This window comes from Salvia splendens, chromosome 13 (assembly GCF_004379255.2).
Source record: "Salvia splendens isolate huo1 chromosome 13, SspV2, whole genome shotgun sequence".
In the NCBI taxonomy this organism is placed as follows: Eukaryota; Viridiplantae; Streptophyta; class Magnoliopsida; order Lamiales; family Lamiaceae; genus Salvia; species Salvia splendens.
This window is the reverse complement of record NC_056044.1, coordinates 23,540,202-23,611,920: the sequence shown is the minus strand read 5'-3', so window position 1 is coordinate 23,611,920 and position 71,719 is coordinate 23,540,202. Positions and strand designations below refer to the sequence as shown.

Here is a 71,719-nt window from a genome sequence, read left to right as displayed (position 1 = left end):
TGAGTGATGAGGAATCCAGTGCTAACAGCATCCCTTGTGACCCTTGTAAATGGTAAAGTGAGATGATTAAGGCGGCCGTGTCAACAGCCAGCGTGCTTCTCTACCGCAGCTTCTTCGCCATGGGGTATGGGCCCATCCCAAATATTCTGTGCTTGGACATATTTCCAACAAAGGTCCAGGCCATCTGCATGCCAATCTGTGCCCTCATTTTGGGTGTTAAAAATATCATCATAGAGGCATATATTTAACAATCTTCTTGTCATGATAAACTTATGTCTTTGTGTAGACATTTAAATTTACATGTTGTATTGATATAATTATGTCTTTGTGTTGATAATTTTAATACACAAAATTGAAAATTATTACTTACTCCTTCCGTTCCCCATAATTCGTCACCATTTGACCCGGTACGAGTTTTAAGAAATGTATAGAAAGTGAGTTGAAAAAGTTAGTGACTTATAGGTCTTAATTTTATATATTAGTTTTATAATAAAATGTGGCTGGGAATGAGTTAGTGGAATATGCGGTCTACTACCAAAAATAGTAAAAATGAAAGATGACAAATTTTTAGGAATAGACGAAAAAGGAAATAAGTGACAAATTTTTAGGGACGGGGGGGGAGTATTACTGTAAATTAGTTAGCACACTAACGCAACCCATGTACATGCCATCATAGTCATCTACACATTGGCGTTGATGGTCTCCTCCATTAGTCTCATAGGTTGTTTCAACATCTATACGTTGATGAGCATAATATCTTCGGTACACCCGTGGTTAAACAAAAAAACTGACTTCTTGTTCTAAAAAGGACTCAGATCAACTTCATATTTTGTTCAATTCAAATAAAAAATTATGTAAAACATTTATTTTAGGGATAACTGCCTTAAAAGTCATCAACTTTGCCCGAATTCCGGTTTTTCCCACGAGCCATAAAATTGGCGTATAAAGTCACGAACTTTGCATTTAGTCGCCGATTTCCCATGATGGGTTTTCCGGCGAAAGAGCGAGCTGACGTGTCTTTTTAAGCTGATGTGGCTGCTGAGTGTATAAGATGACGTGGCCACTGACGTGTCAAACTGCCCAAAAAGTCACAAACTATTCCCATTTTCTGGTTTTTCCCACGAACTAAAAAATTATCCTGCTGACGTGTCCTTTTAAGCTAAGGTGGTTGCTGAGAGCGTGATGAGTTTTTACTGACGTGTTAAAATTAAGCTTACTTGTATTTTATCCCACAAAAGAGGCCTTTTGAAATGTAGTCAGTTTGATTTTCGAGAAGTGTCAAGAAGTTATTCCTTTGATGTTCCTACAAGGCCTTTTGGAATGGAGTCGTTTAATTTGTTGAAAGATACGTTGAATTGGTCGAGATTTGGGAGCTAGAGTGATTATTCTAAAACACAAAATTGAGATTGAAACCATACATTCAAACCAGAAAATTAACTACTTTCGAACAAATCAAAAAATCACACATTCAATCAAAATTGACCAAAAATCGATTGTTTGAAACGGAAAAAATTGAAATTGGATTACAACAGAATTCTCATGAGAAGAAATCGCGACGGGAGAATGTAAAAAGTTCGTGGGAAAATCAGAAAATAGGAAAAGGTTGTGACTTTTAGGGCTAATGAATTTTCGGCGTTTTCCACGTCAGATTTCAGGCATGCCACGTGGGACACTTACTTACCGGAAAACACAGGGTCGGGTCAACTTGGGAAATACCAGCAACCCGACAAAGTTCGTGACTTTATACGCCAGTTTTATGGCTCGTGGGAAAAACCGGAATTCGGCCAAAGTTTATGACTTTTAAGGCAGTTATCCCTTTATTTTACTACTCTTATACGTTGGAGTGTGTAATTGGGGTCCACTCAACAAATTAGAATCGAACTAATTATTTTGGGCTCAGATTAAATCAGCCCAAAATGTAATTTGGGCCTGATAGAAATTGGACACAAAATAAAGAAAACAACGCAAAAGGGCAAAGCCGTATTTCCGACATAGATTCGAATCCCTAACAACAAAATCGCTAAACCCATAAACCCATTCATCTCTCTCTCTGGGCGCCTCAGTACCAGTTTCTAACCGGCAGCCATGGCGTCCGTCGCATCGGAGAAGAAGCAAAAGAAGAGAAATAAGCATAGTCTATCCGAGTTAAAAGCCATGGGACAGCAGCTGCTGACCTCTAGAGCTCACGTCAATAACCTCCCCCTTCTCCTAACCTTCATCAACCCCAACTCCCCGCCACAATACGCCCTCGAATCTCTCCTTTCTCTCCAATCCTTCATTACTCCTCTCATCCCCAAGCTCTCTTCTTCATCATCCAGCCATCCCGATTCCGACCCCAACCCCGACCCTGAATTCATTTACCTCACGTGGCGTCGCTCCAAGTTCAATCAAAATTGACCAAATATTGATCGTTTAAAATGGAAAAAATTGAAATTGGATTACAACAGAATTCTCATGAGAAGAAATCGCGACGGGAGAATGTGAAAAGTTCGTGGGAAAAATCAGAAAATAGGAAAAGGTTGTGACTTTTAGGGCTAATGAATTTTCGGCGTTTTCCACGTCAGATTTCAGGCATGCCATGTGGGACACTTACTTACCGGAAAACACAGGGTCGGGTCACCTTGGGAAATACCAGCAACCCGGCAAAGTTCGTGACTTTATACGCCAGTTTTATGGCTCGTGGGAAAAACCGGAATTCGGCCAAAGTTTGTGACTTTTAGAGCAGTTATCCCTTTATTTTACTACTCTTATACGTTGGAGTGTGTAATTGGGGTCCACTCAACAAATTAGAATCGAACTAATTATTTTGGGCTCAGATTAAATCAGCCCAAAATGTAATTTGGGCCTGATAGAAATTGGACACAAAATAAAGAAAACAACGCAAAAGGGCAAAGCCGTATTTCCGACATAGATTCGAATCCCTAACAACAAAATCGCTAAACCCATAAACCCATTCATCTCTCTCTCTGGGCGCCTCAGTACCAGTTTCTAACCGGCAGCCATGGCGTCCGTCGCATCGGAGAAGAAGCAAAAGAAGAGAAATAAGCATAGTCTATCCGAGTTAAAAGCCATGGGACAGCAGCTGCTGACCACTAGAGCTCACGTCAATAACCTCCCCCTTCTCCTAACCTTCATCAACCCCAACTCCCCGCCACAATACGCCCTCGAATCTCTCCTTTCTCTCCAATCCTTCTTTACTCCTCTCATCCCCAAGCTCACTTCTTCCTCATCCAGCCATCCCGATTCCGACCCCAACCCCGACCCTGAATTCATTTACCTCACGTGGCTTCGCTCCAAGTTCAATCAAAATTGACCAAAAATCGATTGTTTGAAATGGAAAAAATTGAAATTGGATTACAACAGAATTCTCATGAGAACAAATCGCGACGGGAGAATGTGAAAAGTTCGTGGGAAAAATCAGAAAATAGGAAAATGTTGTGACTTTTAGGGCTAATGAATTTTCGGCGTTTTCCACGTCAGATTTCAGGCATTCCACGTGGGACACTTACTTACCGGAAAACACAGGGTCGGGTCAACTTGGGAAATACCAGCAACCCGGCAAAGTTCGTGACTTTATACGCCAGTTTTATGGCTCATGGGAAAAATCAGAATTCGGCCAAAGTTTGTGGCTTTTAAGGCAGTTATCCCTTTATTTTACTACTCTTATACGTTGGAGTGTGTAATTAGGGTCCACTCAACAAATTAGAATCGAACTAATTATTTTGGGCTCAGATTAAATCAGCCCAAAATGTAATTTGGGCCTGATAGAAATTGGATACAAAATAAAGAAAACAACGCAAAAGGGCAAAGCCGTATTTCCGACATAAATTCGAATCCCTAACAACAAAATCGCTAAACCCATAAACCCATTCATCTCTCTCTCTGGGCGCCTCAGTACCAGTTTCTAACCGGCAGCCATGGCGTCCATCGCTTCGGAGAAGAAGCAAAAGAAGAGAAATAAGCATAGTCTATCCGAGTTAAAAGCCATGGGACAGAAGCTGCTGACCACTAGAGCTCACGTCAATAACCTCCCCCTTCTCCTAACCTTCATCAACCCCAACTCCCCGCCACAATACGCCCTCGAATCTCTCATTTCTCTCCAATCCTTCTTTACTCCTCTCATCCCCAAGCTCCCTTCTTCCTCATCCAGCCATCCCGATTCCGACCCCAACCCCGACCTGAATTCATTTACCTCTCGTGGCTTCGCTCCAAGTTCAATCAAAATTGACCAAAAATCGATTGTTTTAAATGGAAAAAATTGAAATTGGATTACAACAGAATTCTCATGAGAAGAAATCGCGACGGGAGAATGTGAAAAGTTCGTGGGAAAAATCAGAAAATAGGAAAAGGTTGTGACTTTTAGGGCTAATGAATTTTCGGCGTTTTCCACGTCAGATTTCAGGCATGCCACGTGGGACACTTACTTACCGGAAAACACAGGGTCGGGTCAACTTGGGAAATACCAGCAACCCGGCAAAGTTCGTTACTTTATACGCCAGTTTTATGGCTCGTGGGAAAAGTCGGAATTCGGCCAAAGTTTGTGGCTTTTAAGGCAGTTATCCCTTTATTTTACTACTCTTATACGTTGGAGTGTGTAATTGGGGTCCACTCAACAAATTAGAATCGAACTAATTATTTTTGGTCAGATTAAATCAGCCCAAAATGTAATTTGGGCCTGATAGAAATTGGATACAAAATAAAGAAAACAACGCAAAAGGGCAAAGCCGTATTTCCGACATAGATTCGAATCCCTAACAACAAAATCGCTAAACCCATAAACCCATTCATCTCTCTCTCTGGGCGCCTCAGTACCAGTTTCTAACCGGCAGCCATGGCGTCCGTCGCATCGGAGAAGAAGCAAAAGAAGAGAAATAAGCATAGTCTATCCGAGTTAAAAGCCATGGGACAGCAGCTGCTGACCTCTAGAGCTCACGTCAATAACCTCCTCCTCCTCCTAACCTTCATCAACCCCAACTCCCCGCCACAATACACCCTCGAATCTCTCATTTCTCTCCACTCCTTCTTTACCCCTATCATCCCCATGCTCCCTTCTTCCCCATCCAGCCATCCCGATTCCGACCCCAACCCCGACCCTGAATTCATTTACCTCACGTGGCTTCGCTCCAAGTTCAATCAAAATTGACCAAAAATCGATTGTTTGAAATGGAAAAAATTGAAATTGGATTACAACAGAATTCTCATGAGAAGAAATCGCGACGGGAGAATGTGAAAAGTTCGTGGGAAAAATCAGAAAATAGGAAAAGGTTGTGACTTTTAGGGCTAATGAATTTTCGGTGTTTTCCACGTCAGATTTCAGGCATGCCACGTGGGACACTTACTTACCGGAAAACACAGGGTCGGGTCAACTTAGGAAATACCAGCAACCCGACAAAGTTCGTGACTTTATACGCCAGTTTTATGGCTCATGGGAAAAACCAGAATTAGGCCAAAGTTTGTGACTTTTAAGGCAGTTATCCCTTTATTTTACTACTCTTATACGTTGGAATGTGTAATTGGGGTCCACTCAACAAATTAGAATCGAACTAATTATTTTGGGCTCAGATTAAATCAACCCAAAATGTAATTTGGGCCTGATAGAAATTGGATACAAAATAAAGAAAACAACGCGAAAGGGCAAAGCCGTTTTCCGACATGGATTCGAATCCCTAACAACAAAATCGCTAAACCCATAAACCCATTCATCTCTCTCTCTGGGCGCCTCAGTACCAGTTTCTAACCGGCAGCCATGGCGTCCATCGCATCGGAGAAGAAGCAAAAGAAGAGAAATAAGCATAGTCTATCCGAGTTAAAAGCCATGGGACAGCAGCTGCTGACCTCTAGAGCTCACGTCAATAACCCCCCCCCTTCTCCTAACCTTCATCAACCCCAACTCCCCGCCACAATACGCCCTCGAATCTCTCCTTTCTCTCCAATCCTTCTTTACTCCTCTCATCCCCAAGCTCTCTTCTTCCTCATCCAGCCATCCCGATTCCGACCCCAACCCCGACCTTGAATTCATTTACCTCACGTGGCTTCGCTCCAAGTTCAATCAAAATTTACCAAAAATCGATTGTTTGAAATGGAAAAAATTGAAATTGGATTACAAATGAATTCTCATGAGAAGAAATCGCGACGGGAGAATGTGAAAAGTTCGTGGGAAAAATCAGAAAATAGGAAAAGGTTGTGACTTTTAGGGCTAATGAATTTTCGGCGTTTTCCACGTCAAATTTCTGGCATGCCATGTGGGACACTTACTTACCGGAAAACACAGGGTCGGGTCAACTTGGGAAATACCAGCAACCCGACAAAGTTCGTTAATTTATACTCCAGTTTTATGGCTCGTGGGAAAAACCGGAATTCGACCAAAGTTTGTGGCTTTTAAGGCAGTTATCCCTTTATTTTACTACTCTTATACGTTGGAGTGTGTAATTGGGGTCCACTCAACAAATTAGAATCGAACTAATTATTTTGGGTCAGATTAAATCAGCCCAAAATGTAATTTGGGCCTGATAGAAATTGGATACAAAATAAAGAAAACAACGCAAAAGGGCAAAGCCGTATTTCCGACATAGATTCGAATCCCTAACAACAAAATCGCTAAACCCATAAACCCATTCATCTCTCTCTCTGGGCGCCTCAGTACCAGTTTCTAACCGGCAGCCATGGCGTCCGTCGCATCGGAGAAGAAGCAAAAGAAGAGAAATAAGCATAGTCTATCCGAGTTAAAAGCCATGGGACAACAGCTGCTGACCTCTAGAGCTCACGTCAATAATCTCCCCCTTCTCCTAACTATCATCAACTCCAACTCCCCGCCACAATACGCCCTCGGATCTCTCCTTTCTCTCCAATCCTTCTTTACTCCTCTCATCCCCAAGCTCTCTTCTTCCTCATCCAGCCATCCCGATTCCGACCCCAACCCCGACCCTGAATTCATTTACCTCACGTGGCTTCGCTCCAAGTTCAATCAAAATTGACCAAAAATCGATTGTTTGAAATGGAAAAAATTGAAATTGGATTACAACAGAATTCTCATGAGAAGAAATCGCGACGGGAGAATGTGAAAAGTTCGTGGGAAAAATCAGAAAATAGGAAAAGGTTGTGACTTTTAGGGCTAATGAATTTTCGGCGTTTTCCACGTCAAATTTCTGGCATGCCACGTGGGACACTTACTTACCGGAAAACACAGGGTCGGGTCAACTTGGGAAATACCAGCAACCCGGCAAAGTTCGTGACTTTATACGCCAGTTTTATGGCTCATGGGAAAAACCAGAATTAGGCCAAAGTTTGTGACTTTTAAGGCAGTTATCCCTTTATTTTACTACTCTTATACGTTGGAGTGTGTAATTGGGGTCCACTCAACAAATTAGAATCGAACTAATTATTTTGGGTCAGATTAAATCAGCCCAAAATGTAATTTGGGCCTGATAGAAATTGGATACAAAATAAAGAAAACAACGCAAAAGGGCAAAGCCGTATTTCCGACATAGATTCGAATCCCTAACAACAAAATCGCTAAACCCATAAACCCATTCATCTCTCTCTCTGGGCGCCTCAGTACCAGTTTCTAACCGGCAGCCATGGCGTCCGTCGCATCGGAGAAGAAGCAAAAGAAGAGAAATAAGCATAGTCTATCCGAGTTAAAAGCCATGGGACAACAGCTGCTGACCTCTAGAGCTCACGTCAATAACCTCCCCCTTCTCCTAACTATCATCAACCCCAACTCCCCGCCACAATACGCCCTCGGATCTCTCCTTTCTCTCCAATCCTTCTTTACTTCTCTCATCCCCAAGCTCTCTTCTTCCTCATCCAGCCATCCCGATTCCGACCCCAACCCCGACCCTGAATTCATTTACCTCACGTGGCTTCGCTCCAAGTTCAATCAAAATTGACCAAAAATCGATTGTTTGAAATGGAAAAAATTGAAATTGGATTACAACAGAATTCTCATGAGAAGAAATCGCGACGGGAGAATGTGAAAAGTTCGTGGGAAAAATCAGAAAATAGGAAAAGGTTGTGACTTTTAGGGCTAATGAATTTTCGGCGTTTTCCACGTCAGATTTCAGGCATGCCACGTGGGACACTTACTTACCGGAAAACACAGGGTCGGGTCAACTTAGGAAATACCAGCAACCCGGCAAAGTTCGTGACTTTATACGCCAGTTTTATGGCTCATGGGAAAAACCAGAATTAGGCCAAAGTTTGTGACTTTTAAGGCAGTTATCCCTTTATTTTACTACTCTTATACGTTGGAGTGTGTAATTGGGGTCCACTCAACAAATTAGAATCGAACTAATTATTTTGGGCCCAGATTAAATCAGCCCAAAATGTAATTTGGGCCTGATAGAAATTGGATACAAAATAAAGAAAACAACGCGAAAGGGCAAAGCCGTATTTCCGACATAGATTCGAATTCCTAACAACAAAATCGCTAAACCCATAAACCCATTCATCTCTCTCTCTGGGCGCCTCAGTACCAGTTTCTAACCGGCAGCCATGGCGTCCGTCGCATCGGAGAAGAAGCAAAAGAAGAGAAATAAGCATAGTCTATCCGAGTTAAAAGCCATGGGACAGCAGCTGCTGACCTCTAGAGCTCACGTCAATAACCCCCCCCCTTCTCCTAACCTTCATCAACCCCAACTCCCCGCCACAATACGCCCTCGAATCTCTCCTTTCTCTCCAATCCTTCTTTACTCCTTTCATCCCCAAGCTCTCTTCTTCCTCATCCAGCCATCCCGATTCCGACCCCAACCCCGACCTTGAATTCATTTACCTCACGTGGCTTCGCTCCAAGTTCAATCAAAATTTACCAAAAATCGATTGTTTGAAATGGAAAAAATTGAAATTGGATTACAACAGAATTCTCATGAGAAGAAATCGCGACGGGAGAATGTGAAAAGTTCGTGGGAAAAATCAGAAAATAGGAAAAGGTTGTGACTTTTAGGGCTAATGAATTTTCGGCGTTTTCCACGTCAAATTTCTGGCATGCCACGTGGGACACTTACTTACCGGAAAACACAGGGTCGGGTCAACTTGGGAAATACCAGCAACCCGGCAAAGTTCGTTACTTTATACGCCAGTTTTATGGCTCGTGGGAAAAACCGGAATTCGGCCAAAGTTTGTGGCTTTTAAGGCAGTTATCCCTTTATTTTACTACTCTTATACGTTGGAGTGTGTAATTGGGGTCCACTCAATAAATTAGAATCGAACTAATTATTTTGGGTCAGATTAAATCAGCCCAAAATGGAATTTGGGCCTGATAGAAATTGGATACAAAATAAAGAAAACAACGCAAAAGGGCAAAGCCGTATTTCCGACATAGATTCGAATCCCTAACAACAAAATCGCTAAACCCATAAACCCATTCATCTCTCTCTCTGGGCGCCTCAGTACCAGTTTCTAACCGGCAGCCATGGCGTCCGTCGCATCGGAGAAGAAGCAAAAGAAGAGAAATAAGCATAGTCTATCCGAGTTAAAAGCCATGGGACAGCAGCTGCTGACCTCTAGAGCTCACGTCAATAACCTCCCCCTTCTCCTAACTATCATCAACCCCAACTCCCCGCCACAATACGCCCTCGGATCTCTCCTTTCTCTCCAATCCTTCTTTACTTCTCTCATCCCCAAGCTCTCTTCTTCCTCATCCAGCCATCCCGATTCCGACCCCAACCCCGACCCTGAATTCATTTACCTCACGTGGCTTCGCTCCAAGTTCAATCAAAATTGACCAAAAATCGTTTGTTTGAAATGGAAAAAATTGAAATTGGATTACAACAGAATTCTCATGAGAAGAAATCGCGACGGGAGAATGTTAAAAGTTCGTGGGAAAAATCAGAAAATAGGAAAAGGTTGTGACTTTTAGGGCTAATGAATTTTCGGCGTTTTCCACGTCAGATTTCAGGCATGCCACGTGGGACACTTACTTACCGGAAAACACAGGGTCGGGTCAACTTAGGAAATACCAGCAACCCGGCAAAGTTCGTGACTTTATGCGCCAGTTTTATGGCTCATGGGAAAAACCAGAATTAGGCCAAAGTTTGTGACTTTTAAGGCAGTTATCCCTTTATTTTACTACTCTTATACGTTGGAGTGTGTAATTGGGGTCCACTCAACAAATTAGAATCAAACTAATTATTTTGGGCCCAGATTAAATCAGCCCAAAATGTAATTTGGGCCTGATAGAAATTGGATACAAAATAAAGAAAACAACGCGAAAGGGCAAAGCCGTATTTCCGACATAGATTCGAATCCCTAACAACAAAATCGCTAAACCCATAAACCCATTCATCTCTCTCTCTGGGCGCCTCAGTACCAGTTTCTAACCGGCAGCCATGGCGTCCATCGCATCGGAGAAGAAGCAAAAGAAGAGAAATAAGCATAGTCTATCCGAGTTAAAAGCCATGGGACAGCAGCTGCTGACCTCTAGAGCTCACGTCAATAACCCCCCCCCTTCTCCTAACCTTCATCAACCCCAACTCCCCGCCACAATACGCCCTCGAATCTCTCCTTTCTCTCCAATCCTTCTTTACTCCTTTCATCCCCAAGCTCTCTTCTTCCTCATCCAGCCATCCCGATTCCGACCCCAACCCCGACCTTGAATTCATTTACCTCACGTGGCTTCGCTCCAAGTTCAATCAAAATTTACCAAAAATCGATTGTTTGAAATGGAAAAAATTGAAATTGGATTACAAAAGAATTCTCATGAGAAGAAATCGCGACGGGAGAATGTGAAAAGTTCGTGGGAAAAATCAGAAAATAGGAAAAGGTTGTGACTTTTAGGGCTAATGAATTTTCATCGTTTTCCACGTCAAATTTCTGGCATGTCACGTGGGACACTTACTTACCGGAAAACACAGGGTCGGGTCAACTTGGGAAATACCAGCAACCCGGCAAAGTTCGTTAATTTATACTCCAGTTTTATGGCTCGTGGGAAAAACCGGAATTCGACCAAAGTTTGTGGCTTTTAAGGCAGTTATCCCTTTATTTTACTACTCTTATACGTTGGAGTGTGTAATTGGGGTCCACTCAATAAATTAGAATAGAACTAATTATTTTGGGTCAGATTAAATCAGCCCAAAATGGAATTTGGGCCTGATAGAAATTGGATACAAAATAAAGAAAACAACGCAAAAGGGCAAAGCCGTATTTCCGACATAGATTCGAATCCCTAACAACAAAATCGCTAAACTCATAAACCCATTCATCTCTCTCTCTGGGCGCCTCAGTACCAGTTTCTAACCGGCAGCCATGACGTCCGTCGCATCGGAGAAGAAGCAAAAGAAGAGAAATAAGCATAGTCTATCCGAGTTAAAAGCCATGGGACAGCAGTTGCTGACCTCTAGAGCTCACGTCAATAACCTCCCCCTTCTCCTAACTATCATCAACCCCAACTCCCCGCCACAATACGCCCTCGGATCTCTCCTTTCTCTCCAATCCTTCTTTACTCCTCTCATCCCCAAGCTCTCTTCTTCCTCATCCAGCCATCCCGATTCCGACCCCAACCCCGACCCTGAATTCATTTACCTCACGTGGCTTCGCTCCAAGTTCAATCAAAATTGACCAAAAATCGATTGTTTGAAATGGAAAAAATTGAAATTGGATTACAACAGAATTCTCATGAGAAGAAATCTCGACGGGAGAATGTGAAAAGTTCGTGGGAAAAATCAGAAAATAGGAAAAGGTTGTGACTTTTAGGGCTAATGAATTTTCGGCGTTTTCCACGTCAGATTTCAGGCATGCCACGTGGGACACTTACTTACCGGAAAACACAGGGTCGGGTCAACTTAGGAAATACCAGCAACCCGGCAAAGTTCGTGACTTTATACGCCAGTTTTATGGCTCATGGGAAAAACCAGAATTAGGCCAAAGTTTGTGACTTTTAAGGCAGTTATCCCTTTATTTTACTACTCTTATACGTTGGAGTGTGTAATTGGGGTCCACTCAACAAATTAGAATCAAACTAATTATTTTGGGCCCAGATTAAATCAGCCCAAAATGTAATTTGGGCCTGATAGAAATTGTATACAAAATAAAGAAAACAACGCGAAAGGGCAAAGCTGTATTTCCGACATAGATTCGAATCCCTAACAACAAAATCGCTAAACCCATAAACCCATTCATCTCTCTCTCTGGGCGCCTCAGTACCAGTTTCTAACCGGCAGCCATGGCGTCCATCGCATCGGAGAAGAAGCAAAAGAAGAGAAATAAGCATAGTCTATCCGAGTTAAAAGCCATAGGACAGCAGCTGCTGACCTCTAGAGCTCACGTCAATAACCCCCCCCTTCTCCTAACCTTCATCAACCCCAACTCCCCGCCACAATACGCCCTCGAATCTCTCCTTTCTCTCCAATCCTTATTTACTCCTCTCATCCCCAAGCTCTCTTCTTCCTCATCCAGCCATCCCGATTCCGACCCCAACCCCGACCCTGAATTCATTTACCTCACGTGGCTTCGCTCCAAGTTCAATCAAAATTTACCAAAAATCGATTGTTTGAAATGGAAAAAATTGAAATTGGATTACAACAGAATTCTCATGAGAAGAAATCGCGACGGGAGAATGTGAAAAGTTCGTGGGAAAAATCAGAAAATAGGAAAAGGTTGTGACTTTTAGGGCTAATGAATTTTCGGCGTTTTCCACGTCAGATTTCAGGCATGCCACGTGGGACAGTTACTTACCGGAAAACACAGGGTCGGGTCAACTTAGGAAATACCAGCAACCCGGCAAAGTTCGTTACTTTATACGCCAGTTTTATGGCTCATGGGAAAAACCAGAATTAGGCCATAGTTTGTGACTTTTAAGGCAGTTATCCCTTTATTTTACTACTCTTATACGTTGGAGTGTGTAATTGGGGTCCACTCAACAAATTAGAATCGAACTAATTATTTTGGGCCCAGATTAAATCAGCCCTAAATGTAATTTGGGCCTGATAGAAATTGGATACAAAATAAAGAAAACAACGCGAAAGGGCAAAGCTGTATTTCCGACATAGATTCGAATCCCTAACAACAAAATCGCTAAACCCATAAACCCATTCATCTCTCTCTCTGGGCGCCTCAGTACCAGTTTCTAACCGGCAGCCATGGCGTCCATCGCATCGGAGAAGAAGCAAAAGAAGAGAAATAAGCATAGTCTATCCGAGTTAAAAGCCATGGGACAGCAGCTGCTGACCTCTACAGCTCACGTCAATAACCCCCCCTTCTCCTAACCTTCATCAACCCCAACTCCCCGCCACAATACGCCCTCGAATCTCTCCTTTCTCTCCAATCCTTATTTACTCCTCTCATCCCCAAGCTCTCTTCTTCCTCATCCAGCCATCCCGATTCCGACCCCAACCCCGACCTTGAATTCATTTACCTCACGTGGCTTCGCTCCAAGTTCAATCAAAATTTACCAAAAATCGATTGTTTGAAATGGAAAAAATTGAAATTGGATTACAACAGAATTCTCATGAGAAGAAATCGCGACGGGAGAATGTGAAAAGTTCGTGGGAAAAATCAGAAAATAGGAAAAGGTTGTGACTTTTAGGGCTAATGAATTTTCGGCGTTTTCCACGTCAGATTTCAGGCATGCCACGTGGGACACTTACTTACCGGAAAACACAGGGTCGGGTCAACTTGGGAAATACCTGCAACCCGGAAAAGTTCGTGACTTTATACGCCAGTTTTATGGCTCGTGGGAAAAACCGGAATTCGGCCAAAGTTTGTGACTTTTAAGGCAGTCATCCCTTTATTTTACTACTCTTATACGTTGGAGTGTGTAATTGGGGTCCACTCAACAAATTAGAATCGAACTAATTATTTTGGGCTCAGATTAAATCAGCCCAAAATGTAATTTGGGCCTGATAGCAATTGGATACAAAATAAAGAAAACAACGCGAAAGGGCAAAGCCGTATTTCCGACATAGATTCGAATTCCTAACAACAAAATCGCTAAACCCATAAACCCATTCATCTCTCTCTCTGGGCGCCTCAGTACCAGTTTCTAACCGGCAGCCATGGCGTCCGTCGCATCGGAGAAGAAGTAAAAGAAGAGAAATAATCATAGTCTATCCGAGTTAAAAGCCATGGGACAGCAGCTGCTGACCTCTAGAGCTCACGTCAATAACCTCCTCCTCCTCCTAACCTTCATCAACCCAACTCCCCGCACAATACGCCCTCGAATCTCTCATTTCTCTCCAATCATTCTTTACTCCTCTCATCCCCAAGCTCCCTTCTTCCTCATCCAGCCATCCCGATTCCGACCCCAACCCCGACCCTGAATTCATTTACCCCACATGGCTTCGCTCCAAGTTCAATCAAAATTGACCAAAAATCGATTGTTTTAAATGGAAAAAATTGAAATTGGATTACAACAGAATTCTCATGAGAAGAAATCGCGACGGGAGAATGTGAAAAGTTCGTGGGAAAAATCAGAAAATAGGAAAAGGTTGTGACTTTTAGGGCTAATGAATTTTCGGCGTTTTCCACGTCAGATTTCAGGCATGCCACGTGGGACACTTACTTACCGGAAAACACAGGGTCGGGTCAACTTGGGAAATACCAGCAACCCGGCAAAGTTCGTTACTTTATACGCTAGTTTTATGGCTCGTGGGAAAAACCGGATTCGGCCAAAGTTTGTGGCTTTTAAGGCAGTTATCCCTTTATTTTACTACTCTTATACGTTGGAGTGTGTAATTGGGGTCCACTCAACAAATTAGAATCGAACTAATTATTTTGGGTCAGATTAAATCAGCCCAAAATGTAATTTGGGCCTGATAGAAATTGGATACAAAATAAAGAAAACAACGCAAAAGGGCAAAGCCGTATTTCCGACATAGATTCGAATCCCTAACAACAAAATCGCTAAACCCATAAACCCATTCATCTCTCTCTCTGGGCGCCTCAGTACCAGTTTCTAACCGGCAGCCACGGCGTCCGTCGCATCGGAGAAGAAGCAAAAGAAGAGAAATAAGCATAGTCTATCCGAGTTAAAAGCCATGGGACAGCAGCTGCTGACCTCTAGAGCTCACGTCAATAACCTCCCCCTTCTCCTAACCATCATCAACCCCAACTCCCCGCCACAATACGCCCTCGAATCTCTCCTTTCTCTCCAATCCTTCTTTACTCCTCTCATCCCCAAGCTCTCTTCTTCCTCATCCAGCCATCCCGATTCCGACTCCAACCCCGACCCTGAATTCATTTACCTCACGTGGCTTCGCTCCAAGTTCAATCAAAATTGACCAAAAATCGATTGTTTGAAATGGAAAAAATTGAAATTGGATTACAACAGAATTCTCATGAGAAGAAATCGCGACGGGAGAATGTGAAAAGTTCGTGGGAAAAATCAGAAAATAGGAAAAGGTTGTGAATTTTAGGGCTAATGAATTTTCGGCGTTTTCCACGTCAGATTTCAGGCATGCCACGTGGGACACTTACATACCGGAAAACACAGGGTCGGGTCAACTTGGGAAATACCAGCAACCCGACAAAGTTCGTGACTTTATACGCCAATTTTATAGCTCATGGGAAAAACCAGAATTAGGCCAAAGTTTGTGACTTTTAAGGCAGTTATCCCTTTATTTTACTACTCTTATACGTTGGAGTGTGTAATTGGGGTCCACTCAACAAATTAGAATCGAACTAATTATTTTGGGCTCAGATTAAATCAGCCCAAAATGTAATTTGGGCCTGATAGAAATTTGATACAAAATAAAGAAAACAACGCAAAAGGGCAGAGCCGTATTTCCGACATAGATTCGAATCCCTAACAACAAAATCGCTAAACCCATAAACCCATTCATCTCTCTCTCTGGGCGCCTCAGTACCAGTTTCTAAGCGGCAGCCATGGCGTCCGTCGCATCGGAGAAGAAGCAAAAGAAGAGAAATAATCATAGTCTATCCGAGTTAAAAGCCATGGGACAGCAGCTGCTGACCTCTAGAGCTCACGTCAATAACCTCCTCCTCCTCCTAACCTTCATCAACCCAACTCCCCGCACAATACGCCCTCGAATCTCTCCTTTCTCTCCAATCATTCTTTACTCCTCTCATCCCCAAGCTCCCTTCTTCCTCATCCAGCCATCCCGATTCCGACCCCAACCCCGACCCTGAATTCATTTACCCCACATGGCTTCGCTCCAAGTTCAATCAAAATTGACCAAAAATCGATTGTTTTAAATGGAAAAAATTGAAATTGGATTACAACAGAATTCTCATGAGAAGAAATCGCGACGGGAGAATGTGAAAAGTTCGTGGGAAAAATCAGAAAATAGGAAAAGGTTGTGACTTTTAGGGCTAATGAATTTTCGGCATTTTCCACGTCAGATTTCAGGCATGCCACGTGGGACACTTACTTACCAGAAAACACAGGGTCGGGTCAACTTGGGAAATACCAGCAACCCGGCAAAGTTCGTTACTTTATACGCTAGTTTTATGGCTCGTGGGAAAAACCGGATTCGGCCAAAGTTTGTGGCTTTTAAGGCAGTTATCCCTTTATTTTACTACTCTTATACGTTGGAGTGTGTAATTGGGGTCCACTCAACAAATTAGCATCGAACTAATTATTTTGGGTCAGATTAAATCAGCCCAAAATGTAATTTGGGCCTGATAGAAATTGGATACAAAATAAAGAAAACAACGCAAAAGGGCAAAGTCGTATTTCCGACATAGATTCGAATCCCTAACAACAAAATCGCTAAACCCATAAACCCATTCGTCTCTCTCTCTGGGCGCCTCAGTACCAGTTTCTAACCGGCAGCCACGGCGTCCGTCGCATCGGAGAAGAAGCAAAAGAAGAGAAATAAGCATAGTCTATCCGAGTTAATAGCCATGGGACAGCAGTTGCTGACCTCTAGAGCTCACGTCAATAACCTTCCCCTTCTCCTAACCATCATCAACCCCAGCTCCCCGCCACAATACGCCCTCGAATCTCTCCTTTCTCTCCAATCCTTCTTTACTCCTCTCATCCCCAAGCTCTCTTCTTCCTCATCCAGCCATCCCGATTCCGACTCCAACCCCGACCCTGAATTCATTTACCTCATGTGGCTTCGCTCCAAGTTTAATCAAAATTGACCAAAAATCGATTGTTTGAAATGGAAAAAATTGAAATTGGATTACAACAGAATTCTCATGAGAAGAAATCGTGACGGGAGAATGTGAAAAGTTCGTGGGAAAAATCAGAAAATAGGAAAAGGTTGTGACTTTTAGGGCTAATGAATTTTCGGCGTTTTCCACGTCAGATTTCAGGCATGCCACGTGGGACACTTACTTACCGGAAAACACAGGGTCGGGTCAACTTGGGAAATACCAGCAACCCGACAAAGTTCGTGACTTTATACGCCAGTTTTATAGCTAATGGGAAAAACCAGAATTAGGCCAAAGTTTGTGACTTTTAAGGCAGTTATCCCTTTATTTTACTACTCTTATACGTTGGAGTGTGTAATTGGGGTCCACGCAACAAATTAGAATCGAACTAATTATTTTGGGCTCAGATTAAATCAGCCCAAAATGTAATTTGGGCCTGATAGAAATTTGATACAAAATAAAGAAAACAACGCAAAAGGGCAAAGCCGTATTTCCGACATAGATTCGAATCCCTACAACAAAATCGCTAAACCCATAAACCCATTCATCTCTCTCTCTGGGCGCCTCAGTACCAGTTTCTAACCGGCAGCCATGGCGTCCGTCGCATCGGAGAAGAAGCAAAAGAAGAGAAATAAGCATAGTCTATCCGAGTTAAAAGCCATGGGACAGCAGCTGCTGACCTCTAGAGCTCACGTCAATAACCTCCTCCTCCTCCTAACCTACATTAACCCGAACTCCCCAACTCCCCAACCCCAACTCCTGAATTCATTTACCTCACGTGGCTTCGCTTCAAGTTCAATCAAAATTGACCAAAAATCCATTGTTTTAAATGGAAAAAATTGAAATTGGATTACAACAGAATTCACATGAGAAGAAATCGCGACGGGAGAATGTGAAAAGTTCGTGGGAAAAATCAGAAAATAGGAAAAGGTTGTGACTTTTAGGGCTAATGAATTTTCGGCGTTTTCCACGTCAGATTTCAGGCATGCCACGTGGGACACTTACTTACCAGAAAACACAGGGTCGGGTCAACTTGGGAAATACCAGCAACCCGGCAAAGTTCGTTACTTTATACGCTAGTTTTATGGCTCGTGGGAAAAACCGGATTCGGCCAAAGTTTGTGGCTTTTAAGGCAGTTATCCCTTTATTTTACTACTCTTATACGTTGGAGTGTGTAATTGGGGTCCACTCAACAAATTAGTATCGAACTAATTATTTTGGGTCAGATTAAATCAGCCCAAAATGTAATTTGGGCCTGATAGAAATTGGATACAAAATAAAGAAAACAACGCAAAAGGGCAAAGTCGTATTTCCGACATAGATTCGAATCCCTAACAACAAAATCGCTAAACCCATAAACCCATTCATCTCTCTCTCTGGGCGCCTCAGTACCAGTTTCTAACCGGCAGCCACGGCGTCCGTCGCATCGGAGAAGAAGCAAAAGAAGAGAAATAAGCATAGTCTATCCGAGTTAATAGCCATGGGACAGCAGTTGCTGACCTCTAGAGCTCACGTCAATAACCTTCCCCTTCTCCTAACCATCATCAACCCCAGCTCCCCGCCACAATACGCCCTCGAATCTCTCCTTTCTCTCCAATCCTTCTTTACTCCTCTCATCCCCATGCTCTCTTCTTCCTCATCCAGCCATCCCGATTCCGACTCCAACCCCGACCCTGAATTCATTTACCTCATGTGGCTTCGCTCCAAGTTTAATCAAAATTGACCAAAAATCGATTGTTTGAAATGGAAAAAATTGAAATTGGATTACAACAGAATTCTCATGAGAAGAAATCGTGACGGGAGAATGTGAAAAGTTCGTGGGAAAAATCAGAAAATAGGAAAAGGTTGTGACTTTTAGGGCTAATGAATTTTCGGCGTTTTCCACGTCAGATTTCAGGCATGCCACGTGGGACACTTACTTACCGGAAAACACAGGGTCGGGTCAACTTGGGAAATACCAGCAACCCGACAAAGTTCGTGACTTTATACGCCAGTTTTATAGCTCATGGGAAAAACCAGAATTAGGGCAGTTATCCCTTTATTTTACTACTCTTATACGTTGGAGTGTGTAATTGGGGTCCACGCAACAAATTAGAATCGAACTAATTATTTTGGGCTCAGATTAAATCAGCCCAAAATGTAATTTGGGCCTGATAGAAATTTGATACAAAATAAAGAAAACAACGCAAAAGGGCAAAGCCGTATTTCCGACATAGATTCGAATCCCTAACAACAAAATCGCTAAACCCATAAACCCATTCATCTCTCTCTCTGGGCGCCTCAGTACCAGTTTCTAACCGGCAGCCATGGCGTCCGTCGCATCGGAGAAGAAGCAAAAGAAGAGAAATAAGCATAGTCTATCCGAGTTAAAAGCCATGGGACAGCAGCTGCTGACCTCTAGAGCTCACGTCAATAACCTCCTCCTCCTCCTAACCTACATCAACCCGAACTCCCCAACTCCCCAACCCCAACTCCTGAATTCATTTACCTCACGTGGCTTCGCTTCAAGTTCAATCAAAATTGACCAAAAATCCATTGTTTTAAATGGAAAAAATTGAAATTGGATTACAACAGAATTCACATGAGAAGAAATCGCGACGGGAGAATGTGAAAAGTTCGTGGGAAAAATCAGAAAATAGGAAAAGGTTGTGACTTTTAGGGCTAATGAATTTTCGGCGTTTTCCACGTCAGATTTCAGGCATGCCACGTGGGACACTTACTTACCGGAAAACACAGGGTCGGGTCAACTTGGGAAATACCAGCAACCCGGCAAAGTTCGTTACTTTATACGCCAGTTTTATGGCTCGTGGGAAAAACCGGAATTCGGCCAAAGTTTGTGGCTTTTAAGGCAGTTATCCCTTTATTTTACTACTCTTATACGATGGAGTGTGTAATTGGGGTCCACTCAACAAATTAGAATCGAACTAATTATTTTGGGCTCAGATTAAATCAGCCCAAAATGTAATTTGGGCCTGATAGAAATTGGATACAAAATAAAGAAAACAACGCAAAAGGGCAAAGTCGTATTTCCGACATAGATTCGAATCCCTAACAACAAAATCGCTAAACCCATAAACCCATTCATCTCTCTCTCTGGGCGCCTCAGTACCAGTTTCTAACTGGCAGCCACGGCGTCCGTCGCATCGGAGAAGAAGCAAAAGAAGAGAAATAAGCATAGTCTATCCGAGTTAAAAGCCATGGGACAGCAGCTGCTGACCTCTAGAGCTCACGTCAATAACCTCCCCCTTCTCCTAACCATCATCAACCCCAGCTCCCCGCCACAATACGCCCTCGAATCTCTCCTTTCTCTCCAATCCTTCTTTACTCCTCTCATCCCCAAGCTCTCTTCTTCCTCATCCAGCCATCCCGATTCCGACTCCAACCCCGACCCTGAATTCATTTACCTCACGTGGCTTCGCTCCAAGTTCAATCAAAATTGACCAAAAATCGATTGTTTGAAATGGAAAAAATTGAAATTGGATTACAACAGAATTCTCATGAGAAGAAATCGCGACGGGAGAATGTGAAAAGTTCGTGGGAAAAATCAGAAAATAGGAAAAGGTTGTGACTTTTAGGGCTAATGAATTTTCGGCGTTTTCCACGTCAGATTTCAGGCATGCCACGTGGGACACTTACTTACCGGAAAACACAGGGTCGGGTCAACTTGGGAAACACCAGCAACCCGACAAAGTTCGTGACTTTATACGCCAGTTTTATAGCTCATGGGAAAAACCAGAATTAGGCCAAAGTTTGTGACTTTTAAGGCAGTTATCCCTTTATTTTACTACTCTTATACGTTGGAGTGTGTAATTGGGGTCCACTCAACAAATTAGAATCGAACTAATTATTTTGGGCTCAGATTAAATCAGCCCAAAATGTAATTTGGGCCTGATAGAAATTTGATACAAAATAAAGAAAACAACGCAAAAGGGCAAAGCCGTATTTCCGACATAGATTCGAATCCCTAACAACAAAATCGCTAAACCCATAAACCCATTCATCTCTCTCTCTGGGCGCCTCAGTACCAGTTTCTAACCGGCAGCCATGGCGTCCGTCGCATCGGAGAAGAAGCAAAAGAAGAGAAATAAGCATAGTCTATCCGAGTTAAAAGCCATGGGACAGCAGCTGCTGACCTCTAGAGCTCACGTCAATAACCTCCTCCTCCTCCTAACCTTCATCAACCCCAACTCCCCAACTCCCCAACCCCAACTCCTGAATTCATTTACCTCACGTGGCTTCGCTCCAAGTTCAATCAAAATTGACCAAAAATCGATTGTTTTAAATGGAAAAAATTGAAATTGGATTACAACAGAATTCTCATGAGAAGAAATCGCGACGGGAGAATGTGAAAAGTTCGTGGGAAAAATCAGAAAATAGGAAAAGGTTGTGACTTTTAGGGCTAATGAATTTTCGGCGTTTTCCACGTCAGATTTCAGGCATGCCACGTGGGACACTTACTTACCGGAAAATACAGGGTCGGGTCAACTTGGGAAATACCAGCAACCCGGCAAAGTTCGTTACTTTATACGCCAGTTTTATGGCTCGTGGGAAAAACCGGAATTCGGCCAAAGTTTGTGGCTTTTAAGGCAGTTATCCCTTTATTTTACTACTCTTATACGTTGGAGTGTGTAATTGGGGTCCACTCAACAAATTAGAATCGAACTAATTATTTTGGGTCAGATTAAATCAGCCCAAAATGTAATTCGGGCCTGATAGAAATTGGATACAAAATAAAGAAAATAACGCAAAAGGGCAAAGCCGTATTTCCGACATAGATTCGAATCCCTAACAACAAAATCGCTAAACCCATAAACCCATTCATCTCTCTCTCTGGGTGCCTCAGTACCAGTTTCTAACCGGCAGCCACGGCGTCCGTCGCATCGGAGAAGAAGCAAAAGAAGAGAAATAAGCATAGTCTATCCGAGTTAAAAGCCATGGGACAGCAGCTGCAGACCTCTAGAGCTCACGTCAATAACCTCCCCCTTCTCCTAACCATCATCAACCCCAACTCCCCGCCACAATACGCCCTCGAATCTCTCCTTTCTCTCCAATCCTTCTTTACTCCTCTCATCCCCAAGCTCTCTTCTTCCTCATCCAGCCATCCCGATTCCGACCCCAACCCCGACCCTGAATTCATTTACCTCACGTGGCTTCGCTCCAAGTTCAATCAAAATTGACCAAAAATCGATTGTTTGAAATGGAAAAAATTGAAATTGGATTACAACAGAATTCTCATGAGATGAAATCGCGACGGGAGAATGTGAAAAGTTCATGGGAAAAATCAGAAAATAGGAAAAGGTTGTGACTTTTAGGGCTAATGAATTTTCGGCGTTTTCCACGTCAGATTTCAGGCATGCCACGTGGGACACTTACTTACCGGAAAACACAGGGTCGGGTCAACTTGTGAAATACCAGTAACCCGGCCAAGTTAGTGACTTTATACGCCAGTTTTATGGCTCGTGGGAAAAACCGGAATTAGGCCAAAGTTTGTGACTTTTAAGGCAGTTATCCCTTTATTTTACTACTCTTATACGTTGGAGTGTGTAATTGGGGTCCACTCAACAAATTAGAATCGAACTAATTATTTTGGGCTCAGATTAAATCAGCCCAAAATGTAATTTGGGCCTGATAGAAATTTGATACAAAATAAAGAAAACAACGCAAAAGGGCAAAGCCGTATTTCCGACATAGATTCGAATCCCTAACAACAAAATCGCTAAACCCATAAACCCATTCATCTCTCTCTCTGGGCGCCTCAGTACCAGTTTCTAACCGGCAGCCATGGCGTCCGTCGCATCGGAGAAGAAGCAAAAGAAGAGAAATAAGCATAGTCTATCCGAGTTAAAAGCCATGGGACAGCAGCTGCTGACCTCTAGAGCTCACGTCAATAACCTCCTCCTCCTCCTAACCTTCATCAACCCCAACTCCCCAACTCCCCAACCCCAACTCCTGAATTCATTTACCTCACGTGGCTTCGCTCCAAGTTCAATCAAAATTGACCAAAAATCGATTGTTTTAAATGGAAAAAATTGAAATTGGATTACAACAGAATTCTCATGAGAAGAAATCGCGACGGGAGAATGTGAAAAGTTCGTGGGAAAAATCAGAAAATAGGAAAAGGTTGTGAGTTTTAGGGCTAATGAATTTTCGGCGTTTTCCACGTCAGATTTCAGGCATGCCACGTGGGACACTTACTTACCGGAAAACACAGGGTCGGGTCAACTTGGGAAATACCAGGAACCCGGCAAAGTTCGTTACTTTATACGCCAGTTTTATGGCTCGTGGGAAAAATCGAAATTCGGCCAAAGTTTGTGGCTTTTAAGGCAGTTATCCCTTTATTTTACTACTCTTATACGTTGGAGTGTGTAATTGGGGTCCACTCAACAAATTAGAATCGAACTAATTATTTTGGGTCAGATTAAATCAGCCCAAAATGTAATTCGGGCCTGATAGAAATTGGATACAAAATAAAGAAAATAACGCAAAAGGGCAAAGCCGTATTTCCGACATAGATTCGAATCCCTAACAACAAAATCGCTAAACCCATAAACCCATTCATCTCTCTCTCTGGGCGCCTCAGTACCAGTTTCTAACCGGCAGCCACGGCGTCCGTCGCATCGGAGAAGAAGCAAAAGAAGAGAAATAAGCATAGTCTATCCGAGTTAAAAGCCATGGGACAGCAGCTGCAGACCTCTAGAGCTCACGTCAATAACCTCCCCCTTCTCCTAACCATCATCAACCCCAACTCCCCGCGACAATACGCCCTCGAATCTCTCCTTTCTCTCCAATCCTTCTTTACTCCTCTCATCCCCATGCTCTCTTCTTCCTCATCCAGTCATCCTGATTCCGACCCCAACTCCGACCCTGAATTCATTTACCTCACGTGGCTTCGCTCCAAGTTCAATCAAAATTGACCAAAAATCGATTGTTTGAAATGGAAAAAATTGAAATTGGATTACAACAGAATTCTCATGAGAAGAAATCGCGACGGGAGAATGTGAAAAGTTCGTGGGAAAAATCAGAAAATAGGAAAAGGTTGTGACTTTTATGGCTAATAAATTTTCGGCGTTTTCCACGTCAGATTTCAGGCATGCCACGTGGGACACTTACTTACCGGAAAACACAGGGTCGGGTCAACTTGGGAAACACCAGCAACCCGACAAAGTTCGTGACTTTATACGCCAGTTTTATAGCTCATGGGAAAAACCAGAATTAGGCCAAAGTTTGTGACTTTTAAGGCAGTTATCCCTTTATTTTACTACTCTTATACGTTGGAGTGTGTAATTGGGGTCCACTCAACAAATTAGAATCGAACTAATTATTTTGGGCTCAGATTAAATCAGCCCAAAATGTAATTTGGGCCTGATAGAAATTTGATACAAAATAAAGAAAACAACGCAAAAGGGCAAAGCCGTATTTCCGACATAGATTCGAATCCCTAACAACAAAATCGCTAAACCCATAAACCCATTCACCTCTCTCTCTCTGGGCGCCTCAGTACCGGTTTCTAACCGGCAGCCATGGCGTCCGTCGCATCGGAGAAGAAGCAAAAGAAGAGAAATAAGCATAGTCTATCCGAGTTAAAAGCCATGGGACAGCAGCTGCTGACCTCTAGAGCTCACGTCAATAACCTCCTCCTCCTCCTAACCTTCATCAACCCCAACTCCCCAACTCCCCAACCCCAACTCCTGAATTCATTTACCTCACGTGGCTTCGCTCCAAGTTCAATCAAAATTGACCAAAAATCGATTGTTTTAAATGGAAAAAATTGAAATTGGATTACAACAGAATTCTCATGAGAAGAAATCGCGACGGGAGAATGTGAAAAGTTCGTGGGAAAAATCAGAAAATAGGAAAAGGTTGTGACTTTTAGGGCTAATGAATTTTCGGCGTTTTCCACGTCAGATTTCAGGCATGCCACGTGGGACACTTACTTACCGGAAAACACAGGGTCGGGTCAACTTGGGAAATACCAGCAACCCGGCAAAGTTCGTTACTTTATACGCCAGTTTTATGGCTCGTGGAAAAAACCGGAATTCGGCCAAAGTTTGTGGCTTTTAAGGCAGTTATCCCTTTATTTTACTACTCTTATACGTTGGAGTGTGTAATTGGGGTCCACTCAACAAATTAGAATCGAACTAATTATTTTGGGTCAGATTAAATCAGCCCAAAATGTAATTCGGGCCTAATAGAAATTGGATACAAAATAAAGAAAATAACGCAAAAGGGCAAAGCCGTATTTCCGACATAGATTCGAATCCCTAACAACAAAATCGCTAAACCCATAAACCCATTCATCTCTCTCTCTGGGCGCCTCAGTACCAGTTTCTAACCGGCAGCCACGGCGTCCGTCGCATCGGAGAAGAAGCAAAAGAAGAGAAATAAGCATAGTCTATCCGAGTTAAAAGCCATGGGACAGCAGCTGCAGACCTCTAGAGCTCACGTCAATAACCTCCCCCTTCTCCTAACCATCATCAACCCCAACTCCCCGCCACAATACGCCCTCGAATCTCTCCTTTCTCTCCAATCCTTCTTTACTCCTCTCATCCCCAAGCTCTCTTCTTCCTCATCCAGCCATCCCGATTCCGACCCCAACCCCGACCCTGAATTCATTTACCTCACGTGGCTTCGCTCCAAGTTCAGTCAAAATTGACCAAAAATCGATTGTTTGAAATGGAAAAAATTGAAATTGGATTACAACAGAATTCTCATGAGAAGAAATCGCGACGGGAGAATGTGAAAAGTTCGTGGGAAAAATCAGAAAATAGGAAAAGGTTGTGACTTTTATGGCTAATAAATTTTCGGCGTTTTCCACGTCAGATTTCAGGCATGCCACGTGGGACACTTACTTACCGGAAAACACAGGGTCGGGTCAACTTGGGAAATACCAGCAACCCGACAAAGTTCGTGACTTTATACGCCAGTTTTATGGCTCATGGGAAAAACCAGAATTAGGCCAAAGTTTGTGACTTTTAAGGCAGTTATCCCTTTATTTTACTACTCTTATACGTTGGAGTATGTAATTGGGGTCCACTCAACAAATTAGAATCGAACTAATTATTTTGGGCTCAGATTAAATCAGCCCAAAATGTAATTTGGGCCTGATAGAAATTTGATACAAAATAAAGAAAACAACGCAAAAGGGCAAAGCCGTATTTCCGACATAGATTCGAATCCCTAACAACAAAATCGCTAAACCCATAAACCCATTCATCTCTCTCTCTGGGCGCCTCAGTACCAGTTTCTAACCGGCAGCCATGGCGTCCGTCGCATCGGAGAAGAAGCAAAAGAAGAGAAGTAAGCATAGTCTATCCGAGTTAAAAGCCATGGGACAGCAGCTGCTGACCTCTAGAGCTCACGTCAATAACCTCCTCCTCCTCCTAACCTTCATCAACCCCAACTCCCCAACTCCCCAACCCCAACTCCTGAATTCATTTACCTCACGTGGCTTCGCTCCAAGTTCAATCAAAATTGACCAAAAATCGATTGTTTTAAATGGAAAAAATTGAAATTGGATTACAACAGAATTCTCATGAGAAGAAATCGCGACGGGAGAATGTGAAAAGTTCATGGGAAAAATCAGAAAATAGGAAAAGGTTGTGACTTTTAGGGCTAATGAATTTTCGGCGTTTTCCACGTCAGATTTCAGGCATGCCACGTGGGACACTTACTTACCGGAAAACACAGGGTCGGGTCAACTTGGGAAATACCAGCAACCCGGCAAAGTTCGTTACTTTATACGCCAGTTTTATGGCTCGTGGGAAAAACCGGAATTCAGCCAAAGTTTGTGGCTTTTAAGGCAGTTATCCCTTTATTTTACTACTCTTATACGTTGGAGTGTGTAATTGGGGTCCACTCAACAAATTAGAATCGAACTAATTATTTTGGGTCAGATTAAATCAGCCCAAAATGTAATTTGGGCCTGATAGAAATTGGATACAAAATAAAGAAAACAACGCAAAAGGGCAAAGCCGTATTTCCGACATAGATTCGAATCCCTAACAACAAAATCGCTAAACCCATAAACCCATTCATCTCTCTCTCTGGGCGCCTCAGTACCAGTTTCTAACCGGCAGCCACGGCGTCCGTCGCATCGGAGAAGAAGCAAAAGAAGAGAAATAAACATAGTCTATCCGAGTTAAAAGCCATGGGACAGCAGCTGCTGACCTCTAGAGCTCACGTCAATAACCTCCCCCTTCTCCTAACCATCATCAACCCCAACTCCCCGCCACAATACGCCCTCGAATCTCTCCTTTCTCTCCAATCCTTCTTTACTCCTCTCATCCCCAAGCTCTCTTCTTCCTCATCCAGCCATCCCGATTCCGACCCCAACCCCGACCCTGAATTCATTTACCTCACGTGGCTTCGCTCCAAGTTCAATCAAAATTGACCAAAAATCGATTGTTTGAAATGGAAAAAATTGAAATTGGATTACAACAGAATTCTCATGAGAAGAAATCGCGACGGGAGAATGTGAAAAGTTCGTGGGAAAAATCAGAAAATAGGAAAAGGTTGTGACTTTTAGGGCTAATAAATTTTCGGCGTTTTCCACGTCAGATTTCAGGCATGCCACGTGGGACACTTACTTACCGGAAAACACAGGGTCGGGTCAACTTGGGAAATACCAGCAACCCGACAAAGTTCGTGACTTTATACGCCAGTTTTATGGCTCATGGGAAAAACCAGAATTAGGCCAAAGTTTGTGACTTTTAAGGCAGTTATCGCTTTATTTTACTACTCTTATACGTTGGAGTGTGTAATTGGGGTCCACTCAACAAATTAAAATCGAACTAATTATTTTGGGCTCAGATTAAATCAGCCCAAAATGTAATTTGGGCCTGATAGAAATTTGATACAAAATAAAGAAAACAACGCAAAAGGGCAAAGCCGTATTTCCGACATAGATTCGAATCCCTAACAACAAAATCGCTAAACCCATAAACCCATTCATCTCTCTCTCTGGGCGCCTCAGTACCAGTTTCTAACCGGCAGCCATGGCGTCCGTCGCATCGGAGAAGAAGCAAAAGAAGAGAAATAAGCATAGTCTATCCGAGTTAAAAGCCATGGGACAGCAGCTGCTGACCTCTAGAGCTCACGTCAATAACCTCCCCCTTCTCCTAACCTTCATCAACCCCAACTCCCCGCCACAATACGCCCTCGAATCTCTCCTTTCTCTCCAATCCTTCTTTACTCCTCTCATCCCCAAGCTCTCTTCTTCATCATCCAGCCATCCCGATTCCGACCCCAACCCCGACCCTGAATTCATTTACCTCACGTGGCGTCGCTCCAAGTTCAATCAAAATTGACCAAATATTGATCGTTTAAAATGGAAAAAATTGAAATTGGATTACAACAGAATTCTCATGAGAAGAAATCGCGACGGGAGAATGTGAAAAGTTCGTGGGAAAAATCAGAAAATAGGAAAAGGTTGTGACTTTTAGGGCTAATGAATTTTCGGCGTTTTCCACGTCAGATTTCAGGCATGCCACGTGGGACACTTACTTACCGGAAAACACAGGGTCGGGTCACCTTGGGAAATACCAGCAACCCGGCAAAGTTCGTGACTTTATACGCCAGTTTTATGGCTCGTGGGAAAAACCGGAATTCGGCCAAAGTTTGTGACTTTTAGAGCAGTTATCCCTTTATTTTACTACTCTTATACGTTGGAGTGTGTAATTGGGGTCCACTCAACAAATTAGAATCGAACTAATTATTTTGGGCTCAGATTAAATCAGCCCAAAATGTAATTTGGGCCTGATAGAAATTGGATACAAAATAAAGAAAACAACGCAAAAGGGCAAAGCCGTATTTCCGACATAGATTCGAATCCCTAACAACAAAACCGCTAAACCCATAAACCCATTCGTCTCTCTCTCTGGGCGCCTCAGTACCAGTTTCTAACCTGCAGCCATGGCGTCCGTCGCATCGTAGAAGAAGCAAAAGAAGAGAAATAAGCATAGTCTATCCGAGTTTAAAGCCATGGGACAGCAGTTGCTGACCTCTAGAGCTCACCCCCTTCTCCTAACCTTCATCAACCCCAACTCCCCGCCACAATACGCCCTCGAATCTCTCCTTTCTCTCCATTCCTTCTTTACTCCTCTCATCCCCAAGCTCCCTTCTTCCTCATCCAGCCATCCCGATTCCGACCCCGACCCCGACCCTGAATTCATTTACCTCACGTGGCTTCGCTCCAAGTTCGACGAGCTCACGCACTCCCTCGTTGATCTCGTCGTCTCCTCCCAATCCGACGGTGCACTTCGGGTACAATTACTCATCAATTTTTTTCCTAGACTTTATCAGCTCTACAATTCTTTCATGACTGATAATCTATTTTATGCAGGAAGTTGTGCTTGATTCAATAATGGAATTTGTGAAAGTGGGCAATGCGGGAAAATTAAACACTGCTATTTATCACAAGCTTCTCTGTGCTATTGTAAGTTTGGTTTCATATTCTTTCGTATTTATGGTTGTTTTCTTTTTCATAATCTTTTGTCACCCATTTGAAATTCATATTAAGTCCATGTTTGTTGATTCATATCTACTTTTGAATGGTCTTATCCTTGAAGGTTAGGTCTGAACTGTGTGTTGATGACATTGTATTGGATATGCTATCAGAGAAGTATTTCAATTACGTTGATGTTGGGTAAGTTCCAAATTTCTCGAGCACATCTTTCGACCAATTGCACAAATGATATCGAGTAACATTATAAGTAAAAGATGTAATGTGTAGCTAAAGCTCTTCCAATGGTGCTATCAATGATCACATTTGGAATTCTGTTTTACAGTATACTGACTGCGGAAGAAGCTCCACATTTTTAATCCTGTGATTTCATTATTGCTCAAAGTGTTGCACCTATTTTTAGGAGCATTTTCTCTCCTCCCCTCATGTGAATATACTTTCTAACGAACCTCATTTCATGGTACAATTGTACTGTAAAGGCTCTTCACTTGCAGTTCCTTTGAAAAACTGGCTCGGACTTTGGAGAAAGAAGGTCCGTTCTCTTTATACTATTATGATACTCATCAATGGGCATAGGACTAGTGGTATCATATGGCCTTAATAGAGCCATATTTGTTTTCTCGGTTAATATAATTGTGTTCTCTGTGACAGAAAACAAAGATGCAAGTCAGGATGTGAATGATCTGGTTTCAAGACCAAGGTTAGTGAATGTTTTCTCATGTAAGTTGTTGTCTGAAATGACTGGAATTGGTAAATCGTAGTATTATATTTTCAACATGTGTTGAACAGTTCTATAGAACATTTAGTTATTTACTGATGTATGGCTCAGCGTTACTATTTCCCTTTCCTCAAGTTAAAATTTGGTAGAAAATGCTGAATAGTCAGTAAAGGTGATTATAAGTAACATTACTTTCCCCCTCATGTCTCATTACAACCTTGGCCAGAGTGAAGAGGTGCTAATTATAAGTAACAAAGAACATGCCCATGCACCACATAGCTCATGCACCAACTAGCAGTGTAGCATTAAACATTGTCAGTCAAGATAGAACCTGGTTTCTCCTCCTTTTAAGCAAATGTTAACATGCTAAAACTCTCTTCAACTTTGGTTCTGTACCTGTGGAAAATCCATTACCTGCAGGACTTGCATATGATGCAAGATTAATTTTCTAAGATACTGATACTTTATACATATAAAGAGTTTTACATTTTAGTTCAAGAATACTCCTGGAAAACAAAGGGAATTTATCACCTGTTAGATTAAGATATGTGATAGCTGAAAGGTGGTGTTTGGTGATACATGTTCTCTATTTTCATATAATCTTAACTCTTTATGTGCTTATACTTATTTTCCTGTTGTATATGTAGCATTGAGCTTTCCATTCAAAAGATGTATAAGTTATTAGCCTGCATCCAACCGATGGAAGCTGTAGAGGAGAAGTTAGAGACGTGGAACGATTCAGGTCACATTGCTAATTTATCATGTCATTTGAGTTTTGTGGTTGATGTATCGCAGTATTTTAAGTACTATGCAACTTTTCATTAAATTGGCATTTGAATTGATGGGAAATTTTTCTCTTACTTCCATTGATTTCTTTATTCTGATTTAAGAATTGAGGTGGCCATTTCCTATTTTCTGACTGCATGAAACACTATGAGGGTGCAAGAGTCAGTTAAAACATCACTCCTCTTCTTCTGTTGATAAGCTGGACCAATCGCCAGTCTATTAGATAAAATATGCCAAATTGGTTGTAACAATTCACTATCCAACAAAGACTGTTGTGACAAATATCTTGTTAAATTAACAGATTTTGATATTTTTATGTTAGTACTTGCCCCATTTTGTTGGTTTTGACATTCCTAATGTGGAGAAGCATTGAACGCATGCACTTCACACATATTTTAACTCTGCAAGCATTTCAGTTACTTGCAAGTTTCCAATGCATCTTAATCATCTTAGTGAACTTTTTGCTAACAACAATGTTGTTTCCTCTTCTCTGCATATAGCAGGAACTTTACTTGGGAAAAACAATGACAAAGTAAGTTCTCTGGTGAATTTTAGAACAGTGGTTATGCATCTTTAAAATACATGTTTCACTTCTCCCTACTAAACATCCCCAATATTGGAACTTTACAGGTTTTATCTTCCAAAAATGTTGCAAAGAAAATGAAACTGAAGTTTACTAAATCATGGATTTCATTCCTCAGTTTGCCTCTTCCTCTTGATGTTTACAAAGAGGTAAGGTTAAGTATGAATGTCAATGGGTCCATGAACTGCTCTATATTGAATTCTTTCATTTTAATACTCCCTTGATATTAAATAGTTAAAGTGAGGAGAGAGTAAAATCTACAATTTCTCTATCTTACTTTACTTTAACTATTTAAAACAATGTTATCAAATAGAGGATATGGCGGCGCCATGGCGCTATGGCATGGCGTTCTGTGGTGGAAATGCCATAGCAACATGGCGCTACCATAGCACCGCTATATCCGCCATTTGACAACATTGCGTGTGTATTGCATTTAGGAATGGGTCATTATGCAAGAAACATGGATGTTAGAGCCAGTATTGTCAAAATGTCGTTTGGGTCGCTCCGATCGCCCGGGTCGCAGCCAACACCGCCCCAACTTGGGTGGGTTGATCGAGAAACGGGGTCGCGGCTGGGTCGGCGGGAGCGACTGGGTCGAGCCAGTGTCGACACTGTGGGTCGCATCAAATGAAGAAGAAAGGAAATTTAAGAAGATGAACAGTCCCATAATATTTAAATACTAGTACTACTAATAAATGGAATATAGCTTTTTCTCTTCTAGATTACATAAATCATTTATTAAATAGTTGTGCAGGTGTGCTGGTGCACGTTCTCCTATAAATTACTAATAGGCAGTCTTCTATTCTCTCATATTACATAAATGATTTATTAAATAGTTGTGCAGGTCTGCTAGTGCACGTTATCCTATAATAATTAATAGGGAGTCTCTCATTCTCTCTCATTACTCACAAACACTAGTACTAATATTCAACACAAGTAGTACTTCATCTCTCCCTTTCTCTTATAAATACATTATCTATATTATAACAAGAGCACAAATAACTTATTTATTTATTTATATTAAAAAAATGCAATGATCGGTCAATAAAAATAAAAGTTCAGCATGTTGTGCAGTTTGTGCACTATTAGCGTGTCCGATTCATGGGTCTCTCGACCCGTTCGACTCGTCGACCCGCGACCCGATATTTCACTCAATCGCCCTGGTGCGACCTACGACCCTAACAACACTGGTTAGAGCTGTGTTTTATGCTTTATTAATTGTTTTAAGATTTTAGATGTTATATTTTTGTTATTTTCCAATTTTTGAATTATGTATAAATAATAAATATTATTTTATTTATTTAATTAATTGACCGCCATATCCGCCATACTAATACGCCATACGCCATATCCATGTGGCGGTTTTTAGGCGAACTACGATAAGCCGCCATACGAGATTGATAACACTGATTTATTATTTTTTTTTCAAAATGAGTGTGTAAAATGAAATGCCTCTATTACAGAAGAACGTAGGGAGTATTTAATCTCAAATACATTGCTCTTTAACATTTTGGTTTATAAGACCATCCACAATAGGAATAGCCCAGCAATAGCCCAGCCATAGCCCAGCCACTGCCATATCATCAGCACTAAAAATCCTCCTGCCACATCATAAATAGCCCAGCCATAGCCTAGCCACATCATAAATAGCCCAACCACATCACTAATAACAATTATATAAAATGACATAATTAACAATCACACAATATACGGAATTCAATTTACGAGACATATACGGGAAAAGTTTAATAATACTATTAAAATTTAAAAAAGTACAATAAATTAAAAAAAGTACATTAATTTTAAAAAAAATACATTAATAAAAAAGAGTGACAATTCACTCCTCGTCTCCGTCGTCGTCGCCTCCGTCGTCGTCGCCTCCGTCGCCACCATCGCATGACGAGCAAAGCGCGTATATATAGTGTTTCGGAAAAAAAAAAATTAATTTTCGCGCTGGGCGGTGCGCTGGGCGATCCGGGAGCTGCAATAGCGCCGAAAGGACCGCCCAGCCGACCGCCCAGCGCCACGCCACCGCCCAGCGCTGCGCGGTTTCTCTCTCCAGTCAGCGGCTGGGCGGCTGCAATAGACCGCCCAGCGAACCGCCCAGCGCCGGCGCTCGGCTGGGCGGTCGCTGGGCGGTTATTGTGGATGGTCTAAGATGCATTGATGCTCAATGAGTTTTATTAATAATTAACATCCTTCTATGATTATCTTTTTATATTTTAACCTATTTTGTCTATTTATTTTCTTACATTTTAATTTTTTAAATTCATTGCGATATCACATTAAGACCTGAATTACACCAAATCTGTATACTATTTTCTTTGTTTTTACTTTTTAAATGGATATCCCAGTTCCACTTATATATTTACTTCATGTACAGGTTCTTGTAACACTTCACCAATCTGTCATTTCTCACCTCTCAAACCCAATCATGCTATGGTAAATTACACTATACTTTGTCAGGTCTTGTCTAATCAATATTTCTCATACTTGATGAATATTGTGGTGGTGTTCATCTGCAGTGATTTTTTGACGCGATCCTATGACATAGGTGGTGTTGTGAGTGTCATGGCTCTCAGCAGCCTGTTTATACTGATGACACAGCATGGCCTTGAGTACCCCAACTTCTATAATAAACTTTACGCGCTGTTGGAACCCTCTGTGTTTATGGCAAAACATAGGTCAAAATTCTTCCAGGTAAGTGATATACTATCTCATTGAATTTGTATTTATTTGATGTATGAATCTTTTTAAGCTAGCCACTGCCTGGTTGTTGAACTCTTTGAGAGTAGTTATGGCCAAGTTGTACTCATCTTTAGAGATGTTGAAGAGTAATGGTTGTAGGCATGTATATGAGATATCAAATGTTGATATATGCTAATACTAGCAATTTTTCAAAGCTACTGCCCTTTTCTTCCTTGTCTTTATAATTTTGTTCATCTTACTAAAATACCTTGCGGAAACTATTTAGGATGTTTCGATTAAACAACTTAGTTTATAAGATAGTCCCCTGATAATGTAACTGAGGTGACCACCCAAAATGGCTTTTAGACTTCAGTCCATGGTAATGATGAGCAAAAACTACGTAAAGTTGATTATATGAACCTCTTTGACTATTTTGCGAACCCCTTTAAGAATTTCAGTATTCAAGAACTTAGCAAATTCATTTTTAACCAAAAAGGGCTGCACAACGGGAATGAAAATCTCCATGGCATACGTAAGGACCCCTAGAATATGCTACATGGATGAATTGTCCAGGTCTTATGAACTAGGTACTAGGTACACATACTTTCACTAGGATCATTGCCATTTTGCTATTAAAAATAAAGAATGGTTTGTGCTGTCTAGTTGGTGGGATTTTGATAAAAAGGTTTTAGCTAATATGTTTGAGAACTCATGAAATTACTTTAAAAGCCTGTAAGTTTGTGCTGTTTTTCTAATTTATGGTGAAAAAATGTAACTGTTCCTAGCTTTGCATGTGTGCTTAAAATATGCCTGATGCAGTGGAAAAGTTTAATGCCTTTGTACTCTTTGTAAATAGTTGTTCTTACCAGACATCTCCATAGTGCTAATTTCAAATTTATCTAATATGTTATCCTCAGCTGTTGGACTCGTGCTTGAAATCATCACTGCTTCCAGCGTATCTTGCTGCTGCTTTCTGCAAGAAATTGAGTAGACTTGCACTGTTTGCTCCACCTTCAGGAGCACTCGTCATCATTGTTTTGGTTCACAACCTTCTACAAAGGCATCCTTCAATTAATTTTCTGGTGCACAGGGTAAGAGCAACCATGTTTTCCTTTTGTTTACCCATTGTTTGTTATATATCAGTGGAGATCTGTACTTTGTGTAATTTATACCTTTTTTCCATGCAAGCCAATAACCGTTGTGCACTGTATGATAGCTTTTCTGAATGAACAGGCCAGAAACCTGGAAAACTTAGTACTGTAAGCAGTTTTAAACAATACGTAGATATTTATGCATTCCATGACATGAAGAAGTATCTCTGGAAATTTTCAACTACCTATACAAGCTTTCGACTGCTAAAGCATGTAATAGTCTATCATTCATGTTTGTATGATAGGATACTGACCTTAGAATCCATCCTCATGTCTAGACTCTTGCATAGAGCAGAGTATTTTTCAATGTAGCCCATTCTTGTGCATTCCATAAATTTATTGACAATTCCATTTAGTGATGCATAATACATCCACTGTGTAGGAAATGGGTCTGGATACTGCAATAGATACTTCGGAAGAAAAAAAACAGTACCGATGGCGCGAACAAGGATTTGTTTGAAGAGAAGCCAGGAATGGATCACTTCAAAAATGAGGAAAATGATCCCAAAAATACCAATGCTATGAGTAAGCTTTTTTCTCTTTTATTTGTGTTGCTTGTATATATACACATTACTGCCACATATGCCTGCTGTTATTTGCTCTTCTTCTTATTGATATTCTTTATTTCTGTTCTAATTATCTTTTGTTAAATGAAATTCTGTCTCTCTTTTGTTCAGAGAATGAGTTGGGGTTTCTGATTTTCACATAGTTCTCAAGTGCTGCAATAAAATCTTTATCTTATCCCCCAACCAAGGAAAATTGAAAAAAAGAAACCTGCAAGCCCTCATCCCACCCATCTAAAAACATAAAATTTCAACATCATAAGAACAATAAAAACAAAATATTAATACCACCCTTTCTGATGCTGCAATATATCCAAGGTGGTTACACTTTTCATGCTGTGTTATGTTGCCACATGACCACCTTGTAAATTGAGTCTATGGCGCAATTATTAACTTAGTCATCTTTTGAAATGACATGAATTTTTGGAAATGGATTGAATCTAAAGCTAAAGATGATAAAAACTTATGATATACTTAGAAACTAAGTGACATCACTACAAATCTCTTACAGTTCAAGTCTGCAATGGTATGCAAATCAGATCTAATCACTAATCTAAATGTCCATGTGATGCTTATTCCCTGAATCAAACCTTTCGAGGATGTGAACTGAATTGTACTTCATTTCGCTCATAGCTGATTATGTTATTAATAGGAAACTGATATAATTGTTGCAATGACTGAGCAGGAAGCTCTCTCTGGGAGATTGACACTCTTCGTCATCATTGCAGCCCTCCGGTGTCAAGGTCTGCACTAAATTCCCTCACTGTCTTCTGTCTACTGCTATTGCCTGTATCCTGGCCATGTCTTCAACTTTCTTTCTACTGTTGACTATTGTATTCGTCTCATTTGATCAGATTCGCTTTGTCTGTGGTGAATGATTTGGCTGTAAGAAGCAGAATTCCTGAAATTGCAGTAAGCGATTTTAGTTCGGGGTCATATGCAACCATATTTGGTGATGAGGTAATTAATTCGCTTCACAAGATCTTCTGAATCACTTCGGGGGCGTTATTTTATTTTCTTTGGTGTAAAGGCATTATTAGTAATTGTTTTGGAAACCTTACAGATTAGGCGAAGGGTCAAACAGGTGCCATTGGCATTCTACAAAACGACTCCCGCTTGTCTGTTTTCAGAGTTGGATTTTCCTGGTTGGACATTCAAAGACGATCACCAAAATACATCTGCAAAACGGAAACGGGTCGATTCAGTATAGAATGTTATTTTTATTTGTTTATTTCTGAGCAAGAAATTTTGATCCCTTTGTTTAATGATTGAACCTCATAGTCGAAAGTGATATACCAGCATGATTAGTTAGGAGTTAGGACCATGTGATGAAGCAATGTAGTCTATATGCGAGATGTAAGGATTTATAATCTCCAATGTAGTATCTGTACAAGATGTAAGAATTTCAAATCTCCAACTATGTGGACCTTTGAAATGGATCCATTATTTTGCTTCAAGAGAGTTAAGAGAGCATGTGCAGTTCAGCCAGGAATGTGGCACTCAACTCAAAAGCACGTAACATTAATTGTTCTACTACTTCCTTCGTCCTGGTTTAGGAGTCACTTATTGTTATGGCTCGGGTTTTAAGGAAGAGTTGAAGTGTGTAATAAATGAAGCGAGATGGTGGAGTGTGTAATAAATGAAGTGAGATGGTGGAGTATGTAATAAATGAAGTGAGATGATGGAGTATGTAATAAATGAAGTGAGGTGGTTGAAGATGGGTTACTTTTTGGTTTATTTTAATATAGATAATGACATGTTTAAGTAATTTTGATGAAGAATGGGGTAAAATTGTATGACCAAATATGGAAAATTCTAAATGTGACTCTTAAATTGGGACTAACTTTTATGATAAAAAGTGACTCTTAATCTGGGACGAATGGAGTATTATTTTTGTTTTATTGTACTCCCTCTCCTCCGTCTTGTCATAACTGAGGTAATACTTTTGGGTACTACTATCTGAATAAGCATATGATGTATCAATCCTTTTCTTGTGGTTTCTTGTTTCCTTTATCTCTCTGCTCAGCTACCAACCCACAACAAGATTTAATGCTACCAAGTAAAGAACAAACATAAATACAGAAATGAATGGGTTAAAAGGCAAACGTATCGATAACTAATATAGTACAAATGAAGGATAACAAGATCATATATGGACAGCTTGTGCTTGGCTAAATTAAGGTGCAGTTTTATCGGTTTGAATACTGAAGTTTATTGTATTGTCCATCCATGCATCATTTTCTAGGTACGTTTCGTAGAAGGATACAGCTCCGTCGGTTGTTAGAACCACTGCGGAAGTGCTTCGCGTACCATAACGTCCCTGTGAATTGAGTTGAGTGCTATCAACTAATGCATTCATAGTGTCCAAAATCATAGTACAAAATAATATGCACAAAGTATTACCGAAGCTGTGTCTGCCTCCACGAAAATGGAACTCGTGAGGTATTCGAACTCCCGAGAGTAAATGCCAGTGAGCTCGCTATCATCCTTAGTGGTGTCGTTCATTACCATTTTAGTCATCTCTTTCAGTGAGATTTCTGTCTCAGAATATTTTACCAGCACGTCCTCAAAACCACGCCGTAATCTTTGAGCCTGCGAGCCATTGCTTAAGGAACGTTAAACATGTTAACACAGCGAAGAATACACAGGATAAATCATTATACAATGGAAATGTACAGGTAAAGGAATAGTTTTATGCGTTGTCTCAGCAGATATTAGTGATGCAAAACAATCAGCAGTTGTAATATCTTGGCAATAAGGTTAGAAGAAGTAAGATCTTTCAGCCACAAGCAGATATTATGAGTGTCTCAAGTTAAACAAAGATCAATAAAATCAGGTGTTTAGTCTTGATACAAACCATTCTTCCATCATGTGTCAGACCAGACCTAATGGAATAAATAAAATTATTGCAATTCATTTTAAAAACATCACCTTTCCTGAGAATGTATTGTTAGACTTGGGATTGAAGAAGAAATAAAGCATCAGTGAGTAAGAAAGGAATATGTAACCTTAGGCCAGGGCGTGTCGAGCTTTGCATTGGAGAGCACGTGAATACCTGGAGAAACTTCTTCCATAGAGAGACCACCATCCACAGGCCTATTGGTAATATAAGCCATGCTCATGGTGCAAAGATCAGCTACGATTAGATTGAACCCATTGAACTCATCAGCATCTGCCAACACCTCCTCACCAAATTCTTTGGGGCTTTTCCCGCTCTGGAAAAGAATGCAGTCTTAGCACAATAATAGCCAATTGAAAATTCAATATTCAATTAAACTGTGATCGAGCTGAAGCAAATTGAACATAAGATTCATTAAATTGAATTACCGTGAAGAAGCGAACGGGGAGATGACCTCTGCTTTTGAGTTGTGAACGGGATAAGGGTTCCCTGACGTTGGTGAGAAAAGCAAGCTTCCCATCCCTGCTGCAAGCCATCCAGGTTCCGCCGGCCTGCTCATCTCTTCCGCCGAGTATTAAGCCGTCCGGCCACCACCCCAACGGCGTCGTCGGCCTGTCATGTACACAATTTACAACAGCAAGGAAGAAGAAAGCAGAAGAGAAATTAATGTGTGGAAATATGAGCAGACCGATTGTAGTACTCGTCTCTGTTCAGCAATAAAATGAGGGGGTGGATTGGGTGAATTTTCCATGCGAACACAGCTATGCACATATTTGGGGATGCAATTCTGAATTAGGGTTTGCAAATTATTATTTATGACTATTTTAGGCATTCGTATTTCAGAAAGTTGAAAGTATGCAAGGAAAATATTATTCACTCATCCACAGTTCGTGTCCCTAATAAACCAAGAAAGTGAGGCCAAATTCAATTCGTCAACCTGGATTATACCTAATTTCTCTTTTTACTGGGAAACATAAAATTACGAAAATGCTTATTATACCTAATTTACTCATTCAAAAAAATGTATATTAAAAATATAAACTTTAACTACTACTTCCATCTTTGAAAAAATAGAAACTTTTGAAACGATTTGAATTTTAATACTTCATTCATCTCATAATGGATGTCACACTTTCCTTTTTAGTTTGTCAAATAAAAGATGTCGCATTTCCTTTTTTAGCAAAAAGTTCTCTCTCACATTATTATAAATATATTATTTTCCCTCTCCACTTAACACACAAAACAACATCTCCTAAAATTTTATGTCATTCTCCAATTATGTCATCTATTATGGGACGGATGAAGTATATAATTAGTAAAGTAAGAGAGATAAATTGATAATAAGAGATATAGAGAGAAAATTAGATGGTACGAGAAAGGAAGAGAAAAAGTAACAGAAGTAGTATAAATAGATTATGAGGTTTACTTTTAAAAGATCTTTAGTAAAGACTAAAATGAAAATAATTTCAAGACGGATAAGGTATGAAGTAAGGGTTTGGATTCACTACTCTGCATTCAGCCACAACATGGGTGTTGTTAATAAAATATCAATATAGTAATATTACTTATATATATGTAATAGCACCACAACATGGGTGTTGTTAATAAAATATCAATATAGTAATATTACTTATATATATGTAATAGCACTCTGGTGGCTGAATAGACAAGAGCGAATCCAAACCCATAAAATACACGTCCAAAAGGAGTAACTAAAATATTTACGGTGGAGAGATAATAAAGTTGAAACTATTGTTTGTGCGATACACAAATGATCACAATTAGGGGGCGCTTGAATAACTAAAAAAGGGTATATATGGGCCCTTATCCATGTTTATTTTTCTGTTTGGTTACAAAATCGATTTTTATACATGACCCGGTAAAAACACCTTAGCCCGAAAAATTTTGAGATTCGTATCCTAGTTCAGTGAGAAACTGAATACCTCTTTTCAATTGAGATAAGGCACGCTTCCCGATGCAGCAACCTAGATTGAAATTTGGAGACAATTTTACCCATATCCTTCCGTCGTTTAGCTCTCTTCCTCTCATTTCTTCCACACAATTTCCAGTTGGCAGTGTATAGATCTTCATCACGTCGATTATTCGACTTCCACAGGCGATGGACGCCGTAGATGCCCGGCGAAAGCAGGTAACCCCCTTATCATCCCCCTTCGGCTAACTAGTCCGTCGGGGTTCTAATTGTGGTTATGTGAGAAAAAAGCTAAGGTACATATATTAATTTGAAGAACAGTTTCAATTCGAGTATATGGAAAAATGTGTTCATCCATGGAGTTGAAATACTCTGCACACAATTGTACACAAATTATCCGATTCAGGCATTTCTTCAAGCAGTTGACAGACACAACAGAACATAGTTTCTTACTCTAGGAGTTCTGATGGCGGAGAGTTCGATTAAGCATCGCATAGCGCTTTCACTCTCATTCATTAACCATTCATACGAGCTAGCTGGGGTTGTGATTCCAAAATTAGAGATTTTCAATATTCATGGCCCTAATTATGCATCTGTTGCTACACATCACCCTGTATTTCAATAGGGTGAGTGTTAACAGATTTGGGGGTTGATTAAATTAGGAGAATTTTGTCTAATCTTACTGCATGTGTCTATATTGGATTTGTTTAAGAGATTAGTGCAATGAGATTATGACAGAAAGTTGAGAAGAAAATAAAAATCACATCTTGGATTAAAATGGTGAGATGTGTTGTGGTTGCTGATGTCTAAAATGGTGAGGTGTGTTGTGGTTGCTGATGTCTAAAAATCACATCTTGAATTAAAAACTTTCTCTGCATTTGTTCCCAAAATTTTCTTCTATGAATTATCAAGTTCTAATTATAGTTTCTACAGATAAAGCGCCGCCGCATAACATGTACTCAGTTACTACTTTTATTGGAGGAAATCATTCAATCTCATCAAATGAACATGCTCCTCCTATTGACATTGGTTGTATCCCTCATCGGTTTACCCCGAAGGAAACAACATATTCGTCAGTTGAGGGGGAGATATGTACTTGTTGATAGAATTCCAACTCAAGTCAAGCATATGGATAGGCTTGTAAGAGTTTCAGACCGATATTGCTTTGACAATATGCGCATGAACGGGAATGCTTTTGGTCGCTTGTGCCGTATTCTTCGCCAATACAGCGGCCTAACTGACTCCAAGTACATAAAGGTTGAGGAGCAGGTGGCTATGTTCTTATGCATCTTATCCCATCACAAGAAAACTAGAATTATTGGTTTTGAATTCACAAGGTCCTCACATACAGTGTCCTGATACATGCACAATGTTCTGGGTGGTGTTCTCAAACTCCATGAAACATTATTTGTCCAGCCAGAACCTGTCCCGGATAATTGCACCGACCATCGTTGGAAGTGGTTCAAGGTTAGTATCTTCACTGAGCTAATGGAATAAATTTGTTGTTTATTCATAACCTAATTCGTTCAACATTTATGTTTTTATTGGCAGGAGTAAATTATTATTTGTTTTGTTGTTCTTCAATGGTGTTGGATTGTTGTTTTGTTGTAAAATAACCTATCAACATCTTGTTTTTGCTCCTACGTTTACAATCACCTGTTTTTTGCTGTTGTGAATAATAATAAATGGTGTTGTTTGTATAGGGTGCTGTAGGAGCATTAGATGGGACATACATAAATGTGCGAGTGCCCATTGAGGACCAACCCAGGTTCTGTTCTCGGAAAGGGCAAATATCAACCAACACTCTTGCTGCATGTGATAGATTTTTACGGTTCACATATGTACTTCCTGGCTGGGAAGGATCGGCCGGGGATTCGAGGGTTCTCCGCGATGCAGTCTCAAGGCCACATGGGCTGCGCGTCCCCATAGGTACGAATATGAAGCATCAATTACGATGCTTTGCCAAATCATGTTCTGTTTTGTTACTGAACCAATAAATTTTTTTTATTTGCAGGCACATACTACCTATGTGATAATGCACATGCTAATAGCGAGGGTTTTCTCACACCATACAAAGGAGTGCGTTATTATCTTAAAGAGTGGGGTCCTGCCGCACATGTGCCTCAGAATCCAAAGGAGCTCTTCAATATGAGACACACCAAAGCGCGCAATATCATTGAACGAGCTTTTGCCATACTGAAGATGCGGTGGGGTATACTAAGGAGTCCTAGCTTCTATCCGCTACAGGTTCAAATCAGGCTAATCACATGTTGCTTTATTCTTCACAACTTTATCCGGCGTGAAATGGATGACGACCCTATCGAGAATCAACTTGACACCGAACTAGGGGAATTTGCAGAAGGTGAAGAGCTAGGGGAGAACCTCGATTATGTTGATAGCATTGATCCTACAGATGCATGGACTAACAAGAGAAGAGATTTGTCATTGCACATGTGGAATAACCGAGATGGTCATTAAGAGAGAGACCTACGACTAAATCTATTTGACTAGCGAACTTTGGTACTCTTCTGCAGATATTTTATATGGAGTGACTTCAACTAATTAGCACTTGTACTACTTATTTGGCTTTGTTGATGAAATTGTTATTTATAAGAACCCAGTGATGCATTTGCTTTCATGGTTACATGTACATTATTTTATGTGAAATCAAGATTCTATCTCGAGGATTAAAAGGGATTCATATGTGTGTCAGTTTGATTCCAGTTACAACTCTTCAACAGAGAAAGCTAAGAAATCTTTATAGAATTCAGCCACTACCTATTCCAGTTACAATATTTTACACACACTCAAGGTGGGGGGACTTCAGCCACTACCTATTACTGCTGTGGATTTTTTTACTTTATAAAATTTGTGTAAATTATGAGAAACTGTTTTTTTAGTTCATGTTTTTTAAAATAAAAAAAATTCGAGAGTTAGGATGATGAGTAGGTGCTAATTTTTTTATGAAAACAAACAAAAACAATGGCAATTGTTATGTCTCTTCTGATTTACTAGCTATTCAGAATTTATTCAAGATTTGGTTGGTGTTACTGCGTGCACCATCTCAAACCTTAGAAGCAGATAAAGTTCTTGAAGAATCTTCAGTGGCAAAAACATCAGAAATGCCAAATACTTCAGTAAAGCAAAAAGGTGAATGTGTGGAGACTAGAATGTCACAATATATGGCTAATTCTTGTCAATCATAGATTAATTACAATATCCAATCTAGTAATTTTTTGGACAGCATATATTAGTTACCTAATAAGTAACATATTTCATAGATAATATCCATAATGGTTTTTATACAAAATAGATGGTTCACCTATAGCATATATCACACAGTAGAGGGTGAACACATTTAAGAGTTTTGCATTTTAGCATAAGACTAAGCACAAAAGATATCAACGACCATCGTTGCAAAAAGGTCAGATCTTGCACCGAAGACCAGCCATCTAACCTATGCTGTTCTCTTCAAGGAGAAACATGACGAAATCTGGCCTTTCAGTCTGATCCATCCCCCGGAATAGGTCGAGCATCTCAGTTTCCTTTGCAAGTATCTTTGCAGCTGTGAACTTTTGTCTCTTGGTCAGCCCCTGGACCACACCAAGAAGTTGAAGCACCTCCTCCCTTTTAGTGGTCAAGTCGAACTCATAGCCAATCCTAGTGGACAGGGTGTGTAGTCGCTCGTTTGTGTCATCGTTAATGCGTTTCATCATCTCAAGTACCTCATCCAATGCTTCTCCAGCCTTGCGTTTCTTATTTGCTTTCTTCAATGTTGGACTGTTCATGTCAGTGTCACACGCAATATCAACCACAGGAATCGCACTATCAACCACAGGAACCGGATGTTCCCCTTCTCCAACTGATTCTTTAACATAAATGTCATCCATGTCGGGGTAATAGTCGTTATTTGTGTCCACGTACGTGTTCTCCTGGGTGGCACGAACACGCTGAGTAGATTCAGCTACATCCTCTACACTTCCGCCAATAGCTCGGTCCTTGCCATATATAATTTTCCATGCTTTGAAGTAGGGCCAAGACTTACCTCTCATATACTTTGCATCCTTATCCGACTACACATAATTGAGAAAAAATGCATTGGCAGCTATACACAATAGACTTTATGGAAAAAAGAGAACAACTACCTTGATAATCTGTGCTCATTGTTCCTCGTCACACTCTATTTTGTAATCACCATTGTCATTGAAGCCGACTCCGCTGCGATTAAGTATGTTACAAAGCAAGCCATAGTTCTTTTTCTATGTCGTTATCTTTGACCAAATGTGTGGATGGACTTTCAGATCAGTTTTTGGGTTTTGCCGGCGCAAGTCTTCTTCGATCCTTTTCATGTATCCAGTACGGAAACCGTTATCCGATTTCCATCCATTAGCAACAAGATCTTTCATGGACATGATAAGAGTTTCTTCCTCCTTATCTGACCAACTCCTACGCGTCCTGTCACCCTTTGGTCCGCTAGACCGTCCAATGTTTCTTCTTGTCATTTGTAAATATTTGTAAAATTCAAGATTGCTGTCAAGAGTTGCATTATCAGGAACAAATTATTTACATTGCGCATTGATTTGAATAACCTCATAGGGTGAAAAATTACATCGTTCCAACGATAATTGCAAACAATCTGACATGGCTTGCAAAAAAATACAGCAATGGCACAATAATTGTTAGGAGGCAGGTACTAACAACACAAGCCAAATAAGAGATGCATACACGAGAGAGACGCTCATACAAAAATGCTTACAACATACAACACATTTGAAGACCAACCTTCCATTATAGGGATGTTGCTCCCAACACGAAGCAAGTGCACTCCAGGTTAAAAATTTACTTTGCTTTTATGTTCTTTTTGGAGCGCCTACAATGGTAGGAGAAGGAAAGTGGGAGAGTGGGGAAGATTTTATTTATCTCGGTAATCTCATGTAGGGTTAGATGTAGGACATAAATGGAAATTCTAATTTTAATGAAGGACATTTTTGTCATTCCATAAAAAAGGTTGGTCATTTTGTAGGGTACGCTTTGCTTTTCTAGTTGGACTAGAGATACCCAATTTGGTACCAAACATCCTTTTAGGCCATCCACAATAGGAATAGCCCAGCAATAGCCCAGCCATAGCCCAGCCACTGCCACATCATCAGCACTAAAAATCCTCCTGCCACATCATCAAAACAAGCAAATAGCCCAGCAATAGCCCAGCCATAGCCCAGCCGCATACTATCCACATCATTATTAACAAATATATACAAAATGAAATAATTAAAAATCACACAATATACGGAATTAAATTTACGACACAAAAACGAGAAAATTCACTAATATTAATAAAATATAAAAAGTACATTAATTAAAAAAAATTACATAATTAAAAAAAACTAATGGCGGTCAATCCTCCGTGCCCATAACTCTTCAATTAAATCCTTAATTGCCGCCCATCGAGACTGGAGCACACCAAATGCGCGAATGAAAATGACGAACAAAGCGCGTATATATAGTGTTTCGAAAAAAAAAATTTATTTTTTCGCGCTAGGCGGTGCGCTGGGCGATCCGGGCGCTGCAATAGCGCCAAACGGACCGCCCAGCCGACCGCCAGCGCCACATAACCGCCCAGCGCTGCGCGGTTTCTCTCTCCACTCAGCCGCTGGGCGGCTGCAATAGACCGCCCAGCGAACCGCCCGGCGCCGGCGCTCGGCTGGGCGGTCGCTGGGCGCCTATTGTGGATGGTCTTACTACAAAGGTTGAAACCAATTGAGAGTGGGTAAAGTGAAAAGGGCTCATATCCATAGTTTACTTATACACATATTCAAACGCCCCCTTAGCATAATGATTTCCCTAATTAGTATATAATCGAATCCCAGTTACTTAATTAATAATGAATAATCCAAGATTCAAGATTTAACTGTGTGCACTCAAATCCGTGCACTCGGGAGCATAATCCACGGTGTTGACATTTTATTAGTCTGCATTAACTATAGCATTTAAACGTTTTATTAGGGCTCTATGTCATAAAGTCAAGAATATATTAAACCAATTATAGAAAGTGCATCGAAAGTTAAGAGAATAACTGAATATTTGAGCTGCAATGAATATTTGAATTAATGCAAAGTAAACTCGATAATTTTCAATATCTTCTTTACTCAAACAAACAAACTTGTCCATTGTTCTATTGTTGCCAAAATTTGAATGCCATACTTTATAATTTCCTCTGTACAATGCGCGAATATAGCTAGATCAGTAACTGTAATTATTAGTACTAAATCAGTATCCATTAGAGACTATATTTAAATTTGAAATCAATATTATGTATTCTGTGCTCTTTCTAAAACTAAGACATTCTAATTATTAAATTACCACTCTAACTAATTCATAAGTAATTAATTAGTGATTCAGGTTGATGGAATGTAGTAGAAATCTCATCCTATTGTATTTCTATATTACATCATTTTCGTCACATTCCTTATTATATGACCAATTCATAGCATGGGCTAACCACTTGAGTATTTCCAATAAATTTCATCTTTTTTTACATTTATTTGGTGAATGTGCAGCACACGTCCGTACACAAAACTATATATGTGTTACAATTATTATAAAAAATAATTTTATCTCAGCATGCATAATGCATTACAAATTTACATATCAAATCACACATCATGTCTCTTTTGTGGAAATTTTGTCCTCGTGTAGATTTAGAAGCACTCTCTAATGACATTCGAATGAACTGCATGTTGGGGAAATCCTGGGATTACAAGAGATACACAAAATACTGGGCGTAATATAACCCGAGAAGGAAGAACTGAAACTGAAAATACAATTGAAATCGAAACTACAAAAGGAACTAAAAACTTAGCCGAGTCGAGGAAAGCCCTCTTTCCGCAAGACGAGATACGCCCCGGTAGTGCTCTCGGTTTGGCGTGTCGTCCCCAAAGATAAAACGGCTTACGTCTCTGGTGAAGCAGCACTGCAATCAACAGAGCTCCGGCGAACTGGAAGAGGTGAGGATAGAGCTTCGCAATGAAAGACAATGCAGAGAGAGTGAGAGAGCTTATGCTTTTGAATTGTGTTATGTGTCTAATGCAATGGAATGACTAGCTTATTTATAGACCAATCCATGCAGGAGCGTGTGGAGCGTGTAGAGGAGCGTGTGGCAGGAGCGTGCCTTGAGCGTGTGGCAGGAGTGTGCCTTTCGCGTGTGGAGCGTGTGTATTTCTTACGTGGCAGCCTTGTAGGCTTTGACTGTGCCACGCTTGACGATGTGTCACTTCTCCAATGTGGGATAATTAACACTAGTTAATTATTACCTAAGCTCCAACTCCAAGCTTTAATTATGCCCAACTTTAATCCACTATTTCTCACTCACCGGAAATCGGATTTGAGAAAGTGAATATACTACATTTATCTACGTAAAATGTAGATCGACGCTATAACATTTAATTTCACAAAACTAGATGTCTCGTCACATTTATGATTTGGTCAAAATCTATTGACCATGCATATTTACTCCATGATTTCTACAATCTCCCACATGAGTGGAAATAGCCAGATGTATGCATGCAGACACAAGCTCAACCCTCGAGAGGTATATAAGCATAAGGATAGGTAGTTTTTGGCTTTGAACCTTCCATAGCTAGCACCATCGGATACACAGGCGGACTAGTAGCACGATACTTTGAACTATTCATCCACGGCGTGTACCGAGACAATGGTGTTCACACTTAAACACCTCAACCTCTTCCGTTCTCACGTTTTGTGTCCATTGCGGTCTTGGACACCACTTTGGATTCATAAGTGCGTTTAATGAAGCGACCACACTTCACACTTACATAGGTGATTCTTAGTCAAGTACCCTGCCGTTCTTGATCTCGTTGAGAAGTCCATCTCCTTGAGATCCTTAAGAACCATTAAAAGTCAAAGACTTAACCTCACCACATAGGCAGGTTTTCAACACTCTATTGCTCTCTAGGGAATAGATGAGTGTTCCTCACGAACTCTCATAGCTTAGTTGTCCCATTGAACCAAGTTCTTGGGATCTCCAGTCATCATGGTTGGGTTACCACTATGATCGTTCTTTAGTTTGTGGATTTTATCGGCGGATTGATCAAGTCACTCATGCGAGTTGATCAATTTCAGCCCCATTCCCTCTAGCAATTTATTCATTTGATCACGGTTTAACCCTTTGTTTAGCGGATCCGCTAGGTTATCTATTGACTTCACATAGTCAATTGCAATCACCCCTGTTGTGATCAAATATCTCACGGTATTATGTCATCGACGAATGTGTCGAGACTTACCATTGTACAAGCCACTATTTGCCCTCCCGATAGCTGCTTGGCTATCACAGTGAATTAACACTGGAGGCACAGGCTTCGACCAATATGGAATATCTTCAAGGAAGTTCTTCAGCCACTCGGCTTCTTTACCAGCCTTATCTAAGGCAATGAATTCCGATTCCATAGTTGACCGGGCTATACACGTCTGTTTCGTGGATTTCCACGATACAGCACCACCCCCAATAGTAAAGACGTATCCACTTGTAGAAAGTGAGTCTTTGTTATCGGATATCCAGTTCGCATCACAGTACCCTTCAAGTACCGGGGGTATCTCGTAAAGTTTAGCCCATAATTTTGAGTATATTTTAAATATCTCAACACCCTTATCAGTGCCGCCCAATGTTCTTTGCTTGGATTGCTCGTGTAATGTGCTAACTTGTTCACAGCGCAAGCAATATCGGGCCGAGTGCAATTAGTCAAGTACATAATGCACCCAATCACCTTCGCATATTCTTCTTGTGCGACAGGCTCGCCTTTGTTCTTGGTCAAGTGAACATTTGGCTCTATCGGTGTCTTGGCCGGCGTGCTATCATAAGCACTGAATCTTTCTAGCACTTTCTCAACGTAATGAGATTGTGTTAATGTGATTCCCTCGGATGTTCTTAGAATCTTCATTCCAAGAATTACATCGGCTAGACCCATGTCCTTCATGTCAAAGTTTCTCTTTAACATGAACTTTGTCTCGTTAATCACTTGGGTGTTACTACCCATGATTAACATATCATCAACATATAGACACACTATAATGTATCCATTATCAGTGTTCTTAATGTAGACACACTTGTCACATTCGTTGATTTTGAATCCATTTGATAACATCACGTTATCAAACTTCAAGTGCCACTGCAATGGCGCTTGTTTCAATCCATAGAGGGACTTAACCAGTTTGTAAACCTTTTTCTCTTGTCCAGGTACTACAGAACCTTCTGGTTGTTCCATATAGATCTCATCCTCAAGGTCACCATTTAGAAACGCAGTCTTAACATCCATTTGATGAATCTCAAGATTGTACACAGCAGCAATCGCGAGAAGCACTCGAATTGATGTAATCCTCGTTACAGGTGAATAGGTATCGAAGAAATCGTACCCTTCCTTTTGTTTAAAGCCCTTGACCACTAGTCGTGCTTTAAACTTGTCAACTGTTCCATCGGCCTTAAACTTCCTTTTAAGGACCCATTTGCATCCTAAAGGTTTTGTACCTTCGGGCAAATCAACCAACACCCACGTGTGGTTCAGCAAAATTGAATCAATTTCGCTTTGAACAACTTCTTTCCAATGCAACCCGTCTGGGCCTGAAAAAGCTACTTTTATTGACGTTGGTTCTTCATCCAACATAAAAGCAATGTAGTCAGGACCAAATGTCTTTGGTGTTCTGACCCTACTACCACGTCTTAGTTCCGCATCCTTTGGATCGAATCAAGGTGTTTGTGGAGCAGTGGTATGGCCCCTTCAGGAATGGTGATCAGCTCGGTGGATGCTCCATTCGCGACTCAGCCTTTGCTGCCACAGAGCGGCTTGAAGCTTCACGAGTTTGTGGTGTTTGGCAAGGCACCAGCGCTGTTGCCAGATTTGATGCCTCTCACAATGTATGTAATGATAATAGCTCTCTCTCCTTATTTTGGCTATTTGGCATCCATTGATATAATGAATGTAGAATTGTTTGTGTTACTGATAAGAGATGATCCAACAACTTGACGATGAACGTGCAAGCAAATCAATCAGAGATGAGGGAGGCCTTGTATTACTCCCCAAGCAACTATGGTCCTCAGTGAAGAAGAGAGAAGACAATGAAATAACCTGCTGTGAAGTCGGATGGTTGTTAGATGAGGGGCGAGCCATCACATCAAAACGCATCTTTTCAGGCAAAGCACAGCTTAAGGTATATTTTGGTGTATATGCAGCATTCAAATATCAGCATGTTTCACACTAGTTACTTACCAAATTATGATATTCATTGCAATCTCAACTCATATTACAAAATTCTGTTGCAGGAGATTGCAATAGCAAATGAAACTGCAACCCAAATATAATATCACAGCTTGTATCTCGACGTTATGACCATACCAAATGCAATACCTTAGAGAAACTACAAATACTCTGTTGCTGCAGTAATTGATGGGTATTTTGTTAGTACTAATATATTTGCAAACACACTATATATTTCCAGAAATATGAATGAGCAACTGAAGGGGAAACACAATTGTAGTTTCCATTGTCATCCTTATTCAAAGTATATGGTATTGGCAATCAGTATGGACATGGAAATGAAAGGAAAAGTGGCAAACTGTTTATCTTACAATTGAATTCCACATGCCAACATTTGTACAATCTGCTATAGACTTTGATATTTTCTGTATGCATTCAGCTATTGTATGTATGCACAAAATGTTCCTATAGCTCTAGAGGATCTCTTTGTGCAATTCAAAGAGTTTCACCCATTGTGATAACCTAGAAATGAGAAAAAAAGTGAAAGGCAAAGTATCCTGTTATATACCTGTCCTATGTTTACTGTGAAAAAGTAAGCGCTCCCGGAGCATCTCTCATGCTAATATTCAAGCTGCTCGCATTGTTCACCTTCCAATGCCACCATTTTCCTTTGCCAGCATAGCAACAAATTCCCCATAAACGGTCCTTCCAACCTGGAATCATGGTCCGGAGATAGTTAACAAATGCATATTCATATCATTCCCATCTAACAACAGATGATTGACATTATTTTTAACAGTCCATATATAAGATCATGTAATGAACCTAAGATACATTTATGAAGTTCGATTATTTATGAAAGTATGCAATTACTGTCTACTTACCCTCTCAAGATGTTTCAGCCTTTTCAAAGTATGCGTGTGTGTCATTCACTCATTGTGTCAGACACAATTCTCTGCCATCGACTATGAATGTAACAATTTTCACCTAGTCGTTTTTTTCTATGCGTAAGTTTGCAAAATATAAGCTATGTACAGAAATAATAAGAAAGCCTGTTTATGTGATAGGAAGCTACTTATTTCAATCAAATGGGGATCTTTGTAACTGTTAATTAAAATCTGTGCAAACCTCCAATAACTTGTTTATGTGGTTCATGTGAGGTGAGTGATGAGGAATCCAGTGCTAACAGCATCCCTTGTAACCCTTGTAAATGGTAAGAGTTGTGCAGGTGAGTGAGATGATTAAGGCGGCCGTGTCAACAGCCAGCGTGCTTCTCTACCGCAGCTTCTTCGCCATGGGGTATGGGCCCATCCTAAATATTCTGTGCTTGGACATATTTCCAACAAAGGTCCAGGCCATCTGCATGCCAATCTATGTCCTCGTTTTGGGTGTTAAAAATATCAACACAAAGATATAAATTTATCAATCTTTCTTGTCTTGATAAACTTATGTCTTTGTGTGGATATTTTAAATTTACATTGTTGTATTGATATAATTATGCCTTTGTGTTCATAATTTTAATACACAAAATTGAAAGTTATTACTCACTCCCTCCGTTCCCCATAATTCGCCACCATTTGACCTGACACGTGTTATAAGAAATGTAATTGAAAGCGAATTGAAAAAAGTTAGTGGCTTGTAGGTCCTATTTTATATATTAGTTTTATAATAAAATGTGGATTTTAATGAGTTAGTGGAATGTGAGAGCTACTACCAAAAATAGTAAAAGTGAAAAATGACAAATTTTTAGGGACGGACGAAAATAGAAATAAGTGACAAATTTTTAGAGACGGGGGAGTATTATTGTAAATTAGTTATCACACTAACACAACTCATCTGCAGGCCATCATAGTCACCTACGCATTGGCGTTGATGGTCTCCTCCATTGGTCTCATAGGTTGTTTCAACATCTATGCGACACATGTGGTTAAACAAAAAAAGTTCTCGCTGTTCTAAAAAGGACTCAATTTCATATTTTGTTCAATTCAAATAAAAAAATATGAAAAACATTTATTTTACTACACTTATACGTTGGAGTGTGTAATTTGGGTCCACTCAACAAATTAGAATCGAACTAATTAATTTGGGCTCAGATTTAATCAGTCCAAAATGTAATTTGGGCCTGATAAAAACTGGATACAAAATAAAGAAAACAACGCAAAAGGGCAAAACCGTATTTCCTAGATAGATTCGAATCCCTAACAACAAAACCGCTAAACCCATAAACCCATTCATCTCTCTTTATTGGCGCCTCAGTACCAGTTCCTAACCGGCAGCCATGGCGTCCGTCACATCGGAGAAGAAGCAAAAGAAGAGAAATAAGCATAGTCTATCCGAGTTAAAAAACCATGTAATCTATCTGATCGTGCTTGTGGTGGGGTCCTGATCGTGCTTGTGGTGCATTTCTCTCTAATTTTCACCTTAAATTTTGTAACAACCCGAACTTTCGTACCTTATTATTATTAATATTAGCTAAAAGATAAATAATAAGTGATCGTTGTTGTATTCGAAATCTGCCATTTTCATGTATAATAATTGATCTTGAAATTATAAACAATCGTTGCTTCGTTCTCGAACGAATATTTCAAGGAAAAAAAAATAACACCAAATAAATATTTATAATGTCCGGCATATCTTCGAAGTCCGCTAAATTACTACTTTACAAATTATCAAATCCTTATCTATTACAATTAGAGAAAAGTTCACGCAGCCCGTTCAACGGTCGTGCTTGCACTCCAAGAAAGTCCGGTACATCATCAGGGAAAACTATGGATGTTATTTGTTTTCCTACACCAAATTAAATAAACACTCAAATAATTACTAAAATAATTAAATAAAATTTAAATAAAAAAAAAGAGAAAGAGATATGGACATATCCGATAGAATCAAGTAATATCAGCAACATTAAATACTGCATTAATTGGATGGCAGAAGAAATCCTATCAAAACATATCAATCCTCTGACAGAATATTTTTTTTTTCTTGGAGGATAAGTTTCATTTTCACACCCCACATCGTCAATTTAACCTCCCAAAAATAAAGAAACTTCCACATAGAAATCGGAGGTGAAGGGCGGCTAATAATTGTATAGTCGAGCATTACAATCCTATAACACTTTATTCTTCAGGTAAATCCCAAACCCTTCTGTTCTTTCTCATATATATACATATATGTATTATATAGTTGGAAGTAGAATCTGCCAAAACAAATTTAAAACAACATATTTCACCATTGAGTGTTCGGAATAAGGCATATAGTCACAATTCACCAAATAAAGTAACTAGAATCAAAGTAAAATCTTAATAACTATAAAAAAATGAGCTTATCTCGTGAATACGAATCTGCCGGATTTCCGGCGATGGCTCTTCGGCAGCCCGGATACAGCCAAGGACAGCCCTCATCCCGATACGTCACTAATTTCACAACCTTCACCAATTAAAGTCCAAAACTTTTGGATCTAAGATTATAAATTCTTAGAAATTGAATTAAAATGAAAGAATAATAAATATCATTCCTTACCTCTCGGAGGTCGGCGAGGAAGCAGCGGCCTTCGCAACGTCAGCGAATGGGCAAGGCCCTCGGCGACGGCGGCTGACGCGAACCGGCGACGGCGGCGGCGTGAGCGTAGCCGAGGGAGAGATGAGAGGAGAAGGAGAGAGAGAGAGAGAGAGAGAGAGGAGCACCGATCTGCTGCTGTCCGGAGACGGCCGGACTGCCGGGAGGGGGACGGCGAAGCCGCTGCCTCTGCATGCCGGCGGTGGAGCGAGAGAGAGAGAGAGAGAAAGAGAGATGATGAGGAGGAAGGACCACCGTCGGAGGTGGCGGTGGCGCGACAGCGGCACCGGAGGGAGGCTCCAACGGCGGCGGCAGCAAGGTGTGGGGGGGGGAGAGTGTTCATTCTTTTGTGAAATGGGGGAGAAAGATAAAGTGAGGGTATATTGAGTGTGTATTTTTTTTTATTAGGTTCCTGACTTAATTATTTGGGCTAGGCAAATATAAATTGGGCCCAACTGCTTCTAAATATTTGGGGCTACAGTAAATAATTGAACGAAGGCCCGATTTCGAAATTTACTCTATTTTTGGGCTAAAAATAAAAGAGGGCAACGAGTTCTGGAATGTAGGAATAGTTGGTTCTTAATTATTTTATGCTCTTAAAATTTTAGTCCTTGTCTTTTTGTTTTAAGAAAAGTGGGATGGCTGTGTGTACGTGTGTTTATGATGGGAGTATAAATTTTGGGCTTTTATTTAAGTTGGTCCTTTTGTTTTTAAAAGAATTGGGACTCAATAATTAAATGTTTTGTTTGGGCTCTTTTTATTTTGTTGGGGCTTCTTAATTAAATTGGAGATATAAGGTGGGGAAATAATTAAGTTTTGAGGCTTTTAAATAAATCTTTGGGCCGATAATTAATCGTGACGAAATTATTTAATTAAATTCTGATATAATTTTGAAGTATGAATAATTTACCCCAAGTTTCAAAATAAATATAATTGTGAGGGAAAATATTTAGATGATTAATTTATGCACTTAGATAATTTCGAGATTTTTTTTGTTCAATATTATGATGGAAAATACGATGAGCTAACGGAGGAATTATGGGCGTAAGCGGCCGCTAAGGAAACGGAAAGAAAGAGGGAGACGACGTTCTCAAGTCACAGAAATAATTAAGTTTAATAAAGAAGTGCTATTAATTAAATTTCCCAATTTAATTAATATGCAAGTTTCTAAAATTTTCTAACGGTGAACAAATGATAAAAGAAATAAAGTAGGGGCATGTATTCCTATAAGTATGAGAATTTCTCGAGTCTTATTAGTACGTTGTTTGTTTTCAAAAGGCTATCTCCGTGAGTTAAGGGTGGACTCAGGAAAATTCAAGTTAGAGAAACTAAACGATCAAGGTGAGCTTTCTTATACTAAAAATACAAATCGTATTTTTATGAAAACATGAACACATGTTTGTGATTTTTTTTAAAAATGTTGTCTTGCCATAAATGTTTATGTATGATGCCTATCTGTTTGGCTAAGGCCAAATGAATTATGAATGATGATATAAGTCGAATTCGGGTCCCAGTGAGGGTGGTGTCCCCGCTCGGACTAGTGTACACAAGCTACCTCTGTCATGATGGGCAGAGCAGGTGACCGATGAAGGTGGCCACCTTCCCGGCACAAGGATACCTCTGACATGTTGGGCAGAGAAGGTGACCGTGGAAGGTGGCCACCTTCCCGGCACATGTATGTAAGGTGACCGTGTGAGAACACCATCTCAACGGCACAATGTGATAAGATATGGCTAAGTACAGGATAAAGGGACTGCAGTCCAATGTGATATGTTTAGTAAGCTCGGGTCTTTTCAACAACACCCCGAGTGTTACTGTGATGATGGCTTGACAATATTTTCAAATGTATATGTGTAATTTTCGGCAATGTGTTCACTGAGTACTCTTTGTACTCAGCCCTGCATATATTTCTAAATGTGCAGGTTGAGCAGCGAAGTGGTGGAGGAAGTGCTATTGAGACAAGACATTTAATTCAGTCAGATTTTGACTCTCGGAGGTTCATGTCTTCATACATGGAACCGCGTTCATTTGCTTCCGTTGTGCATCTTAAAAGACTCAAGTCTATTTTGTTCAAAACTCTGATTTTATTTCGAGTTTTTCCCATTTGTTTGGAGCTATGGTCGAGTTGTGTTGCTTTTCCCCTTTCTTCCCCGCTTCTTTAAATCCTCCCCTAGTCGCGATCAACCGTGTTTTCTATCCTTAGAAAATGCGGTCGTGACAGAGTGGTATCAGAGCATTCTTTCTCGCTCTGAACCCGAGAGTCTTCTTTGAAAATCTTTGGTCTAGCCTTGTTCCACTAGACTGTCTAATCGACGAAAATGCTCTTAGCACTCCCACCAATCGCGCTCAATGAGGAAAAATGTAACTTGTTCTTTTTCAAAAGAAAGTCAAGATGTTTGAAAGTTTGAAATGGAGAAATAACTCATGCATTAATTTGAGTGAACAGATGAAAACACCAAATTTAAAGAAAGAGTTGATGTTTCTTGATTTGGTAGCATGCTTAAAGAAAGAGTTAGTATGTCTTTTTTTGGCTCAAGACTGTGAATGTATGAATAAAAGAAGTAATTTTTTCTAAATGGAAAAAGGTACTGAAATATGAAAGTTTAAAGTATATGAGTCCGGTACCAATTGTTGAAATGATGTCTCTTTTTGAGTTTGTGAAATGATACCTCTTTTTGAGTAGTCATTGAATCATGTTGCTAGTATGGGGAAATCGAAATTTTCCAAGGACTTAGAATACTTAGTTATGCGTTCCTTCTAGAACACAATATGAACTCGAACTTAGAAGTACAGTATGAACATTTCTCGCTTTCCCGAGCGACGAAAAGAAAAGGAGGCGATATGAAAGAAACTTCGTCACGAGAAAAGCAATCCAACACAGAACAAAACAATGCTTCTAGAAAGATGGTAGGGGTTAGAGGCCATTTTCTATGTCCAAATGACATGAATAATTTGGGTTAGCCATTATCTTTTCTGACAATCCAATCACTCCAAAGGATCATACCTTTGATCCAAACTAAGCGATATATACATACATAGCAAGAGAATATGATTACAATGTAAACAAGGAACCTAGCTCTACAATATAAGTAAACAGAAACGACGTGTTACAAGGATGGGCGTTATGACGAACCGAGAGTACCAAAGAGTTGTAATCCCCACATATGGTCACCTGACGTGATCGTAAAGTGAAAATAGCTTGTGACCAAAGTTTCTCATAACTCAGTTACCATTCTCTATGAAGAATTAAACAAGGGAGTATCACCATTGTAGTTAACCAAGAAGATTCATCAGCAACGCTTACTTGGGTTTCCATGAATTCCATTTTCTCACATCCCCTTTGATCAAAATACTTTTGTTGAATTAAGATATCAAATGACTTCTTTTGCAAGGTAATGCGCCATTATTTTCCCTCTTCTATTTCAAGGTTGTGAATCACTTTCAGTTTTGAGTTTGCTCCCTCAGGTTTTCTGATAACCTCCAGTGACTACGGTCCTTCTTTACTCATTCTGTATAAAAGCAATACTTTGACTTTCTGAATTCTTGCCACCAAACTCCTACACTAGGAGCTGCTTTATTTATAGCCTTCAGAATGAACATGTTTCCCTAAACTATTGTTTCTTCAATGATAATATATTCTTCAAAGATCATTAGTAGATCTTTAGTATTTTCAAATGTGCTTGTTGACACTCTTAAATTTATAAAGAATAGTTCATCTTCTTAATCCCACTATAATTATTCCATCATGCTTTAAGCTCTTTAGCAACTCCAAGTCTAAAGTAATTTGCTCTCTTCCCAAACTAGTTTGCTCTGGTTGTCTTCTCTACTAGTTAATTCCCGTGATTTGGTTATAAACTTTGTGAATTCGTTAATGTGATATAGTATCACGATGTTGTTTACCCAAAAGGGTAGTTCCTTGTTATTCTTCTTTCTTAAATCCGCTTGAGACCAATCATTTTCAGTCTTACTATATTGGAACAACCATCTGTTGAGACCTTAAACCTTTTAATTTGACCCTTTGTGTTTTCAGACATACTTATTGACAAGGTCTTTGTTTTACATGAGTACTCTCATCTTCTGAATTCAAATATGACTGTTGTCTCTTGATTTGAGCTTTGCTGCAAGCTCCATGTTAAACCCGGCATATTGCTTCTCCCTTGGCTAATTTCCTCTTGTTGCCCTCTTTAGTAGTTAGTTTCCCTGAATTGCTTATAAACTCTTAAAATTTCGTTGATATGATCTTCTATCGCAGTGTTGCCGAGCAAATTGCAATTGTTTCTTTTTCCTATTCTTTTCAAATCCATTTGTAACCCACCATCTCAGGTCTTCCTGTTATCATCTAGAGATACTGGAAACTTTTCTACTTCACTGTTCATTTTGATTATTTTATTGGCAACCTATTATTGACATCTGCATTCTATTCATCATACCTCACTTTTGCAATTTATTCCATCTAGTAAGCTCTTCCCACAATAAAATTCCCAAGCTCTATGGGTATAGCTCAAGCCCTTTGAAATTGTATCTTTTCTTTTTTGGAAGTGAGCATAATGAGTCGAATTGAGCCTAGCCTTTGCACTTCATGAAAACTTTTATTGCAAGCTACTGGTGAAAGTTTGTGATGAGCCAAACACTCACGTAATTGAAATAATTATAATCGTTTTATGGCTACCTTGGAGTCTACACAAAGCAAGAACGATTTGAATATTTCTCTTGGAATCCCAAATTTAGTTCCTATCAAAGTTAAAACGGTTAGATCAACTCTATATTTCCTCGCGTGAGACCCTCATGGGAGGCAAGGCATTGACCACTGCAGAAAACGCAAAAATAAATAAATAAATAAAATAAATCCTACGCCGACCAACGTCGAATCTAATTGAAATTTAACATCGGAGAGAAGATCTGTTCGAAAGTATCCTCTTCCAAACGAATAACCAGATTTGGACTCAAGGGAAAGCTGAAACCACGATTTATTGGACCCTATGAAATTCTGGAGGATGTGGGCCCAGTAACATATCGCTTTGCTTTACCACCGAACTTTGGAAACGTACACAACGTATTCCACGTCTCCCAACTTCGAAGGTACGTGTTCGACCCAAAACATGTGATTCGTCATGAAGAAATCACTCTAGAACCTAACCTGAGTTACGAAGAAAAGTCGATAGAAATACTAGATCGAAAGGTGCAGCAGCTTCGGAACAAGTTGATTACTACAATGAAAGTTTTGTGGAAAAACCACGGACAGGAAGAAGCAACATGGGAGCTAGAAAAGAAATTGAAGGAGAAATATTCCGAGATTTTTGTCTAAATACTTCCTAAATTTCGGAACGAAATTCTTTTAAGGAGGGTAGAATGTAACAACCTGAACTTTCGTACCTTATTATTATTAATATTAGCCAAAAGATAAATAATAAGTGATCGTTGTTGTATTCGAAATCTGCCATTTTCATGTATAATAATTGATCTTGAAATTATAAACAATCGTTGCTTCGTTCTCGAACGAATATTTCAAGGAAAAAAAAATAACACCAAATAAATATTTATAATGTCCGGCATATCTTCGAAGTCCGCTAAATTACTACTATACAAATTTATCAAATCCTTATCTATTACAATTAGAGAAAAGTTCACGCAGCCCGTTCAACGGTCGTGCTTGCACTCCAAGAAAGTCCGGTACATCATCAGGGAAAACTATGGATGTTATTTGTTTTCCTACACCAAATTAAATAAACACTCAAATAATTACTAAAATAATTAAATAAAATTTAAATAAAAAAAAGAGAAAGAGATATGGACATATCCGATAGAATCAAGTAATATCAGCAACATTAAATACTGCATTAATTGGATGGCAGAAGAAATCCTATCAAAACATATCAATCCTCTGACAGAATATTTTTTTTTTCTTGGAGGATAAGTTTCATTTTCACACCCCACATCGTCAATTTAACCTCCCAAAAATAAAGAAACTTCCACATAGAAATCGGAGGTGAAGGGCGGCTAATAATTGTATAGTCGAGCATTACAATCCTACAACACTTTATTCTTCAGGTAAATCCCAAACCCTTCTGTTCTTTCTCATATATATACATATATGTATTATATAGTTGGAAGTAGAATCTGCCAAAACAAATTTAAAACAACATATTTCACCATTGAGTGTTCGGAATAAGGCATATAGTCACAATTCACCAAATAAAGTAACTAGAATCAAAGTAAACTCTTAATAACTATAAAAAAATGAGCTTATCTCGTGAATACGAATCTGCCGGATTTCCGGCGATGGCTCTTCGGCAGCCCGGATACAGCCAAGGACAGCCCTCATCCCGATACGTCACTAATTTCACAACCTTCACCAATTAAAGTCCAAAACTTTTGGATCTAAGATTATAAATTCTTAGAAATTGAATTAAAATGAAAGAATAATAAATATCATTCCTTACCTCTCGGGGGTCGGCGAGGAAGCAGCGGCCTTCGCAACGTCGGCGAATGGGCAAGGCCCTCGGCGACGGCGGCTGACGCGAACCGGCGCCGGCGGCGGCGTGAGCGTAGCCGAGGGAGAGATGAGAGGAGAAGGAGAGAGAGAGAGAGAGAGAGAGAGAGGAGTACCGATCTGCTGCTGTCCGGAGACGGCCGGACTGCCGGGAGGGGGACGGCGAAGCCGCTGCCTCTGCATGCCGGCGGTGGAGAGAGAGAGAGAAAGAGAGATGATGAGGAGGAAGGACCACCGTCGGAGGTGGCGGTGGCGCGACAGCGGCACCGGAGGGAGGCTCCGACGGCGGCGGCAGCAAGGTGTGGGGGGGGAGAGTGTTCATTCTTTTGTGAAATGGGGGAGAAAGATAAAGTGAGGGTATATTGAGTGTGTATTTTTTTATTAGGTTCCTGACTTAATTATTTGGGCTAGGCAAATATAAATTGGGCCCAACTGCTTCTAAATATTTGGGGCTACAGTAAATAATTGAACGAAGGCCAGATTTCGAAATTTACTCTATTTTTGGGCTGAAAATAAAAGAGGGCAACGAGTTCTGGAATGTAGGAATAGTTGGTTCTTAATTATTTTATGCTCTTAAAATTTTAGTCCTTGTTTTTGTTTTAAGAAAAGTGGGATGGCTGTGTGTACGTGTGTTTATGATGGGAGTATAAATTTTGGGCTTTTATTTAAGTTGGTCCTTTTGTTTTTAAAAGAATTGGGACTCAATAATTAAATGTTTTGTTTGGGCTCTTTTTATTTTGTTGGGGCTTCTTAATTAAATTGGAGATATAAGGTGGGGAAATAATTAAGTTTTGAGGCTTTTAAATAAATCTTTGGGCCGATAATTAATCGTGACGAAATTATTTAATTAAATTCCGATATAATTTTGAAGTATGAATAATTTACCCCAAGTTTCAAAATAAATATAATTGTGAGGGAAAATATTTCGATGATTAATTTATGCACTTAGATAATTTCGAGATTTTTTTTGTTCAATATTATGATGGAAAATACGAGGAGCTAACGGAGGAATTATGGGCGTAAGCGGCCGCTAAGGAAACGGAAAGAAAGAGGGAGACGACGTTCTCAAGTCACATAAATAATTAAGTTTAATAAAGAAGTGCTATTAATTAAATTTCCCAATTTAATTAATATGCAAGTTTCTAAAATTTTCTAACGGTGAACAAATGATAAAAGAAATAAAGTAGGGGCATGTATTCCTATAAGTATGTGAATTTCTCGAGTCTTATTAGTACGTTGTTTGTTTTCAAAAGGCTATCTCCGTGAGTTAAGGGTGGAGTCAGGAAAATTCAAGTTAGAGAAACTAAACGATCAAGGTGAGCTTTCTTATACTAAAAATACAAATCGTATTTTTATGAAAACATGAACACATGTTTGTGATTTTTTTTAAAAATGTTGTCTTGCCATAAATGTTTTGTGTATGATGCCTATCTGTTTGGCTAAGGCCAAATGAATTATGAATGATGATATAAGTCGAATTCGGGTCCCAGTGAGGGTGGTGTCCCCGCTCGGACTAGTGTACACAAGCTACCTCTGTCATGATGGGCAGAGTAGGTGACCGAGGAAGGTGGCCACCTTCCCGGCACAAGGATACCTCTGACATGTTGGGCAGAGAAGGTGACCGTGGAAGGTGGCCACCTTCCCGGCACATGTATGTAAGGTGACCGTGTGAGAACACCATCTCAACGGCACAATGTGATAAGATATGGCTAAGTACAGGATAAAGGGATTGCAGTCCAATGTGATATGTTTAGTAAGCTCGGGTCTTTTCAACAACACCTCGAGTGTTACTGTGATGATGGCTTCACAATATTTTCAAATGTATGTGTGTAATTTTCGGCAATGTGTTCACTGAGTACTCTTTGTACTCAGCCCTGCATATATTTCTAAATGTGCAGGTTGAGCAGCGAAGTGGTGGAGGAAGTGCTATTGAGACAAGACATTTAATTCAGTCAGATTTTGACTCTCGGAGGTTCATGTCTTCATACATGGAACCGCGTTCATTTGCTTCCGTTGTGCATCTTAAAAGACTCAAGTCTATTTTGTTCAAAACTCTGATTTTATTTCGAGTTTTTCCCATTTGTTTGGAGCTATGGTCGAGTTGTGTTGCTTTTCCCCTTTCTTCCCCGCTTCTTTAAATCCTCCCCTAGTCGCAATCAACCGTGTTTTCTATCCTTAGAAAATGCGGTCGTGACAAATTTGATATCTGTTACTCAGTCAGCTTTGTTATATATTTATTGGTTTTGTCAATGTTGCAAAATTATCTTTGGAGTTATAGATAAAAGTTGTGTATGGCTTCAAGGTCATGAGCCAAGATTGTCTAAAAAAATGATTAAATGTAATATAGGAAAACTAAGGACACTTTATTTTTCAAACTCTCTCAAGTTCTCAACTCATACAAAATGTTACAACTTACCCATATTTATAGGCATCCACTTCCTATTATAGAATCATCTACTTAATACTTTTGTATTCTAAATATCTAGATTTTTTTCTATAAAAATCTAGATATTTCTTAAATAATATTTATAATCTAGACTATTCTCCTAAAATATCTAGATATTTATACTAAAATATCTAGATATCTAGATAATTCTACTACAAAATCAAGTTTAATTATTATTTTAAGAGTAAAGGCCGAAATTGGTCCTGAACAAATGCCATTTTATCATTTTGGTCCTAAACTTTATCTTTTAAATTTTTTGGTCATAGACATTTCAAATCGGATCACAATTGGTCCCCCGTTAACAATTTTGTTAAAATTTAATGGTCAACGATTTTAATCACAATTTTGACCAAATTAAACAATTTTTAATTATTTAATCATCAAAATTATTTTTTTAAATACAATCATAAATAATTTAATTATTTAAAAATTGTTTAAGCTGGAATAAATAATTAATGATTTTTTATGATAAACACAATTTTGACCAACTCAAACAATTTTTAATTATTTAATCATCAAATTATTATTTTTAAATAAAATCATAAATAATTTAATTATTTAAAAATTGTTTAAGTTGGAATAAATAATTTATGATTTTTTTATGATAAACACAATTTGACCAACTTAAACAATTTTTAATTATTTAATCATCAAAATTATTTTTTAAATAAAATCATAAATAATTTAGTTATTTAAAAATTATTTAAGTTGGAATAAATAATTTCATTATTTAAAAATTATGTAATTAGTTGGATTAAATAATTTATGATTTTATTTTTAAAAATAATTTTGATGAGTAAATAATTAAAAATTATTTAAGTTGGTCAAAATTGTGATTAAAATCGTTGACCGTTAAATATTAATAGAATTGTTAACGGAGGACCAATTGTGATCCGATTTGAAATGTGCAGGACCAAAAAATTCAAAAGATAATGTTTCGGACCAAAATAATAAAATGAGCATATGTTCAGGACCAATTTGGCCTTTACTCAAATGAAAATAAGTGACAAATTTTTAAGGACATGGGGTATAATTGTAAATTAGTTAGCACATTAACGCAACCCATTTGCAGGCCATCATAGTCACCTACACATTGGCGTTGATGGTCTCCTCCATTGGTCTCATAGGTTGTTTCAACATCTATGCGACACAATGGTTAAACAAAAAAAAGTTCTCCTTGTTCTAAAAAGGACTCAATTTCATATTTTGTTCAATTCAAATAAAAAATATGAAAAACATTTATTTAACAACTCTTATACGTTGGAGTGTGTAATTTGGGTCCACTCAACAAATTAGAATCGAACTAATTATTTTGGGCTCAGATTAAATCAGCCCAAAATGTAATTTGGGCCTGATAAAAACTGGATACAAAATAAAGAAAACAACGCAAAAGGGCAAAGCCCTATTTCCTACATCGATTCGAATCCCTAAGGCCATCTCCAACCATTTACACCAAATTCAAACCCATTTTTCCAGTTCTGTCACATCAAACAGTTGTTCTACTCCAACCATTTACACTAAACTCAAAACCCAAAAGAATATTCCATCTTCACCTACTTTTTTTACTTTTTCAATCTTAACTACATATTTATTTAAATTACACATTCACCCCACAACACTTTGTCAATAATTTTTCAAATATAATTAAATAATTTGATACAATTATTTATAATATATATATATATATATATATATATATATATATATATAATAGTATACATTCAGTAAAATATACACTAACAGCACTTCATTAATCAATTTATGGAAGTAGCATATATCTAGTATTAGATATGAAATGGCTATATCCTAGAATTTGACAATATCTCTCTTATAATATAAAATATTTTTATGTGCATTGCAATTTAATTCGGTCTTATCATACAACACAGAGAAGAAATCATCTCCAATTCTCCATTCCTTTTGAATTCAATGGGTAGGCTCTCCTCCATAGCTTTATATGATGTGTGTGTGTGTGTGTTTGTTTGACTATATAGATAGTGGAATATGTTATTATTTCTATTTTGTAATGTATTTTTGAAAATGTTCCTTGTTCGATTTTATAATTGACGTTCTTCTATTACTAACAATTTCATTTTAATTGCATAATAATAAGATAGTGTTATTTCATGGTAAAAAAATATACTTTCCAAGTCATGTTTCCGACTGTCCACGTTGGACAATTTTGACCGGAGATTTGGTATTCGGGTCAGATTGGAAAATAGCAAACAAATCAAAAGTTAGTGGTTTTAAAAACCAATTTTAAAGTTGGTGGGAAAAAGCGAAATTCGTGAAATGTTTATGGTTTTTAAAGCCAAAAACCCTCTTTTTTTACTTTCATTTGTCAATATAGCAGTGGTGAGGTATACCATATCATCATGCCACTTGGTATGGAATGAGCATGGAATTTTTACTCGTATTCAACACTTCACTCTATTGATTGATACCCAATTTATGTGAAAATAATTAAGGCATAAAATAAAGCATGTGTTTGTTGTTTTGTGTCTTTTCTTTGATAATACCTCATTGATAAGGCATGTCACCCTCACCGGCCATATCATGTAATTTCTTCTGAAAATTTTGTTTTATTCTATAAAATAGGACCATTAAGATATTCCTTTTCATGGTTAAAATCCCTCAATACACATTTAATTTATCAATAGTTGTAGTTGAGAATGTGTAGTAAACATGTTACATGTTGGGCATCTTTGTTTGGTGTGAATCTAATTTCTGAAAGTAATTTTATTCTTGTTTATTATTTTTTTGTGTAATTTTTTTTATAAAGAGTAATAAGAATAGATTTTTATTTTATAGTTTGTCTTAATTATTTTTTCTTTCTAAGTGTCTTACAAATTTAGATATTTAATACGAGTATTATTTTATTAAAACAAATGTAATAATGTTATTATTTTCTAGTACGGTTATCATATCAATTAATAACTTACTAAGTAGTAAATCTTATTAATATTTTTTAATAAAAAAGTATTGTAACTCATAATTTAAACTGTAGTATCTTAATAAAATTATTTTTGTATTAATAAATTAATAATTTTATTAGATAAATTTGAGAGAGTGAGGTAGGTAGGTGTTTTTCACGTAGGGTGCAGCTTCACGTTTGTTGTGGAAACTACTGATGAAAAGATGTGGAAACGAATATTCTATATTAAACAATTTAAATATAAATATAAAGTGGTATGGTTATAAGTGACACCAATATATAAAAAATCAAGAATGATTTTCAGGTCCACGTGTATATGTTTTTATATGTTACACTATAACTTTATAATCTATGTTTTCATTTACATCCACGTGCGAATTTCCGACTTTGTAATCAAACATGGTCTCAGTTACTACATTTCAGACATCATCACTGCCAGTCATTGCCCAACCTATACTAGCCCTAGCTTCATTCAATTTGGAATCATATTATGTTTGCATGTTACCTAGTTTTTTTATAAGAGAAAAAGGCTTCAATCACTCTAAGATCGATTAGCAAAGGAACCACAAGTTCAGAACATGCAAAATAGTCCAAGAAAAACAAGAAAAAACACCTCAAACCAAAACAAGCAAGCTAAACAAATGATAACCAAGAGAGGGCTATCAAAAGCTTCCTCCAACCTAAACAAGGAAACCAAAAACTAAATAGACCATGAGATCACATAGAATAAGGAACTCCAAATTTTCAAGTCAAATCTCGTGAATGGTGCATCCATCCATGTAATGTAAGGAAGCAAGTCATCGAATCGTTGGGGAGACAAAAAACAAGGTTCTAGCAGTTGCATCTGAAATACCACAAGCTACTAGAAAACTTGCAACCAAAGATAATATGATACATTGTTTCAGGTTCCTCCCCATATAATGTACAAAGCTCATCCTCAACTCCGGGAAATCGGGATCTGAAAAGTCACTTCGTAGTATTTAGTACTATGATATATGTGTATATAAATTAATTTAATTGAAACGTAAAAAAAGATTCATGACATGGTTTCTTTTACCGTGCAATTTGAAATCCAAGCAAATTGTATCAAAAAACTAAACACGTTAGAAACATATTGATGTGACGGATATAAACATCGGATTTAAGATTTTACTACACTTGTTTCATTTAGGGCCCGAATGGTTTCCATGTTGTCCCAACATGATTTTGAAGTTTGTAGCCTCCAATAGCATGTTTAAGGATGGAGTTAACAATCACACTCAATTGTTTGGTTCAACAGATTCATATCCCACAGTTGTAAGACCGTTGTTTGGTATGAGATTCAGAAAGTGTGGATAGACACACGGAATGACGGTTTTATCCTTGTTTATTTGTAAAAATTCCCAGTCTGCCCTCGTTCTCCCTAATTTGGGGCTGCCATATTTTGTAGCCGTCAAACCCTAGCTCCCGCCCACGCAATTAATTGACAAGGTCTTCTCAAACATTGTGGAATCGACGACGGTGACTGAAGGTTGAAGCTCCACCGAAGGTCTCTCTACTCGGTTATTAGAGGTAGTATGCATTCCGTATGTGATGGTATCCAGCAATATGCACGTACTCGTCGTGCTGTTTTGATTTGATTTCTGATTTTGTTTTCCAATGGTTACATATGTATTCCTGTGTCATGACTATTGAAACCACTGGTTATGAATTCATGTCCTGAATGTGTATGCTTGAACGTATTCATTTTTGTACTTTGATGTGGGTGAACACGGCGAAAGCTAATTCATGGTTTCGATATTGTTAACTTGAGAGTTTAAATCAATCAAGTCTTCTTTGCCTTGGGTCCAACCGTTCAGGTTGAGTTCTTTGTTGTAGCTTGGTTGGGTCAATCTGCATCCATACAATTTGACTTATTATTGTGTTTGTTAATTGCTTTCTCTGCTGCCTATAATACCAGGATCTTAGTATCACTATCGTTTGATCTAATGGCATCTCAACACCGCAGCGGTAATGACAATGACGGCAGTCCATTACCAGAGGGTAATGTCTTCATCTAAGCGCCATTCTTGTGCGATGACCGTGATAGATAACTGCTTTTTCGGTGCAGGTAGCTCGGATATGGTTCCCAACAAAGGGGTAATAGCAGCTGGCGCAAGACGTTGTTGGACAGAAAGCGAGGAGACGATTCTTATGTCAGCTATGAAAGAGTTGGCTGCAACCGGTTGGAAGTCCGATAATGGGTTCCGTTCAGGTTATCTAACCCGTGCTCTGGAGGCACTGAAACGTGAATTTCCAAAAACTGATATTGTTGTTCACCCTCACATCAAGTCGAAAATCACCACCTGGAAAAAGAATTACTATTCTCTAATGCAAATACTTGACCGTAGTGGAGTTGGTTTCAATGCGGATGGTGACTACAAGATAGACATCGATAATGAACAATGGGCACAAGTTGTGGAGGTATAACTATTCAAATTTTGTAGGTTTATATAGTTGTATGGGTTTATGTGTTGATTTTTACTTGCCCTTGTTTCGGGTGCACCAATAACATAGTTCATGTGCTTTGTTGATATTTGCATAGAATTTGTTATCATTGTCATATTTCTAATTGGACGGTATGCTATTGGAGCATATTAGTAGTTATTATGGTGTTTGATTATCCACGGTTATCTTCCGTTGTTTGAGTCAATCAATAGTACGATGAGTAAACAAGTTTGGTAAATGTGGCTGACTGTTAAATTTGCAACTTTAACTGGATTCGTTTAGATTTAATTTTCACCAATTAAAACATAGATGTTCACAAACGTAATGGAGCTAGTCAGTGGGGCAACGCACATACAACCAAATTTTGTGGCACATTTAAACATAATGTTCATGCAGCAGACTATCCCACTCATTCTTACCATATGCATGATCCAGTTGGATGTACACTTTGTCATTAGTGTTTTTGGTTTAATGTGTTTTCAGAAAGACAGCAATGCCAAGTACATAAGGAATAAGTCGTGGCCAATGTTCAGTGACTGGAAGGAGATTTTCGGCAAGGACCGTGCGGATGGGCTTAAGGGCATGGACACCGGGGAGGCTGTTCAAAAGATATATGGTTCTAAGGTTGATGTTGGTGAAAGTTCAGCTAAGTCTTCACCAATTACTTTAGATGAACTATTCCCCGATGAAGTTTTTCCTGGCGGTGTAGTGCCTGAGATGGTAGATGAGAGCACCTCGGCCCCGGCACCTGTGAGAGTACCTACGAGGGTACAAAACAAATTGCCGAAAAAGAGGAAGACCGAGGACAAGATGGACAGTGTCCTTGCTTTGATGAATCGCATCCATGAAGACACCAACGAGCGGCTGAAGGACATATCTAACCGAATTGGTTATGAGTTTGATCTAAGCACAAAGAGAACCGAGGTCTTCAACCAGCTGAAAGGCATGCCCGGGCTGACCATCAAACAACAATTTTATGCGGCAAAAAAGTTAGTAAAGGAGCCCGAGCTTATGGATCTGTTTAGGGGATTGGATGAATGGGCACGCCCGGAGTTTGTTCTGGACCTCCTTGAGACGGATGGAATGATTTGAAATTGGTTAAGTATGTGGCTTTTGTGTGTATTTTGTTATCTATCGTGGTTAAAACATTATGCTATGTAACTAATTAGGGCGACTGCATCAGTATGTACTATGGTAACTACATTTTTTGGCGTTTCACTTTCGGATGCATAGCCATATTTTGTATAAATAGATTATGACTATTATCACTCCAATATTTGATAATCTGATTCCTATATAATCTGCACTTGTTTATGTTAGGTGATGCCAACCATTTTTGGGCTCATTGCCCCTTTCTATCACACACTTGTGCCATGCAAAATACAAGTACATAATCCTCTTCGAGATCGCGTGAGGAGACCAGAAGGGGCGGAATCTCTTCCACCCGGTCTGGTGAATTTGTTCGTTTAAACATACACCCGACCGGGTCATTCAATTCTACCTGAATTGGATGGCCTCAAAAGATGTGATGTTGTGGTTTTACATATGGTATTAATTTTGTCTGACTTTGTAGCTACATATGCCGTAGATTATTACATAATTAAGAAACATGACCCAAAATACCAAACATTAAACCCATTGATCAAGCATTACAACTAGTTCTCATGAAAATTTGCCATGATCAAATGAGAGTAGACAAATCTCATTGTCACTTACTTTACGATAAGGAGGTTACTACTACTGCATATAGTTAACGTAATTAATTCAAACGATATTATGGACGATCAAACCACACATGGAATTGGACATTAAAGGCATCAACGAGCATGAAATGGCAACGCACCCCTTCCACCAGATTGTTCTCTTGTTTGAATCGAGCCCAGCCATGCTTCACCCATATCTTCCTCGAGTTGTGTTTGAGAGTACATAGCCACAGCCCCTCATCGGTCACCAGACGCACGCCCGCTTGAATTGCCCCCATCGGGATATGACATTGCCAAAAGCCATATGGGATCTCAAGGCTGCGATTGATGTTTGTCGGGGTGAGCGAAATCACGAATGTAGGGAAGCCGTCGATGTTTAGTACCCTACTGTCATCCACGTAGTCGTCATCCACAGTTGTTTCAGATTCAATATCCGATGGCACGTAATCGTCGGAAGTATCGATGTCCGCAGAGTAGCTACCTTCCACATCGTCGTTTTCAACAACTACAAAGAATATGAGTTTATGTATTAGCTCCGTATTAACAACGTAGATGATTACAAGTGAGTTTACCATCCACGTCTCCCTGCGGTGCACAATTCGTTGCCATATCAAACCGCCTAACATTGAAAATACCAACACCCACCAAAGTGAAGATGAGATGATCGCCGTGTACGACTCCAGTAGCACGAACAAAATCTCTCCATTCAGAGGTGAAGTAGAACCCGTTGTCAAGCTTCAGAATTCGCACCCTATATCGTATTCCATTCGGCCAAACGAGCCTACAGTCGAACGGTAGGTCATGCCCGTGAATCCCGACGAATTCGGGAGGTAGTCGCTGCAAGTTATTACTTGAAGTGAAAACAACAATCGGACCATTTCATATGTAATATAGCAAAATAGAAATCCACATACCATGTCATCCTTGCATCGTTGCTAGTGGAACACCTTCATGAATGCAGGGAGTGTTTGGTAGTCCGGGTCCTCGTCCGCCATAGCTATCTGAATTGAAGTTGCTCTTGGCTTTGCA

At 39.6% G+C, this 71,719-nt stretch overlaps 4 protein-coding genes, 4 long non-coding RNA genes and 1 pseudogene across 11 annotated transcripts in view; 3 read left to right on the top strand and 6 right to left on the bottom strand.

Annotated features, from left to right (window-relative positions):
- Positions 1-369, top strand: part of LOC121762416 — a 2,989-nt gene extending 2,620 nt beyond the window's left edge. For both annotated transcript variants that reach the window (XR_006042208.1, XR_006042207.1), the window contains exon 3: positions 1-369. This exon is cut by the window's left edge. This is a non-coding gene — a long non-coding RNA (uncharacterized LOC121762416).
- A 28,579-nt stretch (positions 370-28,948) lies between these two features.
- Positions 28,949-37,458, top strand: LOC121762953 (annotated as a pseudogene).
- On the bottom strand, positions 36,756-37,426 carry LOC121762955. The gene is made up of 3 exons (XR_006042320.1): positions 37,298-37,426; positions 37,063-37,179; positions 36,756-36,902 (listed from the first exon to the last, which is right to left on the bottom strand). It is a non-coding gene; the product is annotated as an uncharacterized LOC121762955 (long non-coding RNA).
- A 603-nt stretch (positions 37,459-38,061) lies between the features above and the next one.
- Positions 38,062-39,760, bottom strand: LOC121762954 (transport and Golgi organization 2 homolog). Its single transcript, XM_042158983.1, has 5 exons — positions 39,589-39,760; positions 39,329-39,512; positions 39,010-39,216; positions 38,405-38,593; positions 38,062-38,321 (listed from the first exon to the last, which is right to left on the bottom strand). The coding sequence occupies exons 1-5, from the start codon at positions 39,669-39,671 to the stop codon at positions 38,178-38,180; spliced, it is 807 nt and encodes a 268-aa protein (XP_042014917.1). The 5' UTR covers positions 39,672-39,760; the 3' UTR covers positions 38,062-38,177.
- A 1,006-nt stretch (positions 39,761-40,766) lies between these two features.
- LOC121762894 (putative nuclease HARBI1) lies at positions 40,767-43,523 on the top strand. The gene is made up of 4 exons (XM_042158909.1): positions 40,767-41,049; positions 41,764-42,297; positions 42,534-42,759; positions 42,845-43,523. Exons 2-4 carry the CDS (start codon positions 42,193-42,195, stop codon positions 43,306-43,308), a joined length of 795 nt encoding a protein of 264 aa, XP_042014843.1. The 5' UTR covers positions 40,767-41,049; positions 41,764-42,192; the 3' UTR covers positions 43,309-43,523.
- Positions 43,524-44,037: 514 nt separating this feature from the next.
- On the bottom strand, positions 44,038-45,717 carry LOC121760274. Of its 3 annotated transcripts, XM_042155921.1 has the most exons (3): positions 45,613-45,717; positions 44,976-45,360; positions 44,038-44,903 (listed from the first exon to the last, which is right to left on the bottom strand). In XM_042155921.1, the coding sequence occupies exon 3, from the start codon at positions 44,880-44,882 to the stop codon at positions 44,283-44,285; it is 600 nt and encodes a 199-aa protein (XP_042011855.1). In that variant the 5' UTR covers positions 44,883-44,903; positions 44,976-45,360; positions 45,613-45,717; the 3' UTR covers positions 44,038-44,282. The 3 variants fall into 3 exon arrangements, with proteins under 3 accessions (XP_042011855.1, XP_042011856.1, XP_042011857.1); XM_042155922.1 differs by having other exon boundaries at positions 44,976-45,717; XM_042155923.1 differs by having other exon boundaries at positions 44,038-45,360.
- Positions 45,718-53,694: 7,977 nt separating this feature from the next.
- LOC121760159 lies at positions 53,695-55,497 on the bottom strand. The gene is made up of 2 exons (XR_006041834.1): positions 54,615-55,497; positions 53,695-54,521 (listed from the first exon to the last, which is right to left on the bottom strand). It is a non-coding gene; the product is annotated as an uncharacterized LOC121760159 (long non-coding RNA).
- Positions 55,498-60,074: 4,577 nt separating this feature from the next.
- LOC121760160 lies at positions 60,075-61,339 on the bottom strand. Its single transcript, XR_006041835.1, has 2 exons — positions 61,091-61,339; positions 60,075-60,997 (listed from the first exon to the last, which is right to left on the bottom strand). It is a non-coding gene; the product is annotated as an uncharacterized LOC121760160 (long non-coding RNA).
- A 9,422-nt stretch (positions 61,340-70,761) lies between these two features.
- LOC121760736 (B3 domain-containing protein REM10-like) overlaps positions 70,762-71,719 on the bottom strand; it is a 2,639-nt gene continuing 1,681 nt past the window's right edge. The window contains exons 4-6 of the mRNA XM_042156361.1: positions 71,638-71,719; positions 71,263-71,527; positions 70,762-71,195 (exon numbers count right to left, since the gene is read on the bottom strand). The exon at positions 71,638-71,719 is cut by the window's right edge and continues 30 nt beyond it. Of these exons, the coding sequence (XP_042012295.1) occupies positions 70,762-71,195; positions 71,263-71,527; positions 71,638-71,719 (781 nt within the window). The remainder of the gene's footprint in view (positions 71,196-71,262; positions 71,528-71,637) is intronic.

Coding starts and splice junctions, on each gene's coding strand:
- LOC121762954 (XM_042158983.1), bottom strand. CDS start 39,671: ATGTGCATAGCTGTGTTCGCATGGAAAATTCACCCAATCCACCCCCTC. Junction 38,594..39,009: donor TCGACACGCCCTGGCCTAAG/GTTACATATTCC, acceptor AATGGCTCGCAG/GCTCAAAGATTACGGCGTGG. Junction 38,322..38,404: donor TGGAGGCAGACACAGCTTCG/GTAATACTTTGT, acceptor CTCAATTCACAG/GGACGTTATGGTACGCGAAG.
- LOC121762894 (XM_042158909.1), top strand. CDS start 42,193: ATGCACAATGTTCTGGGTGGTGTTCTCAAACTCCATGAAACATTATTT. Junction 42,298..42,533: donor ATCGTTGGAAGTGGTTCAAG/GTTAGTATCTTC, acceptor TTGTTTGTATAG/GGTGCTGTAGGAGCATTAGA. Junction 42,760..42,844: donor TGGGCTGCGCGTCCCCATAG/GTACGAATATGA, acceptor TTTTATTTGCAG/GCACATACTACCTATGTGAT.
- LOC121760274 (XM_042155922.1), bottom strand. CDS start 44,882: ATGAGAGGTAAGTCTTGGCCCTACTTCAAAGCATGGAAAATTATATAT.